A 71,749-nucleotide genomic window follows, 5' to 3' on the forward strand; every position below is an offset into this window, starting at 1 on the left:
GACGGAGTTTAGCTCTACACAGACAAGACAGACTGTCACGGACATATGGACCGACACAACACAGACGGACGGACGGACGGACGGACAGGGGCGAAAACACCGATCTGAAAGTGGCTAGCAGAGGAAACAGACCTTGGGCATGACTGGACAGACAGACAGACAGACGCGCACACAAAGACCCTCTCATAGTGAAAAGTCCTTGAATGTTGTCAGACTGTGGATGGGATGAGATTGGATGGACCTATACTGTATGCTGCTGTGGCGGTAGCACAGCAGGTTATGGTTCCCCCGGGGATGGGGATGTGGTGGAAAGAAAAAAATGACATTCAAGTGAAAGTTCAACAGTTAATTGCCATACCTGGGCAGGCTGGGCCGAGCCAGGTCAGGTCAGCCGGAAAGCAATCATCAGCTGAATCAGGTTTAAGGCTTGTCAATCACCGTGACATCCGCCACTGCGGCGTGTCTTTTTCACATGTGTCCTAGTTTCAGGATTACTCTCGCTGTGCAATCTATGCGTCGACGTCTTGTCCAAGGACATGGCGGGGGAAATGGAGGCCGCTCATTTTCAGCGACCTGGAAGCAGATGTGACTTATATATGCCTTTGCGACCTGCAACCAACTGGAGTGAACAGCTGAAGACAGAGATGCCTGGAGATCGCCTTTTGATGGTCTATATGCCCCAGAAGGGGTAGTAGGCGTAAGTAGTACCCAAGTACATGTAAGTAAGTAAGTAAGTAAGTCATTTTCAGCAGAAATACTTTGCTTAAGATTCAAGATCAGCAATAAAATAAACCATTGGTCATACATTTTTGGTTACTATACTTTGGTCCGACATACCATTGGTCCGATCGACTACCTACCCCAAACCCTCACCCTAAACATAACCGCGAGCACGGGGCAGCACACCTAAACCTAACCCCAACCCTCACCCTAACCTTAACCGCGAGCACGGGGCAGCACACCTAAACCTATAACCCCAACCCCCAACCCTATCTCCGAGTCGGACCAATATGCTCCTTCGAACCAATGATAATGTCGGACCAAAGTATGGTCCCCTACATTTTTAGGTTCTTGGCGGTTCTTCCACTTCTAAATGTTATCCATGTGTGTATTATGTGCACACTGCAGTATGAGTCAGATGTCACTTTGGCATGTGGGTGCAGTTACAGAGGAGGGATTGGCACAGGTTGCTGGTGGAGGTGATTCAACCAAACAGGATTTTTGTGGAGAGCTTGTGGGAGTAGAACTAGTGTAAGTGTTTCACCCATGTTACCTGTAATGTGACGTGAAAATAAAGCTTGATTCTGATTATAGGCTGTATAGGGTGCTGCATTGTTGCTTGCTAGCGAGCCTGGCTCTTTAGCCCGCAGTGGTTCCCAAAGTGGGGTCCTTGAGGGAGTTTCAGGGGGTCCCCCCAGCTAAAGGATAGTTTGGAACCAAATATTTGTACTGTGAAGGTGGGTATTGTGAACTTGTGAACACAAATCACGTTCAACCCAGATTCGGCTCAAACAATGCCACTGTATGCCACCAAAAATGTGGAATGCGCTACCAACAGTCATAAAAGTGTGACTCCTTCAAAACTTAGCTTATTTTCCTGAAAGCCACTTACAGGTGGCTGCAAATCCTGCATTAATGGGAACTCTGCTCTGGACTGGCTTGGGATTTTTTTGTCATATCTCACCCAGAAGCACATTGCAGTATATTCATCTTCCGTTAACACCCCGAACGCCCGGGGGGGGATTTAGGACCATTAAATCAGAGTGCCAAGCGATTTGCAGCAACGGAGCACATTTCAAGAACACCAGGCAGATGTAGCTGAAGTAGCTAGATGTATAGCCCAAACACCCACGAGGCGATCGACAACAAAGGGAGGTATGATTAATTATCAGGGGAAAACACTGCCAAAAATCCATTTCAACACGTTGGTCCTATTCATTGTTGGATTCAGAAAGGCATTATAATCATGATGAAAAACAAAAGGGCACATACTGTATATAGGAGGCATATTGGTCACACTATTACATAAATCATTTCCATTATATGAAAGAAAGATTCATTGCAGAAAGGGAGTCTACCAACGCGCCTCAAGCCTGAAACGGCTGATCCGGTGCTTCACAGGTGCAAGGGACATCAAAGTTGCATAAGGAGAAGAGACTGGAGCAGCACGGACATTTAGAGCCTTTTATTTAGTATACAAAAACGACTCGTTTTTGTATACTCGGCACCTAAATAAAAGGCTCTAAATGTCCGTGCTGCTCCAGTCTCTTCTCCTCATGCAAAGATTCATTGCACTTTGACAGAGCCCATATGGAACAGGTAAATGAATGACCCACTGTCTATATCAGACACATCGGCTGTGGCTCAGCTAGGTGACAGCTATAGGGTCATAACATTGAGATGCGTTCACCTTTTAAGTGCACTCCATCAAGGGGACGGTTGTCCTTAAATCACCCGTTGCATTTTGCTCTGCAACATTCACCATCATGGCCCTCAGCCCTCAGGGCCATCCTTCATGATCATATATCGTCACACTGTCAATTAAATGCCATGTGTGGATACTTAGTGTGATAATTATTCTGATAATCATTTCTAACTAATACATACCTAGACAGTATATCTACTGCCTCAATCGATATTTGATTACTGTGATAAGATTGCACATTATTCATGTTGTCCGGGCAGTGTTTTGACTTAGCCATGCAACTCCTATAGTATAGGTCTTACAGTACGTACAGTATATTATATCGTTCTTAATTATGAATGCACAACTGCACTGGTGGCCTTTACTATATGCACACATGACCTGCCAAGGCACAGAGGGTCAGGTTGGATGCAGGGGGGCAGTCAGCCAGATATTTCGTGAAGCCTCATTTGAAATCGGTAGTTCATATAATGGCCTGTTGTGGCGCTGGACCGGACCCAAAAAGCCCCATAGCTCCATAGAGGCCCATGTATTTTGGCCCAACTTCACCTAGACTGTATTACCTTAATAAACATGGTCATGAATACTTTCTTCTTCCAGTCACTAGTTTAAAGTCTCATTTCTAATGTCATAATATTCTTTTTGGAAAATTATGGTCCCATTAATTAAAAAAATGACCATAAAGAAAAAAAACCATCGCGTATGTTCTGAGGGGCGTGGCTACCATTACAGTCTATGATCGGGATTCCCCTCCCACTCGAGTCAAAATAAAAACCAACGGAGAAGAAGGGGGGAAGTCCCGCCTCGTTGTCTGGGCAGCCAATGACCAGCTGGTATACAAAACGGAGCCAGCCAATGGCCAGCTGGTACCAAAGATGGCGACTTACATCAGGAATTAGCATATTATTACAGGCTTCATTTTACGTTCATGTTAGACCCGGGGAACGCTTTGTCCATATTTTTTACAGTCTATGGTTGGATGCTAAGTCGTCTTTATAGTAGTCTTTTAGAGTATTTATTCCGACTGCAGGTCGCATTTACTATGAAATCGTAAGTTTTTTGTCCGTCAGTCAGTCAGTCTGTCACGCCTCGCTCCTCTGCCTTTGTATGTGAGCATTGACTTAGGTCCAAACCACTGGACTAAATATGTGGCTTGACCTTAATGGTTATGTGGTTGTTTTATGTTCAGTATTTTGCCATGTCTTGTTCTGTTTGGTTTTCTGTTACCCGGTTGGTTTTGTGTATCTTGTTTTGTAGTATTGTTCTGTGCCTTCCTGCCTCCTCTTGTTTGTGTTTCCTGTTCTGTCTTTCCTACCTGATTATTGTATCCTATAGTCACCTGTGTCTAGTTAGTCTTTGTCTATTTATATGCCCCAGTTTGTTCAGTCCCTTGTCAGCTCGTCATTCCATGTCAGCGTGTTTACTGTGTCCTTGTTTTGCCTGCCCCATTTTATGGGAAGTTTAAGTTTATAATTTAATAAACATCCTGAACTTTGAATCTTGCCTTTTGGGTCCTCTGATCGCACCCTGACACAGTGTATCACTCAAAATCCCCATACATGGGGAAAGCCACCATATAATGGTGCCCAGGTCTCGTGACATCACGTGACATCATCAGTGATGTCGTAGTAAATGCGACCTGCCGTCATCAATATTGGCCAGCAACTCTACATCTGACCTCAAACCCTTAGATCTCCATATATGGATATATGTCAGAACCTGTTCTGACATTCCACATGTTGACCCTTTCCATCCATCCTTCCTCTTCGATGCCTTTTGACGTATACCTGTCCATTCCATTCAACCTCTAGACGGGTCTGCCCCAAAGTTATTAGTGCAGCCGCACGCCCGGCAGCCGGTGAAAACTAGAGTTCTCGACAACGGGCACGAGAATTAAGGCCCGGCCCTACCTGGGCCCTCATCAAACCCTGTGTACACTCTCTCTGTCAGGCACCAGAAAAGTTAGGACTCAAAAGCAGGCATGCAGACGGAGACAGTAATAAGCTTTGACGGGTTTTAATAAAGCCAAAGGGAAAAGGCAGAGACGACGTCGGTAGGGATAGTGGGGGTCAGGGTTCCGGAAAGGCCATCCGTGGAGCGTCGGTTCCGATAGGGATTAGGCAAGCTGTATGTCAAGAGTTCGATCGGTCCAGGTCCATACACAGCGGTTCTAGGATGAACAGGCAAAGGTTAAGGTGTCAGGCAAAGAATAACTGGGGACGGGCAGAGCTCTAAAACGGGTAGAATAACACGTGCTAACCTAGCATAAACTGGGTTGATCTGCAGGCAGAGAACAATTCAAGGTCCAAGATTCAAGATTGCTTTATTTGTCTGTAGCAGCAGAAAGAAAAATGTTTCTCCTAGTTCAAAGACAACACAGACTCTTTCCAACTGTAGCAGCAGAAAAGATATGTTTCTCCTAGTTCAAAGACAACACAGACTCATACAAGAATAAATAATATATCAAATGCAAGACAATGCTCTGAATATAAATAGGCTAAGTCCTAAAAAACTACAGGAATCCATAAAAAAGCATATCCATATAAATGGGTTTGCAGGCAGACAATAAGTATAGCCTTGGCTACGCAGAGATGAACCAGGTGTCTTTGTACGTGTAAAGTCGATTATACATTTTAGCTTGTGATTCTGTGTAACATTCTATGACAATTGTGCTTTCGTGTAACATTCCCATATCCTTTTATGTGGTGACATTCAGTGTACAGATGCAGTTTGATGAGACGGTGTGGCCATTGTGAACTGAGTCACATGAATGCAACCTGCCAATGTAGTTTGTTTTAGTTGTGCTTTTTACTATTGCACTTTGTATTTTGATAACTTTGTTTTCAATGGATGGATAAATAGTGTTTTGGTGATGAGTAGAATGCAGAGCTGGTCAGCTGGCTTGAACATGTTTTTTTGTCAAACCATATCTCCCCATATAGTCAAGGAATACGGTATTTTCAGAATAATGTCAAATTTGGGACTTTTCTTCACCATTGTGTGTCTACTAACATCCCACATTGGTTTCTATTCAACCACCCTAGGGGAACTTTTGACAGCTGCTGAAAGTTGGGGTACATCAACAACCATATGGCAAATTGTTCGAAATGTCATTATGCTGACCTGAGATCAGATTCATACGAGGTTTTCCGCCGGACACACACTGGTCTGATGAACCCATTCTGACCCGAGATCAGATTCTAAAAATGTCAGTCGCTCTTCGATTTTTCAAAAATAGCAGACCTACAAGCTCGTATCGCGCCACTCGGTGGCGCGATATGAGCTTGTAGATCTGCTATTTTTAAATAGCTAAAGCACGACATGATGCTGACACCAAAATGGGTGCCCGGTCAGAATGGGTTAAGTAGCATGTGACGTGTCAAACTAGGGGCTTGTCATGATTCTGAACCCATTCCAAGCATTAGTTGCACAGAAAACACTCGCTAGATTTGGCACAAGGAGGCCGTAATTCTGCCATCATTCTGTGTATCACCCTAATTTGGAATACTGTCCATCATTCAATGATCTAGTCTGCCAGAATGCCAGCTGGCAGACTATAGTGCCTCTTTCAAGTTTAACAGATTGTTAGCACTCTAGCGGCATCTGTCACATACATAAATAAATCATTACGAATATGTCATGACTCATGCTGAATGGCTACTAAATAATTCCATTTACCAGTCCATTTTAAGGATCAGTATTCATTGTTATTGCGAAACAAAGCTATCTAATATGTCAACTGACATTTGGCTGATTGCAACATCCACCATCATATAGGATGGGTGCAGTCAGTGACAGGCCCTGCCGTCCCATTAGTACAAAATGAAACGCAGTGGCGTGCACAGATAGACACTAGGGGGTGCTAGAGCACCCCCCTGCCCTTTTTTCCTAATTTGTAGTGTGTGGACCATGCAGTGACATTGATCAAATCTTGATAAAAACTATATTATTTAGGCCCCCACAATCTAAAGCTATGTTTCTATGTCAGTGGTTCTTCGATTAAAAAATAAATAGCAGACCTACAAGCTCGTAGCGCGCCACTCGGTGGCGCGCTATGAGCTTGTAGATCTGCTACTTTTCAATAGCTAAAGCACCAAAATGCGCTGCACAAGGTGCCCTGTTTTACTTGAGCACCTGCCCCTCTAAATGTCTGTGCACGCCACTGATGAAACGGTGAACAGTTCTAGCTGTTAACTCTGAACCTGGACAGTATAGCAGCACCAACTCCAGCTAAGCCTCACTTTTGGGCCATTTTGCTGCTCCCGACTCATCAGACAGCCTCCAATGTCAGTTGCTGAATGGGGGTAACGTTTGTTCATCTTCATCTTGTGTCTGACTACTGATGTTCTATGTACAGTACTGTAGGGGGATGGGGTGCAGAAAAATGCATACAATGTTCCCCAATAATTCTAAAAGGTATACATTCAAAATATTTGTAGGGCGCCACGGTCGGCACCATGTGCCTTACTAATAGTAATCTGTCTTTCAGTGTGATGGGACCTGGTTGGAGAGTGGCGGCAATCAAGGATTGACGGCAGCTATAGCCAGTGCCTCCAATCACTATAAAAGAGCCCTGCACCTTCCTAAGTTCCTATAGCTCCTTCCACCTGGGCCACATGCACCCAAGCATGGCCACACAGAGCATATTGTTTGTGGGAGGCATACTATGATCCGACGGACCATTGTCCGAGGTGAGCTGGGAGTCGGGAGAGGGTTGGGGTTAAGTTTAGGTTATGCTGCCCGGGCCGGGGGAGGTTAGGGTTAGGGTGAGGGTTTGTCGATCGGACCAATGCTCCGTCGGACCAAACACACGACTCAGTAATTTGTTTGTGGTGGCAGTTTAGTTTCTGCTGGAAACCTTTGCTTTATCTTCTTTAACATTTTACGTCCTGGGCATGACGTTAATTAAACTCCGTTCGAGAGGACCGACTATACCCTCGAATGTAAACAGCCACGAAAGGAAACTATGGATCATTACCACCAGAAACACAAATCTAATCTTCTTTAACCCATTCTGACCACCCATTTTGGTGTCGGCATCATGTTATGCTTTAGCTATTTAAAAATAGCAGATCTACAAGCTCGTATCGCGCCACCGAGTGGCGCGATACGAGCTTGTAGGTCTGCTATTTTTGAAAAATCGAAGAGCGACTGACATTTTTTGAATCTGATCTCAGGTCAGAATGGGTTCATCAGACCAGTGTGTGTCCGGCGGAAACCTCGTATGAATCTGATCTCAGGTCAGAATGGGTTAAAATGCATTATTCTATTTAATAGACTTTACATTTATTCCTTATTGTTTCCCTTCTTTGTTGTGGCCTGGGAGCCGCCCGGACCATAAAGGCGTACATAAAGCATGCAGTTCGGCTGTAAAGTGACAGTTTGACTCCCAGGATGACAACATGCTGTCGTTCTCAAAGTGCCGGGCCTTGAAATTAATATAAACCGTTTGAGAGTGAAGCCTTTTGCTTTTGCTCTGCAGGCTGACTTTGTTTTTGCCTTGTTCATGGCATGCAGCTCTTTATTAGCAGCCTGCTGCCACTGGCCCTGTAGCTATACGTATGTAGTCATTTCCCATGCGGCATCATCTGAAACCGTGGTTGTAGAGTGACTCGGATCTTTGATGATTCTTCAAGCTTTGCTGACACAGCATTCATTGTATAACGCTTGGACGGAAGGAAGGTCACATCTACTAATGCGCTATACTATAGGCTGCCCTTTCAAACCCTTTGTATTGCCTTGCGGTGAGGTTCAGTGTTTTGATAAGTGGCCCTATAAGAAAAATCGGTATTATTGATAATAGCGTGCTATAGTTTGGCCTTATGAGCTAGTATATATAATAATGCCTTTAAAGCAAGGTTGATTGGGGGAAATAATTATTCATTATGGACTTGTCAGCTTGAAGCCGTTGTCAATTAAACCGACTGGTTCATAACAACATACAGTGGAGTATTATTTATGAACATAGATTTCTTGATATAACAAATTCCTGTGTAAGACCTATAGTGTAAGGCTACGGTCACACTTCTGCCTATAGGCAGTATCCACATTATTTCAAAAGAAGCATTTCAATATTCCAAGTAATTGGCAATAGTGGGTATAGGAAAGATAGTGATTATAAAATAATCAACTTGACCTATTTGACTTTCAGCTCGGCAGTACCAAAATATGAACTGATTAGGTTCCCTATTTCACAAAAAAATGCATTTTACTTGCATAGGAATGCTCCCCTTCAGACTCATCTGTTGTTACACTAACAGCAGCTGAACATTACATCCTTGTCATCTCAGAGTCCTGCTGATGCACAAGGCCAATAAGGAGACAACTACAATCCTGAATTCATATTCAAAAAGGCAAATAACCCTCCAAATGTTGCCGTTTTATCAATTGTGATTAGACGTCAGTCACGTCACGTGTCCTGGAGTGCACATCATCAACGACAGGCACTCCAGGCGGCCCTTTCACCTTTCTGGCGTTCTTGGTGTCAGAACTCAGACACATCCTGCTGTGCCTTATAATTTGTCCATACAGTATAGGCTCCGTCTGCACACTGTGATGATTTCAACTGTCTGCAACGTCTGTGTTTGTTGCATCAGGCTTTTGATGTCTGAGACCCTGTCTGTCGAAGCAGTGCTGACAGGAAATGCTGTATGGTGTAAATGACTTATGGATTACTATAACAAAGTACAAGTCAAGACTTGTATAAGGTGTCGTTGCGTATAACGTTTATGAGTTAATCACGGTGTCTTCAAAGAGACTACTTTTTCTTTAGAGATACATTTATGTGGAGTGACATGAATAACTTTGCTGGATAGATTACATGGCACGTACTGCATCTGAAGAGAGTGAGACAAATGTACCACCTATACACATACTGCAAAAATCCTGAGTGTTGATTGATTTTACCCTGAGAACTCTCACAGTTATATTAAACCCTCAGGATTTGGCAGTGTACGACGTAGCAATCACCAACCACTGAAAGTTGAATCACCTAGTTGTTAGGGTCCATTAGCTGTTCATTGTACTCCGGAACGCCTCTTCCCTTGAATAAATCCCAAGGGGTAATTACTAATTACTACATCAATTACAATTTATATGAGGGCTTAACCCATTCTGACCGGGCACCCATTTTGGTGTCAGCATCATGTTATGCTTTAGCTATTTAAAAATAGCAGATCTACAAGCTCATATCGCGCCACCGAGTGGCGCGATACGAGCTTGTAGGTCTGCTATTTTTGAAAAATCGAAGAGCGACTGACATTTTTAGAATCTGATCTCAGGTCAGAATGGGTTAATCAGAACCAGTGTGTGTCCAGTGGAAACCATGTATGAATCTGATCTCAGGTCAGAAGGGCTTAAGGAAAGTGCAACATGCATTCAGTGCCCATACATCCTGCATGTTCACATATGGAAAGCATTGGCAGTGATGTGGGCATGAAAGTGAGTGTTAAGACCCCCTTAATCGATCCAACGTTCTGTGTTCAATGGATCCTTAATTAATTACATGGAATGTTGACACATGCGGTACGACGACGGAGCAGGACAGACAAATTAGTCCCTTGATCATGACCTACCCTGGCTTTGCTTATTAGCCGGTGAACTTGGTCAACACGTGATTTTTATATTAAGATGAACATAGAATATTCGACGACAACGACAATGTTTTTTTATGTTGGAAGGACCCAAATCTGGAAGGAAAAAAAACACACTGCATATGTAGAGATTAAACGTATTGCTCCATTGTTAAAAACATGAAACAATTTGAATGAATCAGGATGAATTTACAGTATAATATGGCCACATTGATCGCACAGGATAATCCCATCTAAACCAAAAAATATAATCCGTATCAATGACCTCAGTCTGCGTTACTATGACAGTAGATAGTGGGATGATGTGCTGTGGAGAATAGCAGTGATTCTTCACACTGGACAAAATTACATTTACTCCTTTAAAACCTCTCTGACAGCATCTGCAGCATGCTAAAAAACCATTACAACAGCATGATCCTCTTGAAAATTGACCATGGCCATAAAGGTGCTGATAGCACTCGTTATTACATTATACATGCTGAGTGCAGTCAGTGTATGGATGAACCCAGGCATGACAGCAATTCCCCAATGAAATGCTCAGCACTTGAACCCACCTCACTCCTCCGCACTTCTGACTTGGCTGATACTATTATTACACCCTGATAGAAATCTCAGTTACTATACTTTGGTCCCGACGGAGCATTGGTCCGATCGACAACCTACCTCAAACCCTCACCCTAACCCTAACCTCCCCCGGGGCAGACACCTAAACCTAACCCCAACCCTCTCCCGACCCCCAGCGCACCTCGGGACCAATGCTCCTTCGGAGCAATGGTCGGTCGGATCATAGTATGCCTCCCAGAAATCACACGCACAATTGTACAATTGTACGCACAATTATAAAGCTATAAAACTCTCTGAATAAATAAAAGGTCGCACCCGTGTGAAGTGAGGTGCACTCTTATCATCATATGTCATCATACATCATCCCATTCTGGCCAATCACAATTTGCATCCTCACTTTTGTCTTCAATGTTTGTGTTTACACACTTTTGTCTTCTCTAAGGGAGATGCCAGCCACCCATCAGAGAAAACGTATTCCGGTCGCTTGTGTTCGCAACCTTATTCTTATCCTGTATCCTCTAGTCTACCATTAGATAGTCTACCATTGCTACAAAGAAAGCTGATCTTGTTACTAGTTGTGAAGGCGTTTTGACATCTGTCTGAGCTGTAGGTGTTGTTTCTCTCCTGTTAACGTAAATATATATGGTGCCAGTGTAAGATGCTTGGCATAGAGTTTCCTGCTCTCTGGATGTTTCATCTACAATGTGACCTTTTAGTGCGTTTGTCCATACATAATATGAAGCACTAGCCCACAAGCCTTTTCAGGGCACTGGTAAATAATTCAGCTGCATGGAAAAGAACAGCTCATATGGTTGGTCTTGGTGGGCAAGGGGACAGACTGACGGAAGGAAACATATAGTTCTATCGTCATTACGTTACATGTATGCATCTCTAATCAATACAAATTATGTATGCTCTATTTTTGAATTGATCAAATGAGATTATATAGGCCTACCCTAACTCTTCTTTATACCTAGTCTCACTGGTCGTTATGGCAGCTTGGGCAGCCATAACAGACAAACTATACGTATTGTACACACACTGTGATTTAAGATTTGTATGTGACAGATATCAGTCATATCAGTCACATACCGACCGATCTGTATGTACCTTCATATGTGTTCCCTGCTGGCTCGATGCTGCTGTTCATTATTATCACATTATGCATGCTGGTATTGCTTGTTTGCTTTTTTTTTTTTTTTTTTTGCCTAATAACATGGTCTTATTGTGCAAAGGGTATATATTTTCCCCCATATGAACTCTGCTATTTAGGGTTGAAACAGTGGGGTGGGAGCTATCTTTGGGGGAGCTTTTGTTTTGTCTTGTTTTGTTTTGTCCTTTCTGTGTGTATGGTTGTACTGTTGTATTGCTTTGTGAACTGTATTGTACAATGTATCTGTGCTGAGGACCCCCTCTAAAATGAGATGCGACATCTCAAGGGGCTTATCCTTTCAATAAAGGTATATATATATGGCCTCTTGACAGTTCCAGATGGAGAGAAACAGACACACTTTGCACATGGCAGCCAGGACTAGAGCTTACATTAGCAGAGAAATGCTGAGAGGTGAGCAGCACCGTTAAGCGGCAAGGCGCGCCGCTGTGCCATCTGGGAGGCCACGGGGGAGGCATTGTGCCATCTCATAAATTGCTGGTGGATATAGGACTCAAACGGTTGTGTAAATACTGTGACTTTTCTCTCATTTACCTGCACACTGATAGTAATGATCAATGATGGGTGCATTGTAGCTCTGGTCCATAGCTCTAATGCATTTTTTGTCGCATTTAGAGCTATGTTACTGTCGACTTCCGGGGCTCGCATAAATGCAGACCAGCCTCTCCTCTGTAGCGAACATACAAAATAATGGTTTACCTACTCACCAATACAAAGACGGGTTGTGTAATTTTGAGCCCCCCCCCCCCCCCCCCCCCCCACCACACGTATAAATGCACTTTTTGGTCAGAAAGGGATTTTTTTTTTCACTCGAAGGAAAAATCTTCTCTGAGGATTTTCTCTTAGCAATATCGGTAGAGGTCACAGTGGAGTAACTAAAATTATTATTTTTCCCGGTGAAAACAAAATCCCTTTCTGGCCAAAAAGTGCATTTATACGTGTGGTGGGGGGGGCTCAAAGTGCGTCCACTAAGGAAAGTAGGCTTTCTAATTACACAACCCATATTTGTATTGGTGAGTAGGTAAAACATTATTTTTATTTTCTGTATTTTTTCAGGAGAGGCTGGTCTGCATTTCATATGAGGCAGGAAGCCAATCAGTTCCATAGCCTTAATGCAACAGCAGCAAGAGCAGTAAAGCTATGGACCAGAGCTATAGGTGCATTGTACAATAGGTTTCCGACTTGCATCGTTTGACAGGGAAATAACCAAAATGGCAAATAATGTCGCCTTGGCTGGCAATTAAGTACAACGCTAGCAGAACTTGTGCCACCCACACATTGATTTCACACGTTGACGTGAAAGCCTGGCAACAGTAATTTGCATTATGCATGAAATGTTTGTCACTTATAGAAGAGATAAGAGCCTGACAACAATGTAATTAGTTTTCCTTCTTTCCAACCGCGGCTTGTGCATTCACAAGTTGCTCATCACAATCTCCACCAGGACGCCATCTGAAGGAATCATTTGATTTGATGAGGTGAGGTGAGGTGAAAGAGACAGATGCTGTGTGCATTTCTGTGAAATTAACCTCTATATAAATGAATTTGAACGTGATTATGTCAGTGGTACTCAGCATTAGCAATGACAACCTCCCTGCTGTGTGAAACCAGACAGCTCGGCAAATTAATTGCCTAAGTAAGTAAGTAAGTAAGTACATTTTTATTTATAGAGCACCTTTCGAAACAAGGTTACAAAGTGCTGAACAGTCAGTGACACAATATAAAACAATCAGGTTAAAAAACATAGTAGTAAAATAGTAGTAAAATGATGCAAGAAATATATATATATACAACATATTACACAAGCACGTACATACACACACACATACATATACACATGTATGTGTACACATATACACATACACATATATATACATACATACATACATACATACATCATAATCAATACTCAAAGATTTAAAATGGAGACAGAACAAACAGACCTGCAGAGGAAGTGTGTGTGTGTGTGTGTGTGTGTGTGTGTGTGTGTGTGTGTGTGTGTGTGTGTGTGTGTGTGTGTGCGTGTGTGCGTGTGTGTGTGTGTGTGTGTGTGTGTGTGTGTGTGTGTGTGTGTAATATGTTACTCTATTCATTACATGTCTTAAATTGACGAAGGCAATAAATAGGAATAACACTTTTTGTTACAGCTTTAGACATATACAAGGTTTCCACCCAATAGATAGCCTCTGCTTTCAGTGGTCGTATTATCAATCATCCAGTCTGCATTCAAAACCTGATGACCACTCCAGCCTTTTTGTCATTGTTCATCCTAGTACATGTGCGCTCAACCCTTTTATGCTAATGCTTTTTGTTCAAAGGGGTAGACAAGGGAAGCTGAGCGTAGGGATGTGCTGCTAGCTGTTTCTTTTGTTCCCGTGTTTTTTGGGGGGTTGGTGAAGACTATTTGTTCTGTTCTTTCTGTTTGTTTTTGTTTGTTTGTTCCCTTTGCAGGCAATGTGGCATTTTGGTTTGTTGTTTTGACCTTATGGCCACCCTGAGGATGTATGCCTCCCTTCTGTTGTTTTCCCTTTCCTGTAAAACCAACCTACAGTAGGCACTAGGCACTGGTAATAAATGTGCTTTTTTCATTATCATTATTATTACCTCAGCAACAGCAGGCCCACATCGTGATCTCTATGTGAGGAGATCTATTGTCGGGCGCTGACCACTAAAGTACGAGAAAAAGGACATATTTTTTAACTGCCTGCCCTAGAAACAAGATGAGACAGGACTAGATTAAATTCAGGTATCACAGCAGCGATAGCAGTTCAGGTAGAAACAGAAGAATGAATAATACAAAGGTTAATATAAAAACAGAGTTGCTGGCCATAGATATCTCCACTGAATTAGTGCAGCTAAAGTCAACAGTGTATAAATATACATTTACAGTGTAATTGGCTATCTAATTGTCATTGCATATATGAATATATATTGTACGTATATAATTTACATGTATATCGACAGTCATGGCTAATAAGTAAAACATGAAATATAATATTAACGACATTGATTGATGATTAACTGGTGCCCAGGAGTGTTTCAGTCTAACATTTTCAAATCGGAGAACTCTGTGTGTCCTGTGTGATGGTAATTGTCTCCACCAGGCCGAAGACATGGGGAGAGAGTATGTTTTGCACTCCGTCCATTTGTGTGTGTGTGCGTGCGTGTGTGTGCGTCCGTCCGTCCGTTACCAGCTAATCTCCGCCACCGTTGGCCCGATCCATGCTAAACTTTGCACACACACTCCCTGGATGCCAACGAGAACCTCTGCCCCAAATATTCCTCAACTGCCTGTTATAGCGCCACCATGAGGCCAATTTAGGCAAAACACATTTCTGTAGATTACTCGTACACATTTTATTCATACATCACACAATTCGGTATAATTCGGTATATCTTCGGTGAAATTATACACGCACATTTCCACTAGGCCGAGGACGACATGCCACTAATCTTTTTCCAAATCAGACTCACAGTGGTGCTATAACAGGGCAATTCCTGTTTTTACCTATAACGGCATCAATCTGTATACAAATTATGTATGCGCACTCCCTAGAGGCCATGGAAAAACATTTTCCCTGCATCCGTCCACATCTGCCGGTTATAGCGCCACCATGAGGCCGATTTCTGTAAAACATTGTTTATGTTAGTCGCACAGATTTCATCCAAATCTCACACAAAATCGTTACACATTATCTCTGTAGTCATGTGATCAATTCAAGACGAGTCTGTTGGATTTCTCAGATTCTACACTGATTGGCTGCACATGTCCTGCTCATCCAGAGATGCTATGAGTGATCTGGCTCTGCATTTCCTCAACAAAATGAAGAAAAACATGTTTATATTACTCCTAAACTTATTGCCAAACATCACACACACGCCTATCCTCCTGGTGGAGACCTGTGCCCAGAAGGGCACTTTTTCTAGTTCACTGTTGTTATGTTAGGCTGTAGCTCTGGTCCATAGCTCTAATGTGTTTTGTTTACGCATTAGAGCTATGGACCAGAGCTAGGTAGGCTGATGCATGTGGTGTCTCATGTGGTTGAACAACAATCTTTGAGAAGACTTCCATTTATTGGAGCAGTTTCATTCGGTGGAGAGGAGCTTTGAAAGGATAGGCTTTAGTTTAAATGTATATGATCAGCAAAGCTTGATTAGAATTTGAGAGTGATATTTAAAATAGGCGTTTTATATACCAGTACTTCATTTACATAAATAACTCTTGATTAGACTGTCTCTCTGTGTGTGTGTGTGTGTGTGTGTGTGTGTGTGTGTGTGTGTGTGTGTGTGTGTGTGTGTGTGTGTGTGTGTGTGTGTGTGTGTGTGTGCGTGTGTGCCATGCGTGCGTGCGTACGTACGTACGTGCGTCCTTCCCCTAGAGACTCACCGCTCACATATACTGCTTGGTTGGTCAGTGTGTAGGTTGGTCAGTGTGTAATATGAAACAACACCTTGCAATGAATCAATTCAAATTATTCGAAACTGTCTGGCAGCCATAATGCAAATCTGTCCTGCCCCCCCCACCCCTTTTTCCCATACTGTAGGCCTGCATGTTTTTCCCTTATTTACTTTCTTTATATGATGATTTCCTGTTTTTTCATAGAAGTGTATATAGGCTACACCTTTAATTGTTATGATGAATTGAAAATAGTGAACCCTGATGTAAACAAGTCTTGTGCATTTCATTCGTCCACAAAGTTTTTGTATTGACTTGTGCTATCCGTTCTACATACTGTGAAATTAAATGTTCAATCAATCAATCCATAAATCAATCAATCGGTCCAATTTTCAATCAATCAACGTGACGTCACGGAAGGACCCGACCTTTCCTTCTTCAACATACTCCTTGATCATATCGCGGCGCATGCGTCGTGGTGCTGTGCAGATAGCGCAGGCGCGGTGGTACTGTGTAGAAGCTACCGGCTAAAGTGACAGAGACAGAGCTTTTTACATGATGAAGTTTAGAGAGAATAATATGAACGTTTATAACAATAACACCGACCTGGTTCCAGAATGGTGCGCTAATGAAGTCACCACAGGGGTGAGTTATGACCCCGAAACACATAGACACTGCTTTAAAATAGGTTTCATACTGCTAAGCTAAGACGCAATTAGCCATGGTTCATGCCGCTGTTACAATCGGCTCTCAATGAGACAGCACTTTATTTATTGTGTGTGTGTGAGTGAGTGAGTGAGTGAGAAATAATCTGACAAACAATGTGGAAACACTTGCTTTTATTCGTTTTTGATTTATGGTGTGTTGGAGATAATTGGTTATGATAATCCTGCTTTCTGAAATACTTCACATATATTGATGAAATAATAAATGGTAAATGGTATAGCGCCTTTATCCAAGGCGCTTTACATAGTGCATTACATTCACCCATTCACATTCATACACCGATGGTGGCGGAAACCATGCAAGGCACCAACCAGCACATCAGGAGCAATTAGGGGTTCAGCGTCTTGCTCAAGGACACTTCGACACTAACTCTGGGGGAGCCCGGGTTCGAACTGGCAACCGCAACCAGACACTCTACCCCTGAGCCACTGCCACCGCCCAATGCCTTAGTGTTCAGTTTAATCTGTCAATCAGGCTTATCATACTGCTGGACAAGTGGACATCAATCAATATACCAGTGGTTTTCAACCAGTGGTCCGGGGACCACCAGTGGTCCTTGAGGGGGTTCCAGGTGGTCCCCAGCTAAATGATGGAGAGTTGGTATGGACTCTTATTAGATCTTTAACTCTTGAGAGCGTAAAATGAAACATTCAAGAGTTAAATTATTGTTAGACTTGTGCATTACTTAATTTACAAGAAGTGTTTGCCTGTTATCTCCTAATGGTCAACACAGCATGGAATTGTGGACAAAATCTTATCCAACGACAACAACATATTCTTTAGTTTTGGGTTTGAGAGGCTAAATGTCATCAGATGGTCCGTCGTTCAAATGCGGCTACCCAATAAATAATGGACCTTGATATGAAAAGGGTTGAAAACCACTGATGTATAGACCACATGGAGATTCTGGAGACAACACAAATGTCAGTATCAAGTGCCCAATGCTCGTAGATCGGGAGGATTGTCAGTTACCTAGCCTAAGATTTACACTCTACACTCTATACATCTACGAGAGTTTAAATCTTAAGCCCTAACCACACCAAAGGGTCAAGACGGTTGTAGCGTTGTCCCTGCGGTGTGATATGTCTTGTTGCACGTTGAACCACGTTGAACCTAGTGATTCAACGCATGCCATTGGCCCAAACCACACCAAAGGATCAAGATGGTTTTAGCGTTAACTCCTTGCAACCGTTTGGACCCAAGGAGTTGCATGGTGACCCTTTGGTCAGGGGCAGCGGTGGCCGAACGGTTTGCAGAGCGGTCTTGATATCGGAAGGTCGCTAGTTCGTATCCCTGGACCGGCACGTTAAAAACTTAAAATTACCACCGCTGAAGTGCCCTTGGACAAGGCATTGAACCCCTACCATGAAATGTTCTATGAGCAGGGCCTGGCTGTAAACAAGTTCTTGAGCTTAGTCCAGTTACCCTGGGTAAACATAGTACCTTTCCTTTGGTGTGGTTACTAGTTAGGGCCCTGCATCTTAGTGTTTTTCTCCTTGGTAATATTATTAAACATTTAAATTAGAAGTAATGTTTGCAGTAAGCTGCATATAACGTACATTATATAGCCACCCCCACAGCTCATCTGCATCCTTGAGTTGGGGCGGCTGTGGCTCAGGAGGTAGAGCAGGTCGTCCAATGATCCGTGGGTCGGCGGTTCGAATCCCGGCTCCTCCTGTCGGTCGGTGTGAGCTTGCCACCTTTGGTGTGTGAATGTGGGAAGTGAGGACGCTGGTGTCGACTGTTCGCCGCTTCACCTCCCAATGTATGAATGAATTAACCATTGTAAAGTGCTTTGTGCACTTGGAAAAGCGCTATAAAAATGTAATTAATTTGAGTTGTCACTTAATATCACGTTTTTATCATTTTATAATATATAATTTGACACGGTGGAATGGCCTGTAATCATGTAATATCTATCTCTTTCTCTCTCTCTCTCTCTCTCTCTCTCTCAGACTACCATCATGGCGGTAGAATATGATGAGGGTGTTGTGATGGGAGCTGATTCCCGTACAACCACTGGGTAAGTGTGTGTGTGCAACATTAACCCATTAAGGACTGGGTTATGAGTTTGTAGAGCTGCTATTTTTGAAAAGTCGTGAAAATGTGTACATTCTTTCACAACTGGGGGGGGGGGGGGGTGGCTGGAACAAAATACAGTATTTTCAGACGGGGGTCGGTGGCCAATAACGGTACATATCATTGACATGAAATAGGTTTAGAACCACTGATATTGAAATATAGGTTTTTCAGAGAACTGTTAAGATGACAATTGTAGAATCTGGTCTCAGTGCTACAGTAAATGAGTTAAAGCATTCTGACCGGGCACCCATTTTGGTGTCAGCATCATGTTATGCTTTAGCTATTGAAAAATAGCAGATCTACAAGCTCATATCGCGCCACCGAGTGGCGCGATACGAGCTTGTAGGTCTGCTATTCTTTGAAAAATCGAAGAACGACTGACATTTCTAGAATCTGATCTCAGGTCAGAATGGGTTCATCAGACCAGTGTGTGTCCGGTGGAAACCTTCGTATGAATCTGATCTCAGGTCAGAATGGGTTAAAGCACATGATATATTGTGTGACAACAACCTGTGTGTGTCTGTGTGTCCGTACAGGGCGTACATAGCCAACAGAGTGACAGACAAACTGACTCCCATCCACAACCGTATCTTCTGCTGCAGGTCAGTCCACCACTGTACTATAACTATAAAGGTAGTTGCACATGGTGCAGTTTTTTTTTTGTTGTTGCTCCGAATATCGGAGTGAATTTCGGAGGGCGTAAAAAGAAACATCGACCTCTCTTTACAAGCTCGCGACGCGTTGTGAGAGTGTACCAAATGCACTCTTTAATTACAGGCCTGTTTTATCAACTTTATAGACTGTTTAAGTGTAACTATACTATATAGACTAGAGGGTTTAAGTGGTGCTGAATTTGCATCTCAACTAAAGCTAATTCATCATCCTAGACCTAGTGTATAGTATGACGGAGGACAATTACGCCATAAATTAAAGTCTCCACGATACGATTGTTGAGTTAGTTGAGTGTTCTTTTTTTTCACGATGAACTATAATAACGACAGCACACGATAAGGCTGTTAAGTTGATGAAAGTCATAAAATGCTGAGACGACATTAACGTGTGTGTGTGTGTGTGTGTGTGCGACTGTGCGTGTGTTAAAAGGTCTGGTTCTGCTGCTGACACTCAGGCCATCGCTGAAATTGTGGCCTACCAGCTGGGCTTCCATAGGTAGGTATGCACGCAAGCCACACACACACACACACACACACACACACACACACACACTGCAGTGCTGGTGTACGAGCTGGGCTTCCATATTGGTGCTCAAGCACGCGCGCACACACACGATGACCGATTCCACCGGTCATCACATTTTGTCTCATGAATGTAACAAAAACATTTGCATGAATTCAAGGCTTCATGGTGACCAGAGAACTTGCCGGTTTTCCGACTCGCCGCGGTTTAGTGCATCTTAGTTTTACTTCACCTTTATTTAAATTGCATTGAATTGAGAGAGAGAGAGAGAGGATAGTTGTTTAGAGTTTACACTAGATGAAGTAGGAATGCTAAAGTTTTAACACTTACACTTACAGAAACAATGTAATCCATTAGTGAACAATATCCTGAAATATCATTTGTACTATCATTGGTATTCACATTTTTTTTTTATCATTATGTACCTGTAGCTGAAATAATGTGATAACTTTAGAAATGAACTATAACCTGTGGGTTTGACATACTGCACTGATGAAGACAGCATGTTAGCATAACGATGAAGACATTGAAACATGTTTCTCTCCACCTTTCGCTGCGGCGAGTTGGTAGACCGGCGAGTACAAAACAATTTGTGAGCACCACTTAAATGTGTACAGTACAGTGACACTCACTCATTAACGCAATTAAATAATATTGTCACCGCCAGCATCGAGCTTGATGAGCCCCCATTGGTGGAGACGGCCGCCAATCTGTTCAAAGCTTCCTGCTACCGCTACAGAGAAGAGCTGAGTGCCGGGATCATAGTGGCGGGATGGGACAAGAGGAAAGGAGGACAGGTAACCCTAAACCTATCGCACCTAGGGGGCTGTATTTTGCGTGTCTTAAGTACCAGGTCTTATTCCCTAACTTGAGTAAACTAAAGACCTGGAGGCGTGATCAATGCTCTTTGGCCACTCAGAATAGCCAAATGGCATTGATCACGCCTCCAGGTCTTTAGTTTACTCAAGTTAGGGAATAAGACCTGGTACTTAAGACACGCAAAATACAGCCCCTAATGTCTGTCTGTCTGCTGGGATCATAGTGGCGGGATGGGACAAGGGACAGGTAACCCTAAACCTAACCTATCTGTACCAATTATAGGAGGCATTGATTGATTGATTGATTGAAATATGTATTAACAGTTTGCAGAATTACAGTACATTTCCAGCACAACTCAATACAAAGGCTGTTAACTGTGAGTGGACGACCCAATAAAGCATTACACTTGTTTACAACAGGGTCCACCTTGTTCAAATCATCAAAACATTTACATGTACAAATAGACACTTCCATAAATAGTAAAAAAAAAAAAGAACAGGAATTCATCATAAAAAAGGGAAAAAGGAAAAGAAACGTATACAGTGTGGGGAAAAAGTTCAGATTTTACAGGGGCCAGTTTCGAATTGCAACCGTCCGTAGGTGCCCTTTCAGAGCGGTTTTGAAGGAGTCAAGGGATTTGCATGTCTTAATGACTGTTGTCTGTAGACTGTGTCTCTACCAGGTGTATTCTGTACGAATAGGTCTAACTCTCTCTCTCTGTATTGTATATGTCTCTCTACCAGGTGTATTCTGTACCAATAGGAGGCATGATGGTCAGACAGCCTGTGTCCATTGGAGGAAGTGGCAGTTCTTACATCTACGGCTTCATGGATACAAAGTACAGACCTGGAATGACCAAGGAGCAATGTCTGGAACTCACTGCTTCTGGTGAGACGCACGCACGCACGCACATTTTTGTGGGAACACTGCTTTAGTTTGGTTGTTAAGTAAAAAAACTAAATTCTGAATCTGAATCATTTTGTGGGGAAAAAAGGTTTTCCAAAAACGCTCTCCTTAGAAGACCTGAACGATGAATTGTTCTCTCTCTCTCTCTCTCTCTCTCTGTCTCTCTCTCTCAGCCCTGGCCCTTGCCATGGAGAGAGACGGGTCCAGTGGGGGGGTGATCAGACTGGCTGCCATCAACGAGAGCGGAGTGGAGAGAACGGTTCTGACCGGAGACCAAGTGCCCAAGTGTTCTACACACTGATGCACACACACACACACACACACACACACACAGAAACATGCACACTTATACGTGTTAATTTGTACTGAAAAGTAAAATGTAATACTTCAATAAAAGTTTGTTTTTTCAGGAAATCTCCTACTTTCTTTACTGTTCATTCACTGAAGCACTTAACCCATTCTGACCGGGCACCCATTTTGGTGTTGGCATCATGTCATGCTTTAGCTATTGAAAAATAGCAGATCTACAAGCTCATATCGCGCCACCGAGTGGCGCGATACGAGCTTGTAGGTCTGCTATTTTTGAAAAAAATCGAAGAGGGACTGACATTTTTAGAATCTGATCTCAGGTCAGAATGGGTTCATCAGGACCAGTGTGTGTCCGGCGGAAACCTCGTATGAATCTGATCTCAGGTCAGAATGGATTAAACCCTCTGGAGTCTCACATGGGTCTGTACTAGGCCATCTGATCTACCCCGAATACATTGGGCTAACATTGCAGAGCCACTGTCTTAGCCGAATGTCCAGCCCCCAGAACAGGGATAGGGCTGCTATAGGGCAGTGGGTCTAGAATCGTTTTCATGTCGAGGACAAATTGATGTAGGCCGCAGACCCCCGTCCTCTGAATGAGAAGATTTGTGTTTATTCTGCATTTTTCACAAACATTTGCAAGGTTTTTCCACCAAAGAAAATCAAAAGGATGGTGGGGTGATGCTGTTGAACTTGTAGTTTTGAATAGCCAAAAGTCTAATGTAATTTCACATCATACCTGTTTTGGCAGGGGTTTTTTCTTCCTTTTTTTCCTCCTTTCTGAATTCCCATAGTCATTTTTCATATCACGTCAGATAAGAACAAGTGATGAGTGAAGGCAGTCAGGTACGGCAGAAGGGAACCAATATTATAACTGTGAACTCTAGCAGTGTTTATACGGGGTTATATGGGGGGGGGGGGGGGGTTCTAAAATAAACAAACTGTCTCTGTGATATTGCCAGGGAGATGGCTCTATATCGTCCATATGATGTACCTTTAGAAAGCCCGGACAGGCGAAACATTGTTTGGTTGAAATAAAGAGAAGATGGGGAGCAAACATATTGTTCGGCAGTATGTACATTTTATTTGTATAGACAATTTCTAATGTAGGCATTCAGCAGATGCTCTTAATCCAGTGAGTGATTTACAGTAGGCAGGTAAACACATCAAATGCAGAGCGACAGTGTAGTGCCTCAGTAATCTAACCTAAAATCAGACATAATAAACATAATATCAAATGAATAATTGAAACTATAGGATGCCAGGTCACCAAATGGACCTGGTTATATAATTTAATTACATTTTAAGTACCTTTTGCATAAGACTACAAGGTATAGCACTTCCAACAGAACTAAAAACCCAGACAGAGGCATTTATTATATTGTGACAAAAACAAACGGTTCAATACATCTCGGGGGACGGACGGACGTCAGAGAGGACATTCTCTACATGCCTGGTTGGTGAAACAGAAGTATTGATGTTAAAAATGTCCACTGACTGAGGCTGCAGCTCTTTAGATGTCACAGACTATGGTGTTTTCTCTGTTGCACATTGCAAAAGATGTCAGTCGGAGCCATCTGCTGGAGAAACGGTGTAACAACATCCCAGAGTCTGGACCTGCAGCTCTATATAAATTACAATAAGACTTTGACGGACAAAAGTAGGACTTTCTCCACGATAAAGGTCAAGCCGTGTATATCCACGGCTTCCCAAGCCGTGGGGCGAGCCATCTCAGAGAGAGAGAGAGAGAGAGAGAGAGACCTGTACTATATTTTCACCTGGACTTTGAGATTTTTTCTGTAGCCTACTTTTAAACAGAGAGAGGGGGGGTAAAGTGTCTAGTTATAGTGAGAGTTGAGGGGGCCCAAGGGGGGGTCATCAGCCTCTTTTGTTTGAGTGTGCTGGGTCGTTACTACAAGAACAACAACAACAGATCCACCTGTTGGTGGCGCTATAACTTGCCAATGTGAAAAGGGTGGGATATATTCCTCAGCCTAGTATGAAAGTCTGTGAAAGATTCCACGTAAATTGCACACTGCCTTTATGATTTGAGTCATTTTAAAAAATCCACCTGTTGGTGGCGCTCCTGTTCTTGAAGTAGACCACTGGCCTATGAAATAATGCAGCACCAATGTGAACTTCCTTTTGTTTTGTTTATTTAAAAAAAAACATGTACAAACGCAATTTAAATAAATGTAAGCCACTTTAGCATATTTAATATAACAGAAATGCAATTAATATAATGTTTAAATGGCTCAATTGAATAACATTGCTGTAATTTGCATCAGTTGAGTCCCAGTTTCAATGTATTGATTTATAAACAGTATGCAGAATGAGTACATTTAATTCAAACAAAAGTACAACTCAATACAAAAACTGTGGACACTATGATGAAGCATTGCACTTGTTTACAATAAGGCCCACCATTTTCAATTCATCAGAACATTTTAGAGACTTACAATTATACACTTCTATATAAGAATCAGGAATGATTTAATATAATATGTCCGGTATATCAAGTTAGTTTCAGCCTTCTAGTGGAATCTGATATTTCCTCTTGTAGCCTGTGTCTTATGGGTTAAAGGTATATTCAGTGATTTCACTTAATTCAAATATCACTTATTTTTTTGTTTTGTTGTGATAATCCTCCCTACTATAGAGTGTGCTGACCATATAAGGAGTTCCTCCCTGTCCCCAGTTAACCCCTGGGGGTCAAAAAACCTTAGGTTTCGTTTTTGACTCTCTATCCTGATTGGACGAAAGGCTGGGTCCCACAGCCAAAAACGAAACCTAAGGTTTTTTGAGCGAAATCACTGAATATACCTTTAAGAATTGCATAATTATATGTAGGCTACCATAATATGACATAACATTCAGGAATACCCCAAAGATGTATACGTTTGTAGTATAATATTAAGGATATGTAACCTTAAGAGGCAGCAGGCATTTCTCTGGCAGAGGATGGGGGTTGACACACATTTACGAAGTGAACACTTATGGTTATAGATGTGACATATGGTTCAATTGAATAACAACATTGCTGTAATTTGTATCAGTTGAGTCCCAGTTTCAATGTATTGATTTATAAACAGTATGCAGGCAAATTGGGATACTTGGACAGTAGGCTAGTTTATATGAGTTGAGTTGCTTAAAGTAACTTTGACTATCAACTCTAGTTTTCGCCAGCTGCCCGGGGGTGGCTGCACAAATAACTTTGGGGCAGGCCCGTCTTGAGTTTAAATTGACAGGTATCAGGCAAAAGGGAGACATCGAAGAGGAAGGATCACAGTCCCGTATATGGGCTTACTATCCCTGATGATTTTATAGTGCTGTCACGAAACAAAATTGTCAAAACGATTGTCAGAAAAACCTTTGGTCGCAATTAGGTTTTAAATGTGTAATAACCGTGTCCTCTTCACTTCGAAATAAGTACAATATCTGGATCTGATAGTGGAGTAGAAGAGTACAGAGAATTGGAATTCTCTAGTAAAATAGTAGTTATGAATCACTATAATAATCCCCTATCTATCCCCATGATGCTGCACTGACTGCAGTGGTGTTTCTAGATACCTCCACTGCAGCAGGAGGCGCTGGGGATACGCTACGGCTACACTGCCACACAGATCCAAAGGAGACTCAATATCCCATGATGCACAGCGCGGGACTGTTGTTGTTGCTAGGACAACGCCAGCGATCAGCTGCGTCTGTAGCATTAGACTCCCGTCTTGGTTTAATACGTCATGTTTTATATTATTATTACGTCATATGTGTATGTATGAGTGAATAACAGCCGCCGGTGAGCATCGTGCGACGTCAGCACATCTTTAAATGACCGAAGACTTCGCGAGAGTTTAGCTTTTTAGCTGTGTTGCTAAAGCTGATCCAGACAGGTATGCTAGCTCCTCTATGTGTCAGTCGATCTGTCTCTTTTTAATAAACAGAACATCCAACTCAAAAACCATGAAAAACGACATACTAGGCCTATGTTTAATTTACTTCACTGGAGTAGGTCTATTTCTAATTTCCAATACTTTTTAATTCCATCTCAGATCCAAATATTGTACTTTTTACGCCACTAAACGACTGAAAACTTTAGTTACTATAGTTACTTTGTAGATTTTGATTATACAACTTCAGCCCTATAGTTTCATCTCTTGTCCATTTGAAAATAGGATCTTGTAGATATGCAAATGATCAGGTCAGGATACCAGCTTATCCAATCAGCTAGGATAGAGATAAGAGATCTCACAAAATTGGAACTGGAACACTATAAAAAATAGTCTGATAAACTACTTTCACCTAATCGGCTGAGCCTGAAATAAAGCCTACCGTTCTCCAGAACGCTCCCAAAAGATTTTAGTCTCTGTGACACATCTCTATACTGCAGTATTGATATGTTTTACACCACTGTTAAATGTTCTCCTCTCCTCCTCTCCTCTCCTCCCCTTACCTCCTCTCTCCTCCTCTTACCTCCTCTCTCCTCCTCTTGCCTCCTCTCTCCTCCTCTTGCCTCCTCTCTCCTCTTGCCTCATCTCCTCCCCCCTCAGTGTCAGATGGAGCCTGGTAACAGTGGTAAACTGATCTCTAACCAGCCTTATGATGAAAGTGTGGAAGTTCACGACTCTGAGGATGTAGCGAGTATCTACACCCCCACCCCCCACACACACAGCAAGGTAAAACGCACGTCGCACACATGCACGCACACACACACACACACACACACACACACACACACACACACACACACACACACACACACACACTGTACAGAATAAATACATATTTTTCAATGCAAATAGCTGATCTACAAACTCACAACACGTCACATCGCAAGCATGTATATCCACTATTTTCTTTACATTTTTTTAATCAATTGGGTTATTATTATTACTAGACCTGTACGTGCCCGTCGGCCACCGGCCTACTTGAGAACCTAATAATACCTGTCAACTTGTCATAGCACCCGTTTTAACTGTCTGTCTGTGTCCCGCATGGAGATCTCTGTATCTGTCCGTCTGAAGAGTGCAAAGTGCAAACTGACTGAAAAGTGGATTGGTTAAGTAATCAATTGGCAGGTGTGGGGTTGCCATGGCAATCAATTGGCTGAGGCAGAGGCTGGAAATTGCATACTGTAGGTGAGGGGACTTGGGCTCATTAGGCCCACTGGCAGAGCCTGACCAGAGCCTTTTGTGGTGGTTCTGGACAACCGTGGGTCAGACCGACTCGATACCGGGCACTGCACTCCCTGCGGGGGTGTGGAACGCGTGTGTCGAATTTGAAGTCGGTGGGGCAAAGTTACGTGCATTACAACCGTACGCATACATACAGACACACAGACACAGATAGACAGACAGAGACGTGATGCATTTATAGTTGGATAATCAATTAAATCTATTAGCTGTTACACCCCTGCATGTCAGACAGGAAGCAGCCACGGGAACAGGAAGGGGCGTGGCCTGATGGCGGCAGCCAATAGCAGCAGCGACGAGTTTGACGAGGAGGAGGAGCAGCAGCGGAAGGCCAAAGAGCCAATGGGACGACGGCCTGCAGGCCTCCTGAGCCCTAACCAGCCAATGGGACGGCAGCCTGGCCTCCTGGGCGCTAATGAGGGGTAGGCCAGTCACGATTAGCCTATTACATCATCACCTATTTTGTGATAATCGCAATTATTTTTGCATAATCGTCATTCGTTTCCATGTTGAAAAATGTCCATACACAAAAATAGCAGGAACTGAAAATCTACAAGCTTGTAGATCAACTATTTCCGCTATTTTGTATGGAAAGAAAAATATATATACAAAAATATTAAATGTGTCGGTGATTTCAAGTTTTAGATTGAAGTCATTTGTCATATCTGCCCTGTGCAATTTGTGATTACGAAGCCTAAAAAGGCAAACAGAAATAGAAATTATAACGCATTGCATTGTTCAATGCAAAAAAAACCCCGCAATTAAATCTGAATCTTCAGCTTAAATTTGTAATCTTGACAGGCCTGCTAATGAGGGGGCGGGGCCAGAGGAAGAGGAGGAGTCAGAGGAGGAGGAGGAGGAGGACTCCGACGACGACGAAGACGACGATGACGAAGATGAGCGGGGGGGCGGACCGGAGGGGGCGTACCATCCTGCCGACTACGCCAACCTGCCCGTTTCCACGGAGATCAAGGAGCTGTTCCAGTACATCACACGGTAACTAACAGCCTTTATCTGGAACTGTTCCAGTACATCACACGGTAACGCCCTTTATTTACCGGCCAATCGTTGACCCCCGTTTTATTTACCAACACAAAATCAAACAAAGTCTTATTCAACAACAAAAATGTCAAAGGGTTTTGAGTCTTGAGAGGCTAAATCTCATCAAATGGTGGTCCGTGTGGCTCAAAGGGTTTTTTAATATGAAAAAGGTTGAATACCACTGAATCAAAACTACAGAAAATAAGTAAGACCCCGGACTGTGTGATTTATCGATCAGATTTACTATCATAAACATTTTAACACACTTTAAACGTCTCGGGGCAAATGAGAGGAGAAGGAAAGGCTAATGTTTGAGCGTAAGCATTTGCTCACACTAGCTATCTTTCTCCAGACAATTTACAATTACAATTTAGGCATTTAGCAGACGCTCTTAATCCAGAGCGACTTACATTTAAGCAAGAACAAAAGCATGGGAATACATCACATAAAAGCATTTATCATGAAACATGCGTAAGCGAAACATTAACATTTCAATGGCGATGCTGTGAAAAAGCCAAAATCACATCCGAACCTCGGATGTCTGATCAGCACAACGGACAGCAACGCCAGAGCAGACCGTAATTATAACAGTAGTCTGTCTACCCATGCGCAAGAAACGTTCCATGCGTGCGGGGGGGGGGTGAGCAAGGCGTTGCCTAGCAACCGGCCCAGGTTTACTATCATAAACATTTTAAGACCCTGCAGGGGCCAGGGCTGTGATTTGTGATAATGTACTATCATAAACATTTTAAGACCCAGGGCTGTGTGGGTTAATAAGTGTATATATATATTTTACAGATATACTCCTCAGACAGTAGATTTGGATCATAAACTGAAGCCCTTCATACCAGACTTCATTCCTGCAGTGGGAGACATCGACGCCTTCATCAAGGTATACTAGTCACGTAACCATAGCAACACAGAAGGTTGTGGGTTCAAATCCACTGTGGTGCATCCGGCGTTGTCGAGCGTCTATACCAGTGGTTGTCAACCGGTGGTCCGGGGACCCACCAGTGGTCCTTAAGGGGATTCCAGGTGGTCCCCCAGCTAAATGACAGGGGAGTTGGTAACCAAATGGACCCTATCTTTAACTCTTGAGAGCGGAAATGAAACCAAATGGACCATCCCGGGTCCATTTGGGTCCATTTGTTAAAAGTCTGCATTACATTTACAAGAAGTCTACAGATTTAGAGAGACTGTAGAGTCATTTTTATTTTGATTAATATTTGCCTGTTATCTATCCTAATGGTAAAACACAAAGGGAAGAAAATGCCAGCGTTCCTCAGCGTTGAAGGCCCACTAGGCCGAAACGCGTTTGCTGTTTGCTCGTCCGAGGTAAATAAAAAAATCATGTGAAAAGGAAATGTATTGAGTGCTGGCATTTTCTTCCCATTCTGATGCCTTGCCTTGCACCTAGAAGGATTTTTCTCTAACGTGGAGTGTTGCGGCCGGGTTGTCTGCTTCGGCAGTCTTGTTCTCCATCTTTCCTAATGGTACCACATCAATACAGCAAAGGAATTGTGCGCAAAAATGGTGGTCCGTCCGTGGCTCAAATGCCGAATAAATGATGGGCCTTGGGGCGGATTATGCCAGCATCAGAGTCAGAGTGTTGGGTGGGAGGAGTAGGACGAAGGCTCTAAGTCCTCCCGGCGGGCGCTCCTAACTGGCAGGTGAGTCAGTAGGATACAACAGTACGTCCTCACTGGCAGGTGGCTCCTCACTAGTAGGTGATCTCATTAGGATACAACAGTACGTCCTCCCGGTGGGGGCTCCTCACCGGAAATGTAATTTAGATAGCATTGTAAACTTTCTCTCTCTCTCTCTCTCTCAGGTTCCCAGACCAGATGGGGTGACAGACAGTCTGGGTCTGTTGGTTTTAGATGAGCCGTGTGTCAAACAGTCAGACCCTACAGTTCTGTCGCTGTGGCTGTCTGAAGATACCAAACAACACACTACTCAGGTACACATTTTAAAACTAGAGAGGCCGTGCCTTTTCAATAATAAAGTGTTCAACTGTTGAAACTTTTTAATTCCGCCTGAAGTCTAATTTGTATGCTTTTATGCTTTTAATCCAGCTTGAACTAAGTCTCCTTGCTGGTATTTGATGTCTCACTTTGTTATGGGTTCCAATTTTTTATTTTTATTAAAATGTTACCGTGTGTTTGTTAATTGTGCTATATACCGTATTGTGCCCCATTTTTCAAGACTCATATGTGGAAAACAAATTGAAGACAAAATTATTTTATTTTAAAATGTTTCTATAATAATTTTAAAATAAAATGATTTTCATTTCACAATAGGGTACCATAGTAAATAGGTACAGTAACCAAATTGAAAATAAACTATAGTCTCTTGGTATTTCTTAAACCAGTTGCTTTATCATGTAAAGTTAGTTCCTACCTGCCAATGTTGATAGGGGGACAGTGAAAGTGTGGGACAGGCCTAGCGGTGTTATCAGCGCCAGCGTGACCTAGTATGAGAGTGACGACGACACTATAGCGTTGGTTCCCATCGTAACAATGGAATGCGGAAGTGCTCATTCTATCTCAATGGGATAGTTCCAGCGTTTGGAACTATAGCCCATACAACCCCGCTTTGCGGCGAGATCAAAGTGTGTCGCGACTCGCTTCTTCAATCTACGGCTCTGATCAGCGCTACACTCTGGGTGTTATGATATGATATGATATGATATGATATGATATAGTACTTTATTGTCAGTTCACACTGAAATGTGTCTTGCGACACAGCAGCCAAGTATGCAGAAACACATATACAACACACAAATAACAAGACAATTTACATACATAAAGACATGAGCAATATCCACCGCTTAGATTATCCTGTGGCTACTACATCTCCTAATTAAGCCTCAAGGTCGACTGGTAGACAAAGGACCTCTTTAGTCTGACCTTATTGTATGCTGGTATACACCATATCTCCTTCCTGAAGGTAGCAACCTATATTCTCCATACAACACATGCTTAGTATTAGAGGTGATATTCCTTGCTAACCTTAGGATGCTGTTATCATATGTGGATGTAGTACAAGGCACGCTGGGTCGCAGCTCAGCCGCTGAGCAGCGCACCGGAAGCGATGTGGAAGCGATGTGTCTTTAAGTTACTGCGCTGCTGTGTTGGTTCCAGTTGAATAAAGAAGGCATCAAAACCTCTCCAAAACGTCTCCTACTTGAACCACTCTGTTCGAGATAGTCACGCCGTTCCTCCATCTTACATCACAGCTGTAGTCGTTCGTTGTCTGTGTGTGTGTGTGTGTGTGTGTTGCTTCAATCACTCCATTCATAAGCCTGGTTTCAGCGGTACGCCGGTACGGACGGTGTGGATGTGTGTAATAAGGACATGTAAAATAGTCTAGACCTTGAATATAGTACGACCCAGTTTGTTTAGGATGTTTTCATTGGAATAAAACAAACGTCTTATATTCGGCACAATACGGTAAATGAATTGGATTGGATTAGAAGTTATTATTCATGTGCTGTTTCTGGCTTTGATGCGGCTTAAAAGCAGCTTTCCTCTTCTATTTGAACCATGATTTGAACCTGGCGCGAGTTCCGAAATGTTTACCATTGAGCTAATAGAGCTTGATCAGGGGAGAAACTGTCTCTTGACCATGACAGAATATCTCTATCTCTGTCTGCCCCCCCCCCCCCCCTCTCTCCCTCTCTCTCAGGTAAAGAAGGTGTCCAGTGTGTCGAACGCCCAGAAGAACCCCAGAGCGTTGGACAGTTGGATGGACAGCATCTCAGAGCTGCACAGATCCAAGCCTCCGGCCACCGTGCATTACAGGTACTGCCCCCTAGCCACTGTTACAGGTACTGCAGATCCATGCCTCCATTATTATCTTTGTGTCTTTAACTTTTAGGGCACTAAAGGTGCTAACTACGTACATGTTCGTAGACAACCGTATACTCCATATATGAAAGCGGCGACTGTCAATTTACCTTTTGGTATTGCTCCGGTTGCTATGGAGAGCCTCCGTGCTCACCAGCCATGGGATTTTTAAATCCAGCTCCATTGAGCCTCCCATTATAACAGGATTTTCAAAGCCTTGTATCTCTAAAGCTTCGAGCGCCGTCAATGGTGAGCTGTCGCGCATCCCGACAATCGTAAATCAGAATTTGACGTAAGCCATTGACATTCAAGGGAAAACTTGCGTCATATGTAAGGGACCTGACCTTATGTAGCAATGTCAAATGTCCGCTAACATAAATTGACGTACGATGACAAGAGTGCCCCTCATTTCACACGGGTGCGATTTTTGCTTTCCCGACCACAAAGATAACTAGAAATGCACTCTTGTCGAGTGCCTACTTGCGCTTTGCACACAAGTTGGCAATGAATAAATTGGCATTGATCCCAGGCTAGTATAGAGGTAGTTAACCCATTCTGACCGGGCACCCATTTTGGTGTCAGCATCATGTTATGCTTTAGCTATTGAAAAATAGCAGATCTACAAGCTCATATCGCGCCACCGAGTGGCGCGATACGAGCTTGTAGGTCTGCTATTTTTGAAAAAAATCAACTGACATTTTTAGAATCTGATCTCAGGTCAGAATGGGTTCATCAGGACCAGTGTGTGTCCGGCGGAAACCTCGTATGAATCTGATCTCAGGTCAGAATGGGTTAAAATGGTATTGATCCCAGGCTACTAGGCTATAGTGACAAACAAAATGGCATTGACCCCCAGGGGCTATAGTGACAAAATAAAATGTAAACCTTTGGTTTTTTCCGTCCAGCCGCTCCATGCCGGACATCGACAGCCTGATGCAGGAGTGGCCCCCCCTGCTGGAGGAGCTCCTGGGGGGGTCCCAGGTGGGGCTCCCAGGGGCCGACCTGGACTGTGACCTCAGGGACTATGTGGACGTCGTCTGTGGGCTTCTGGACGTCCCCGTCTACAAGAACCACCGAGTGCAGTCTCTACACGTCCTCTTCACCTTGTACCAGGAGTTTAAGAACTCCCACCACTTCAAAAACACTGTCACATAGGGGCGGCGCATACGTTGGTTCCGACGTACTAACAGTACGACATGCGACAGTCCGACACATGCGTGGGCCGCTTAAAGGAGAATTCCATGCTAGAATGCTTTCTTATCTTTCTTACCTTTCTTTGTAGTTGTTACGTCCCCACCAAAGAGGTCCAGGTGTTTTTTTGTGCAAAAACTCCTTATTGGCTATTTTCCCTACCATAAAGCCCTCAATGAATTGCATTGCATTGAATGGGAATTGAATGGGGCTATGGGGTGTTATGCTAGTTCGCTTATTTCCATCGAAAGAAGTAGTAAAGTGTGCCGCTTGGGATATTATTTACATTATGAAGAGAGGATATACAAAGAAATTATAATTTTGAGCGATGGAAATAACCGAATTAGCACAACACCCCATAGCCCCATTCAAATCCCATTCAATTCAATGCAATTCATGTAGGGCTTATGGTAGGGGAAATAGCCAATAAGGAGCTTTTGCACAAAATAACACCTGGACCTCTTTGGTGGGGACGTAACAACTACAAAGAAAGGTAAGAAAGCCTTTTAGTGTGGAATTCTCCTTTAAAAGCCCCTACATAGTCTGGATTTTCAGCCCTTTCCAGCCTGTTTTTACTCACCACCGCTCAACGTTATTTCAGCTCCGGTGGTCACCTCACCACCACCGAAAATCCAGACTATGAATAGGCCTTAAGACTCACCCGTGGCTCCTGACATGCGTTGCTGGTTCAAACTCACCTGTGGCTTCTGTGAGTTTAGGTTAGGATTTGGGGTACAGGATGTCGGACTAATGCCTGTCGGATGTCAGTACGTCGGACAAAACGAACCCATTACATAGGCCTGTTACAATGATTACATTTATTTCATTATTTGACTGACGTTTTTGCATAATCGTCAATTTAAAACACGACTTGTTGCAATTTTGTAGCTTGTAATTGTTTTGGAAAGAAAAACATTATAAAATAAATATTAAATGTGTCTGTGATCAAACAGAAATACAAATTCAATGTTCAATGCAAATATTTTACTTAAAAATTAAACACGGCAAGTTGACAATTACGGTAATCGCCAACTTGCCGTGCCGTGATTCCCCCCCACCCCCTAAAACATGATCATCAGGTATTATGATTATACTAGGAGGAAGATTTCTTTCAAAATAGTGTACACACCCACCAGTTCATTAAGTATACCTGGTTTTCACCACGCACCTGATCTAAGTAATTGCATTAGTTAAAATTAGCGTAAATCGCAATCTGCTGTTCTCACTAGTTTGCTTCCCAGGAAAACGTCTAATCTCTCTTTTGGGTCTTGAGTTTGGAAAACTGCTGGAACTAGCCTGGCTTCTTGGCCAGACTCGTATCACCCTGTCGAACGCACATTCGCGCCTGGCCTCTGCGAGGCTACGCTGGAACTGACATCAAGGATGGGTTAACACACTTCACACACTTCACAGACTGAGTCACAGACTGTGGGTGGTGGGGAGGTAAAAAGGCCATTGTGAGGTGACGACATCAAAGGAGTTGTGTGCGTACACTCAACCTTCCATTTCCTGCGCAGGCAGGAAGTGACAGGTCGTATATGAGATAGAGGGCCGTTTTTCTATCTGAGAAACAAACCCACAACTGAGAGAGAGAGAGAGAGAGAGACTTAAGTGCTTGTGTGGCCTATTATAGGATAGGATAAAGGATAGTCCTTTCTTTTGGGCTTGTCCGTTTCCATAATTATAAACCTGGTTGCTTGTTTCTCGCAAGACCTGGACAGAGAGAGCATCATTGTAGACTAGGCTATTCCACCATCTTGTCCTGACGAGAGGTTTGAAGACTGGATGATAAGGTGAATGGATCAGGATTGTCATAGTTGTAGAAATGAAACGACAGCCATTCATGTATAGACATTAATGTATATTTTAGAAATTAAACTGAATTTATTCAGTTGTATATTTGTAGAAATTATACATTATTGTACCGGTATATTTATCCAGTTTTATAGTTGTATAGGTTGAGATGACTGGATGGCAGAACTTCTGTATTCTACTGATGTTGCTGATACAAACTGGTAAGAAAACTCACTACTTTACCAACTATGTCATTTACTGTATGGATAAAACTGACTACCAACTATATTTTGGCATGCTTTACAATTTTACATAGACTATTAGATTATATTAGAATGGCAACATGTTTTTATAATAACAGCGTTTTTATAATATTTCATAAGCATTTAATTGTTTTTAAACATGTCTCATGTAGTTGGTTATTATTTGATGTTGCTTAATTAAATGTTCATATTTACTTTATTTGATGTTATATAAAATACTGTAAATATTTCATATTAGTTTTTTATTGTTTACTTACTTACTTACTTATCCCCATTACGCCGGCTGGTGCATAGGACAGCAACAAAGTTCCTCCACTTGCATCTGTCTTTGGCCATCTTCTCTATGGTCCCCCAGCTCTGATGTCTTTGGCCATCTTCTCTGTGGTCCCCCAGCTCTGATGTCTTTGGCCATCTTCTCTATGGTCCCCCCAGCTCTGATGTCTTTGGCCATCTTCTCTGTGGTCCCCCAGCTCTGATGTCTTTGGCCATCTTCTCTATGGTCCCCCCTAGCTCTGATGTCTTTGGCCATCTTCTCTATGGTCCCCCCTAGCTCTGATGTCTTTGGCCATCTTCTCTATGGTCCCCCAGCTCTGATGTCTTTGGCCATCTTCTCTATGGTCCCCCCTAGCTCTGATGTCTTTGGCCATCTTCTCTATGGTCCCCCCTAGCTCTGATGTCTTTGGCCATCTTCTCTATGGTCCCCCAGCTCTGATGTCTTTGGCCATCTTCTCTGTGGTCCCCCAGCTCTGATGTCTTTGGCCATCTTCTCTATGGTCCCCCCTAGCTCTGATGTCTTTGGCCATCTTCTCTATGGTCCCCCAGCTCTGATGTCTTTGGCCATCTTCTCTATGGTCCCCCAGCTCTGATGTCTTTGGCCATCTTCTCTATGGTCCCCCAGCTCTGATGTCTTTGGCCATCTTCTCTATGGTCCCCCAGCTCTGATGTCTTTGGCCATCTTCTCTATGGTCCCCCAGCTCTGATGTCTTTGGCCATCTTCTCTGTGGTCCCCCCAGCTCTGATGTCTTTGGCCATCTTCTCTATGGTCCCCCAGCTCTGATGTCGTTGCTGGAGCTCCTTCTCCATCGTCTACTGCTCCGCCATGTCATTTTCGGCCTCCCTTTCTTCCTCTTGCCTTCTGGGGTCCAGTATAATGCCACTCTTGGGATAGTTTTTCATTGTAACATTTTATGATTTTCCAGGCAGGGCAGCGGATCAGATCTCAGTGCAGGTTCAAAGGTCGTCGGGCACCGTGGCCGTCTCCTGTCGTCTCCTCGCCAACGAGGAGCTCAACCAGGTCAACTGGGAGCTGCTGCCGGCCACAGGAAGTGATGTCATCAAAGTGGGCACCTTCCACCCGCGCTATGGCGTGCACGTGGAGCCGCGGTTCAGCAGGGGGGCGGAGCTACGAGGCGACGCCCAGGAACGCTCCTCCCACCTGGAGATGACCCTCACGGAGAGAGGTGGGGTTTGGTTTCTTAACCCATTTAGAACTGAGGACAATTCTACAAAAAGGTTTTCTGAAAAACTCATGTTTCTATGTCAGTGGCGCTCAAACTATTTCATGTCAAGGACCCCCAGAATTATCTATATTTGGCCGCCGACCCCCTTCTGAAAATATGTTTTTTGACAATAGTTTAGTCTTATTTTTCTTCCGACCACAAATGTACAGAATGTTTCGTTGATCGGTGGAGTGTTATACAGATACCATGTCTATTGGCTAGAGTTCAATGATAATAAATAATAATATGATAATATGTAGCTCATACATATGCTGTGTCTATTGGCTAGAGTTCAATGATAATATATAATGATATGATACTATGTAGCTCATACAGATGCTGTGTCTATTGGCTAGAGTTCAATGATAATATATAATAATAATATGATAATATGTAGCTCATACAGATGCCGTGTCTATTGGCTAGAGTTCAATGATAATATATAATAATAATATGATAATATGTAGCTCATACAGATGCCGTGTCTATTGGCTAGAGTTCAAGAAACACTTCTAAAGATAAATGCCTGCGTTGTGTTTTCAGACAGATCGGAGGAGAAGATCTGCTGTGTTTTCAACACATTTCCTTCTGGGGTGTTTAAGAGCTGCGCAGACACAGGTGTTTAACCCATTCTGACCTGAGATCAGATTCATACGAGGTTTCCGCCGGACACACACTGGTCTGATGAACCCATTCTGACCTGAGATCAGATTCTAAAAAATGTCAGTCGTTCTTCGATTTTTCAAAAAATAGCAGACCTACAAGCTCGTAGCGCGCCACTCGGTGGTGCGCTACGAGCTTGTAGATCTGCTATTTTTAAATAGCTAAAGCATAACATGATGCTGACACCAAAATGGGTGCCCGGTCAGAATGGGTTAATTAATTAATTAATTCATTAACTCATTCAATCCTTCATTCATGCATGCATTTAGTCAATCCTCCGTTCATTCATTAATCATCATTTCAGTTTTCACATTAAATGAGCCAGAGTTAGCCTGTAGTTCCTGAGCACACTCACTCACTCACTCACTCATCCTGTGTGTGTGTGTGTGTGTGTGTGTGTGTGTGTGTGTGTGTGTGCGTGTGCGCGTGTGCGTGCGTGCGTCAGAGGCAGACCCACCAGGACGTGAGGAGGAGGAGGAGAAGGATCAAGCTCTTCTTCGGTGGTGTTTATTGGTGTCAGGATGCCTGGTGTATCTGACCGCCATCTGTATCTGTGGCTACTATGTGTGGAGATGTTGTATGAGGTACATTTGTATGAGTGTTGATTTTGTCGACTAAAACAAAAGATGTTCGTCGACTACCTTTTTCCACTGACAAAGTAGAAACTAGACTAAAATGTTAGGAAGGGACTAGTGGACAAGAGATCATCCATCCATCAAGTCATTTTACACTTGGTGTATGCATGCTGAAAATAGCCGATCTACAAGCTCACGCTTGTGAGCTTGTAGATCGGCGTGTAAAATCAGCCATTACGATGGCATCAAGGCCCACTAAAATACATTCTAGTCGACTAGACTAGAATAACACTAAAACATTCCAGGTGACTAAAATGTGACTGGAACTAAATGAAAACTATTCAAGAGACTATGACTAAAACAACACTGGTATACATGCACGATTTACCATTTAACCTCATATAAAGTGTTTACACCAGAGGGAGTTCTACAAACCATGTGCAGCCCAGGTTCGGCTCAGACAAGGGGTTGAATTAATTTCACTCCTATGCCACTAAAATGTGGAACGCCCCCACCAACAGCCGTTATGAAATATGAATCCCTTTGACAAAGAAATCTAGTAATGTAAAAAAAAAAAGAGAAAAAAAAAATATGAATCCTAGACTTTAAAACCGCTCTCAAAGAGTACTTATGGGCGGCTGCAATTCAAAACTGTCCCCTGTAAAAAGTAAAGTAAAGTAAAGTAAAGTAAAAGCCCCCCTCTATATTCCCTTTTTGCATGCACATTACTTTGAGGTCATAATCTAAGATAATGGTTTGCCTTTTTATTTATTTTTATCTCATTTCCAGGAAGAGAGTGTACGGTGTCCATAAACATCAGAACATCTCCAGTGTTGACAGTGAGGTGAGGTTGATTCATAAACATCATACAACTTAGTACTTACAGCAGTGGTTTCCCTTTGTTTCTTTAATTTTTTTTATAATTATAATCAAGAACAAATAATTCGTTTTGAGTCTAAAATAATAACTATACGTTGGATCCATTGGAACACGTCACATTTTGTTTGTTCCATTTCCTGAAAAGTGAAAGTTTTGTACTTTGTACAGGTTTGGTTTCCAGCTGATGGAGATAATGTTGTGAAACTCAGTGGAAAGTCTGTGCGATTTTACATCACAGAGGTTCACACATTTCTTCACATCCTGTGTGTGTGTGTGTGTGTGTGTGTGTGTGTGTGTGTGTGTGTGTGTGTGTGTGTGTGTGTGTGTGTGTGTGTGTGTGTGTGTGTGTGTGTGTGTGTGTGTGTGTGTGCGCGTGCGTGTGTGCTGTTACTCTCGTCTCCCCATAAAAAAGACCGCATGGTGTGTGTGACTGTTTTAAATAACTAAAAGTGGAAATACAACAACGTTACTACTATTCCAATAGTAATTAATTTGTATAATAAACATGGTATCTCACTCATAAAACATGTGTTAACTGAAATCACTAATAATAATATTCACAACAAAGACCATCGTAAAATCAGTGTACAGAAGACAGATACATAAATAAGTAAAAACATTACATTACAACAATAAACCTTTTGCTATGTGGACCACAGTGCCAGCTCTGTGTCTCTTACACACTACCTTCCGCTGTAGTACCCAACTCAATTCAATCTCCATCTTATATCTCCATCTTATTAGCCCGTAGTAGCACTTGCCCTAGCCTGGACGACCTACTGTAACCTTACAGGTGTATGCACAGGCTAAGCTTATGTCATTTAGATAGCAAGTATACTCCTCGTTTCATTGTACATACTGTATATTCTACTAAATAAAGAAAAAGAGGTTGCGCATCAGCAAAAAAAATAGGAATTTTAAAAAATCCAAAAAGGTAGCACATCCAAAAATTAAATGAACGGCGGACAAAGTACTCACATTTCCATGTCTTTATTGGAACACCAAAAAGGAACGCTTATGCGTTTCGGCTATGAAGCCTTCATCAGAGCATGTTCTACTGTTCTTAGCCCCCTTATTGCTTACTATAAATCGCTCTGGATTAAGTCTGCTAAATGCCTACATTGTAATTGTGCAGTACCATGGTGACAAACAAACAACAACTCAACGACATAGTCTCAAAGGGTATGGTTTCCTGTTGTTATCGTGGTTTGGACGCTTCAGACCTCCAGCTCTGAACAAAGTCACATGACGTGGTGTATGACATGATGATAGGTTCTCAAACATCTTGGCCTCAGCAGGTCGCCTCTGTGAATAACCTTTTCATACACTCATACTTTTTAGCGTATTAACGGTACGCAAATATAAATCTTTCCCCCTAAGATACAGTACTGTATGTCATGAGGAAAACTGGAGAGAATAACAGTTTCCATTAGACTGAAAATCACTTTTATATTTGGTGTTGCACTTAAACCCCAGCATCCCTATTCTGTAGGGAACATTCACCAAACATAGCCGATCTACAAACTCAAGCTTGTAGATCTGCTATTTTTGGTGAAGAGACCCTGTGTACTGTAGACTGAAAAAGAACACACAATGCTCTGGTCCAGAGCTAACGCTATGGACCAGAGCTAACGCTATGGACCAGAGCTAACGCTATGGACCAGAGCTAACGCTATGGACCAGAGCTAACGCTATGGACCAGAGCTAACGCTATGGACCAGAGATAACCAGCCCTGATGATTCCACGGGACGGTTGCCACCCCTTGTCTCAGGTCTCAGCTGTCGTCCTGTGTCGATCCGTTCAGGAAAGCAGTGAGAATCCTCTTCGGAACCGGGCCCTCCCTCCGCTCCCTGCGCCCGAGATCCAGACCCAAGTCCACAACCAGACCCTGCAGACCCAAGTCCAGAACCACAACCAGAACCAGACTCAAGTCCAGAACCACAACCAGGGCCAGACCCAGAGCCAGACATCTCAGCCAAAAGGTTTCGATCCCTCCAAGCTGTACGCCAAGATCAAAGTGGACCTGCTGTATGGCCGGCTGTGGAAGAGCTACCAGGGTTCAGCCAGGGCCGCCTCGACCCAAACGACACCATCACAGCCACCACCACAACAACACAACAGGGTAAATATAATATTAGGGCCGGGACTAATTGCGATTAATTTAGATTAATTAACTACAGAAAAAATAATCGCGATTAACTACAGATAAATTAATCACACCTATTTTTTCACCGCACAACGTTTCTCACTGGGCGCTTTTCTATAGTACTGAAAACTGAAAATAATAAAAAGTCACCCCATTTTGTGTTGCCTAGAACTGGAGGTCTGACAAAAAACAGTAACAATATGAAGTAAGTACAGCTTTGTGATGTCACTGAGATGTACTTGTTACTGTTACTCATTTGTTTTTCAGACCTCCAGTTCTAGGCAACACAGAATGGGGTGACTTTTTATTATTATTTCCACAACAGGTATATTAATGACAGTAAAATGTTGAAAATGAGTGTTATCCTGTAGTCACTATTCGTTGATTCACTGGGATACCAAAAAACATTTAAAAAAAAGGTTTCTCGCTGTTCTCGGGTTGAATATTGATATGCGATTAAAATGCGATTAATCTAGATTAATTAATCGCAAAGCCTCTGATTAATTAGATTAATTTTTTTAATCAAGTCCCAGCTCTATATAATATATATCTGGACCAAAACATCAGAAACCACAACATGGACCGAATATGTATGAACTAATATATCTGTAAACAGTAGAATTTTAGAGTGGGCCCTACTATGCACAGGTAAAACATTACATACACCACAGGGCAGCTACACAATAAGACAGTAGCTGACATCATTTAAGGGGATGTCTTGTTTAGTGTTTTTATTTCTCTTGTACTTTTAATGTCTTAAATGTATTTGTATGTATTCTGAATGTATTTTTGCAAGACTGTACATTAATTGTGTAGTGTTATTTTTTATTGTGTTGTGTTCTATGTATTGTTTGTCATGGACCTCAGGAAGAGTAGCTGCTACTTCGGTGGCAGCTAATGGGGATCCATCTGAATAACCCATTCTGACCTGAGATCAGATTCATACGAGGTTTCCACTGGACACACACTGGTCTGATGAACCCATTCTGACCTGAGATCAGATTCTAAAAATGTCAGTCGTTCTTCGATTTTTCAAAAATGGCAGACCTACAAGCTCGTGTCGCGCCACTCGTTGGCGCGATATGAGCTTGTAGATCTGCTATTTTTCAATAGCTAAAGCATAATATGATGCTGACACCAAAATAGGTGCCCGTTCAGAATGGGATAAAGAATGAATAAAGAATACATAGTACACAATACACAGTAAGCGAGGTGGAGACAGACAGTGTAGTCACTACTGTGATCCTAGAATGATTACTGAGCCACTACACTGTATAGTGGCTCAGTAATCATTCTAGGATCACAGCTAAACAAGAACCTAGAATCAGTCTAAAGTTTCAACAATACCATATCATATAAAACCATACAAATCTGTACAGATTCTAAATAACATACTAAATTAAATGTTATGATGTACGATCGGTCGGGAGGGGACGGACGTGCACTGCTGACCATTGGGAAATCTGGGACAATTAACCCCCGAACGGCCGGGCCAGTCCAGGCTGAACCAAGCTAGCCGTTTTAGGGGAAAAAAACTAAATTAACATATATATTTAATATAGGCCTATATGATTCGGCCGCGTGCCTTTCCCAGGCTGAATTGGAGACCAAATCACTGTCACAGTTTATCGTTAGTATTTGGGTCTGTGCCACCGGAGTAGCCTGGTTAATAAACCAGACCGAATCAGCCGTTGGCAAAAATAAATTGCCTGCCGGCGGATTACGGTCTGGAGAGGCTCAATTGTACGCCCATTTCCTACACCAGAGAATGTGGGCGGCCAATCGGGACACGGTATGCAATATGGGCGGGCTTTGGTACAGTGACTTTCAATGCTTGAGACCTTTGACTGACAGTAGCTCTGACCAATTGCGTCAAAGAGAAAATGTTTCCCTGGAAATGAAATCCAAGCTGAGCCTCCCCAGACTAATATCCCGCGGTCCGTGCGATATTAGTCTGGTTTATTAACCAGGCTACCACCGGAGGGCATAGATGTCGTCGCACGGCCAAAGGGAGTCTCCAACTCCAACTGAATTATAGAATTAGAGGCCAAGCACGTCTACTACTACTACTACTAATACTAATACTAATAATTCTCTCGTCAGGTGTACTCTCTCCTTGATGAACTTGGTGCGGTCCAGGAGGTGGAAGACAGACCTTCAGAGTCACAGACTGGTCCAGTGGAGCCTGAACCTCCATGGAACCGCCACTTCCACTCTGAAGACGCAGACCTCGGACCTCCACAGAACCTACCTTCGACTTAACCCATTCTGACCTGAGATCAGATTCATACGAGGTTTCCCGCCGGACACACACTGGTCCTGATGAACCCATTCTGACCTGAGATCAGATTCTAGAAATGTCAGTCGCTCTTCGATTTTTCAAAAATAGCAGACCTACAAGCTCGTAGTGCGCCACTCGGTGGCGCGCTATGAGCTTGTAGATCTGCTATTTTTCAATAGCTAAAGCACGACATGATGCTGACACCAAAATGGGTGCCCGGTCAGAATGGGTTAAGTACTGTACATTTCTGGATTATTTGTGTCGGAGTGAAAAGCTTGTGGTCCAAAACTATTACTTTTTAAATGGATCCAATGCAGTTCTTATTTAAGTGTTATGGGTTCAATGTCTATCAAGATGCGAGCCCATTGGGTTACATTAATTCAACTATTGGTTGAATATGTTATTTTACAAAATACCAATGCGCACGATGTACAGTAAGCATATGCAGGCAAACTTGCGCGCGCGCACATACACACACACACACACAGTCACACACGCGAGTGCGAAGGCCTTTGCGGCGGTGTTTCTGGTAATATTATTATCTCCACCAGCCGAAGGCATAGGGAGAGTATGTTTTGCACTCCGTGTGTCCGTCCGTCTGCCCCAAATTTTCCAGAACGGCCTGTTATAGCACCACCATGAGGCAGCTTTTCACCTTTTTGAGTGGTGCAACCACTCCAAGGAACAGCAATGTCCGTGTCCGTGTGTTCAGCTATGTGTTCACCTATGTGTTCACCCACCTATGTGTTTGCCAGAAACAGAGAGAGAGAGAGACAGTGCTGCACTGTTGCCTGCTAATGAGAGAGAGAGGGGAGGGGGGAGGGGAGTTGCACCACTCAGTTCACACGGGTGTGATTTTTTTACCTATAACTGCGTTGCATGCACACTCCCTAGAAGCCAAGGACAAACCTTTGACCTGCATTTTTCGCATCTGTCTTTTATAGTGCCACCAGGATGCCGACTTTTGTAAAATATTCTTTTTCATATTACTCCTCCAGATTCTGTCCAAAAAAACTAAAATCCCGCAAATCCTAAGTAAGTATCTCTATAGTCATGTGCTCAAGACGGATCTGTCCGATATTCCAACCTGGATTGGCCCGTTTTGAACAAAAAGCCTCAAATCATGAACGCAGTGTGCAATTTATGTGAAATCTTTCACAGACTTTCCTACTAGGCTGAGGCATATATCCCACCCTTTTCACATTGGCTTGTTATAGCGCCACCAACAGGTGGATTTTTGCTAAACACAAAATGCCTCAAATCATGTCAAAGGCATAAGAAGAAATGCCAACCTTTTCACATTGGCCTATTATAGCGCCACCAGGAGGCCACAACCTGACCTGTCCTGGTGGAGAACACTTTTCTAGTTGCACACTCATTTTGTATGTCTGTGGCTAAATGGAATTTTTACAAAGATTTCCACTACAAGTTAGAATGGCGATGATGACCCCCCTGCCTATGTCTTCATTGTTGCTTTTGTTTGATGTTTAATTCTCTGTGTTGTTATTCATGGCTTCACTGATTTTGCCTGATTCACTGGTGCTTTTTTGCCATTACTTTAATGTTTTATGCTTCTGTTTTTCAGTTTTCTTTAATCCTCTGTAAACACTTTGAGCTGCATTTCATGTCATGAAAGGTGCTATACGAATAAAGTTCTGCTGTCTAAGACTATGTCATTCTATTGATACATGTACGTTGTACACGCTTATAAGAATTGCACTATTTCTCAGTTTTTGTTTTAGTTCCTTGAACTAGTTGCATATCTGCGCCATCAGAAAATTGAGCATGTCTCTGTAACAACAATAATAATAATAATTTAATTATTATTATTGTTGTTGTTGTTGTTAGTAAAACTCCTCTCACATCACCACAGACATCTTACACTATAACATTATCCACATTCTACAGCTCAATGTGTACTACGTGGTATACAATACAATATGGATTAATTTAATTAATTCATTGAATAGTTTATTTGTCAGAAATGGAAACCGCACGAGATACATTCAGTCAATGAGGCTAAAAGGATAACACACACAATGTCCTGCGGAGGTTGGGGACTTGTTTCCATTGTGGTCCTATGTATTCAAATCATCAACATAGCATACAAAATAAGGCAATAATACTATGCAATTACAATTTACAACATATTAATATTTGTCATCAACAAATATTAAACCTATAATAAAGGAGAAAAATGAAAAACGACTGCAGTGAAATAACACCTTTTCGGGAATGTCCATAACCTCACCTTGTGGTCTCCTGCTTTAAACATTAACCTCCTCATTTTTTGTACTTTTATTTTTATTTTTTTCCAGTCCAGTTTGAAAGAAACCAGTATTAGTTTATACCATGCAATGCAGAGAAACAGTTCTACATGCCATGTTGCATAGTATTAGTAATTGTAGTAATCATGTGTGGCCAGGAGATGGCAGCAAAGTGGCCATAATCAACTAGTTAAAGGTTTGATTGAATTGATTGAAATATTTATTAACAGTTTGCAGAATTTACAGTACATTTCAAGCACAAACTCAATACAAAGACTGTTAACTGTGAGTGGACGACCCAATTAAGCATTACACTTGTTTACAACAGGGTCCACATTGTTCAAGTGTGTGTGTGTGTGTGTGTGTGTGTGTGTGTGTGTGTGTGTGTGTGTGTGTGTGTGTGTGTGTGTGTGTCGTGCGCGCTCGACCAGTGTACTCGGCTGTCATGATATCACAATAGCCTCGGAGACCACACCACATGCATTTAGTCATGGCGGAACTTCATGTATTGAGTTTGTGCTTAAAATTGAGTTTGTGCTTAAAATGTACTGTAAATTCTACAAACTGTTAATAAATAAATATTTCAATTCAACCTCGTGTTTGCACTTCCTCCATTTACAACCCACACATCTACATGAACGTTCAGGTTTCAAATATAAAGTGCTCACCCCAGAGCCACAGATGTTATAATTCTCATCGGATTTGTATACATACTCGTATCTTCCCTATTGTTAAATAAAAAATAATTTTAATTAGATCGTTGGCCATTTATCTCATAGTTAACTTGCATCAGAGTGCTATACACCTCACAACCGACAGGGGCGCGTAGAAAACCTGTGGGGGGGAAAAAACCCAGAAAATGGCCACCCATGTGATTAGAATGCTTTTTATTGAACAATAGGGAAGATACGGGTACTTATATCCACGCGGTGAGAATTGTAACATCCGTGGCTCTGGGGTGAGAACTTTATATTTGAAACCTGAACGTCCATGTAGACCGTGTGGGTTGATAAATGTAGGGAGTGCAAACACTAGGGGGTTGACCGCCATGACGAGCGCTACTTAGTCATCAACTTGCGACCAGGCGTCGTCGTCGTTGACGCAACACAACGCGACGGAACAACACGGACAGAAACAACAACACAACATTAGCACTGACTACAGTGCCATGTGAGTGAAGCGTCTGTCTCTGTGCAGTGTTTGCGGTACGACATGTCGGGTGGTTTGACTGGTTTATCCAGTGGCTATCCCACGCCGCTGTACTCCCACGCGGGTCGTGGGGACTTTGAGGAGGTTTACGAGCCCGCCGAGGACTCCTTCCTCCTGATCGACGCCCTGGAGCGAGATGCGCGCACTCTACAACAGTTACGGTAAGCAAGGGTATTGTTTTCATTGTAGTATTGAAGATTGATTGATTGAAATATGTATTAACAGTTTGCAGAATTACAGTACATTTCAAGCACAACTCGATACAAAGACTGTTAACCCCCCCCCCACCGCCTTTCCCCCCTCACTGTATATGTTTCTTTTCCCTTTTTTTACCTCCTTTATGATGAATTCCTGTTATGTTCTTTGGCTATAGACCGATTCCGTACCGGTTTCATGGTCGCAGCCTACGTATTTCCTGTAGGCGGACTCGACGTAGCTGCGGGGGTAAAACCCTCACCAGGCGCACATCTTCCACTACAGTGAACGGCAGAGTGACTGATGTTAGTTTGCCTCAAACTTTACTCCTTTACCTGCTTTTTTACTAACACTAACATTACAAAGATGCCCAGAACATCGAGATGAACCTGTGTAGTTTATGGCTGCTCCAACAGTAGTGGCAACATAACAAATAAAATAAAACGGAATGTCTAATATCCACCGCGATGGCTGAGACCAGAGCCATTGAGTAATGGTTGAGACAAAGCAGTGAAGAATCCTGCAAGATACATAATTTCAGTCTTACCCAATACCCAATCTTTCTGTTTTATGAACACAAGGCTGCTGTATTTTATACCTCATACTAAGCATTTAAAGCACTGCTCACTTCACAGGGGTGTGATTTGTATTATTATTACAGTAGAAGTATTTTTCTTATGAAAGCAGAGAGTCTTCTGTTTCATACGGTATATAGTATGTACATGTCGCTATAGGCCTTATTTTGTGAATAATGGTTCTTCAGGTCCATGCATTTTCTGAAATCCTCTCTGGTGGGCGCAAGCTGCATTCAACAGCCAATTACTGACAAACTATACATGGGACCATGTGTATTTGTTTTCCTCCTAAAAGTAGACATTCAGGGCTTTCATTCAGTGTGTAGTATGTATATGATATTATTTGTGTTCATTTTTATATCTGTCTGTCAATGTCTGTCAACTTCAACCTTCCATATCTCTGCTGTTTTTTCAAAAGAGCAGCGTGCAGTGAAAAGCAGGTTTTAGAAAAAGGTCAATATCTCCAGAATGGAAGATGGTAGAATCATATATTTTTTTTTAAATTGAAGTGGACTAGTTTGGCTTCCTTTTGATTTATGCAATGTGCGATGTGCTATAAGAGGCCCCTCGCTGTGGGCCCCTAAAAAGTTCAAAAGTCCAATGTTAATCGCTTAGCAGAAGCAATCCTGAGTAGAATTTCAACAGTTAGCAATCAATGTGTTAATGATTAGGTAAGCAGAAACGTTTTCTTTTCTGTAAAAATGTAAAAGTCTCCTCCTTTTATTGATTTCAGCTGTTACAATTCCAAACATGCATAGCTTAATCCCCATACATGGGAATGTCTGGTGGAGACAATAATGGACTCAGTGTTGAAAACCACTGCTCAGTCTATACCACAAAGATGGCCACCAGGGTGCCCTTAGGTCGCCCAAAGGGCAGGTTTCTGATAGTAATTTCTCCCCATTATGTTCCGTTATGTGTGTTTAGAGATGATATTAATAATTTGAAATTCAAAATGAATATTTCCTGCATTTTTGGGTGAGCGGGGAACATGGGGAACATAGAACCTTTGAGTTGAGTGGGGAACATAGAACCCTGGGAACATATAACCTTTTTTGGGTAAGCAGGGAACATAGAACCTTTTTTGCGGGGGTAAGTGGGGAACATAGAACCTGGGGAACATAGGTATGCTCCCAGTACAGTAACTAGACAAGAAAGGGGAAGAGAGATGGGGAGTGACACGCGGCAAAGGCCATCAGGCTCGGGAGTCGAACCCCCGGCACGCCGTCCGGCTGGCTTGGCAGCCTAGGTGCCCAGACGGTTGAGCTAACCGCCCGGGTATTTGAGCTATTTTTACATGACACCATCATACAACACTTGAGACACCTTTGTAATACTTCCTGATGCCCAGACATGGTTATCCTTCAGCATCACCATTCCGCTCAGATCCTGCCTGTGCATGGACACACCACCAACCAGCATGGCATACTTCTCTACCAGACGGAAGCCTGGGGTGGTCTTGCGTGTACCAGCCACCTCTCCATGCCATCCTGCTGCCGTGGCCACCTTCTGGAGTCGAGAGCAGCGAGTAGCTATACCTGAAGCCCGGGCCAGGCAGTTGAGGGCTGGCCTCTCACCCAGGAGGACACAGTGTGCTGGGCCTCTGACTGTAGCAGTGGGCATGATAGCATCTGGACCTGGTGGTAGGAAAGGTAAAGCTTAATGTATTATGTATACACATAAAATATGTTCGGCAAGCAACAAAGTATGATGCTTTATACATGAGACTGTCATGGCCAAACTGCTGCATGAGATGGAATTAATCCTACATCTTGTGAGGTACACATATTAATATAACTAAAAATACATTGCATGGATGCACCTGGGATGTATCCTCATTCCTCAGTGTTGTATCCTGAGGTCAACAGGGTTTCGAGTCTACCAACATCATACCCCTCACTCAGGCCGGGGTTGATCAAATCCGATTTACGTCCCAGTAGCTAGTAGCTACCCTCGATCAGTCCATCAGGGAATGAGCAAGGCCACACAATCCGTTGCTCCGGAACTACTCTGCCGGGACTGGGAGAACCATATTCTGGCGTGTGGAAGGACTAGGCTCTGTGGGTTGACTCCTGTCCGGGCCCCTCCGTATACGTCTCACCAGGTCCACTCCTGCTCTCACCAGGCCCAGGACCTGTGCGCAACGCACAGGTCCTGGACCAGACTACCAGCACCAGGCACTTCATTCAGGAGTGGTGGATTATAATGGCCCTCCTAAAGGCCTCACCGAGGTTTGTTGGGCTTCCTCCTCACGGAGGACAAAGGCTGGGGAAGCTAAACCATACTGTTTTACTTCAGATTATCCATCCATCTTCAACCGCTTATCCGTAGTCGGGTCGGGGGAGCAACAGCTCCACCAGAGCCAGTGAGTCGATGTGTTTCCTCCAACTGCGCCTTGTTCTGCCCCGGGGTCTCCTCCCAGTGGGACGTGCGTCGAAGACCTCCCTAGGGAGGCGCCCGAGAGGCATCCTAACCAGATGCCCGAACCACCTCAGCTGGCTCCTTTCCAGGCGAAGGAGCAACGGTTCTACTCTGAGTCTCTCTCAGGTGACTGAACTTCTCACCCTATCTCTAAGGGAGACTTTAGATTGCTTCATCTCTCTCTCAGCTAAGGGTTTTTTGGGCTGAAAAAGTGTACAGCCTACAGTATAACCTTTCAATGCCCACCTAACTCAGATCCGTCTTGGTACATCCATTCCACTACACAGCCGACCTCAGAGAAGACCGCCGTGAAGAAGGGACTTCCTGCCAGCACACTGTATGGTGATTTACAGAACAACGTAGCCTCAACTTCCTGGGATCCCACACAAACACCTGCCGGGTCAAAGTTTGGTGTATCCTCCATCAGCCACTTCTGTGCCAGTCGGCTCAGGGTCAGGGGTGGGATTGCGTGCATTGCTTCAGGTTTGGCTTGAGTCATCTTGAGTTGGAAAAAAATATAATATATCTCGGATCAGGTGATGATAATTTACAATTGTTTAATGTAATTTAATGCAGTTAGAGCAGACTTTTCTGTTTGGATGTAAAGGCTGTCAAGGCCAGAAAGTAGTTTTTTGGCACTCGGCGTTCCTCCATCATCAAACTGGGTTTGATGATGTCACACGCACTCTCTATAATGGTGTGTTCACACGGGCAAATGTAAAAGTCTACCATTCATTGTCAATGGAAGCCAATGACGATGCAAAGACACAATGATGCATAACTGCTCCAAAATTGACAATGAATGGTTACCGAACTAGATTGCATCGATTAATTTGCGTCTGCCCGTATGAACGCAACATAACAATTGATGAGCCTGCCTGCATGGTGTTCTGAGAGAGAAGAAAATGGCTAACAGGAAGAATGAAAAGAATGAATGAAGCACCACATGCACATAAGCAACAACAACAACATGGATCCATTTATTTTCTACCGTTCGAACGGCAGAAAATAAATAACTATATGCTGCAGTTCTCTGGGGTGCAGTAATAGAGCCAATATCACCAAAAGCAAACCCTCATTGTCCAATATTTCTTTTGACATAAGTGTCTAAAGGTTTTTACAATTGTGTAGATGAAGTTTGCCCATGGCTGAAAAATATATTGCAGTAGACTATTCTAGCCAGTGAAGCCACATAATTTAAGCTATTTCCCCATGTATGAACATATTAAAAAAGTACAAAACATATTGATTGACCCAATATGTTGAAGCCCAGAGTCTGTTGCTGAAGTTGCAACACACATTGTTTTTGTGTTTTTAACACAGATTCAGAGATATCTCATTATAGGCCTATCAGCATATGGCACATTATGATTAGGTCTAAATATGACCAAAAGCTACTCACTTTTTGTAGTGCACCAAAATAAAGTTAAGCAAATCAAGATAAACGTGTCCGTTGTTGTGAATGAGGTGTAATGAATCAAAGCACTGAGCAACTGAACTGTTGCGAAAATGTGGAATTTGACCTAAACATTGATTGACCACATGGCTTTTTTGTTTGTCACCCAGCCAGGCAGGCTCAGTGTGTGTGCGTTGTATGTGTGTGTGTGTGTGTGTGTGTGTGTGTGTGTGTGTGTGTGTGTGTGTGTGTGTGTGTGTGTGTGTGTGTGGTGGCGGCGGCGGGGGACTTTTTTATTAACTGAAAAATATACGTAGATAACATTACCGCAAGAGAACTGGAAATAATAAGGTTACATAATTGGACAGGTTATAACATGTCACGTCACGTAACAATTAAATGCAATTCGATAATGCGATGCTCATCACTGCAGAATCCAAAATCGAAATAGGCCTATAATAAGAAGGACAGAAATGGTCGCTAAAACAAACACAATTCCTGCATGGATTGGTTATGCTTATGATTGGCTAAAATAAAGGGGGGGGGGGTCTGACGTCAGACAAAACACTGCGCAGCCCTGCGCGTTCAGGACGACCTCGAACGCAACCCGAGACATTTGGCTTCCCAACCGAACTGAGTGAGTGCAAGAGAACAAGGAAGTGGAAGTGTACACATGGAGGGTGTGTCTTTTCCTTGCGATATATTATTATCTTCTATTTTGATATAAAAGCGGTCCTCCCTCGGGAACAACAAATGGGGGACTCTGCGAAGGCCAAGCGGCGGGAACAGCTGAAACGCTGGGTCGGCTCGTGCACCGACAAAGCGCCGGCGGTGCCCAAGCGGAGATGGCGGGGCGATGATGAGACGGAGGCCGTAAACAGCGACCAGCAGCCCGGGGACCAGTCCGCCGCTGGAGACGGAGACGCCACTGGGCCAAGTGGGCATCTCTCCAAGAGACGGTATTAATCACAATTAATAATAATTTTAAATCTCACTCAGAGAGCGTACACATGTGATGGACCCATACGGGTGCTTTTGGTTAGGTTTTGTCTTTTGTACACTCTCGGAGTTGGAAATGGATACACATCAACACTGAGGGTTTTACTGTGTAGCAGCAGCTTTTCGCTTACGGTATATTAGATTATGCTACTAAATGAGGTGTGCTGCATCTGATTTTGTTTAAGGAGAAAAGTGAGGTTCGACAGAGCTGCCGAGTTCCTGGCAGCCTGTGCCAGTGGTGACACGGAGGAGGCCCAGGAGATGCTGAAAGAAGCCAGAGAGACCAAGAAGAACAACACTGGCGAGGGTGCTATTGAGATCATCAACTGTGCCAATGCTGATGGAATCACTGCTCTCCATCAGGTAAGGCTGGTCTTGAATGTCCATAGTGTCCGTGTGTTATTGTATACACGGTGAAATGCATTATACTACTAGTAGGTTAGGTTTAAGTAGCTATGCCGATTAATTTGTTTCCCCTCATCCTCCACTATTCGTAGGCTTGTATAGATGGCAGTATGGAGATGGTGTTGTTTCTTTTGGGGCAAGGTGCCAACGTTAACCCGGTGGACATTGAGGCTTGGACGCCGCTGCACGTTGCAGCCTCCTGCGGAAACCTGGACATTACAGAGTATGTAGCTTAGCTGCAGTTCCTCGAACACACACAATAGCCATAGTACTCTTCATTAGCACAGTTGTCATGTGACAATCATCGCTGTGATGACATGATTATGCAGCGTGGGTGGCAATGTTTTCTACACTCCACAATAATAACATTGTTGTCCCATGCATGCGGTGTCCCAAGACCACATGAAACGTATTACCACACACAGTCACACACGGATGAAAAAGCTGTTGCAATGTATGCACCTTTTATTATACTGTTTTTTTGTTTAACATCTCTGGATAATCAAAGTAGTTTGCCACATCTCAGCTTCAAATTTAACCCATGAAGACCTGAGGCTGGGTCTACCAATGTCTTCTAAATCTTAACAGTTTTCTGAAAAGCCTGTATTTGCCCGCCCCCCCCCCCCCCCCACACACACACACAAATCTCAAAATATTTTGTTCCATGGGACCCCAGAAGCAAAGATTGGAGTTTAAAATGTTCAAAGTGCACTTGTATATCTGCTATATTAAATAGACAAAGTATCAAATAATGCTTTAAAAAAAAACTTTTAGCTCAATCTAAATTGACACAGAAGCTTTCCCGGTTTTCAAAGATCACCATAACGACCATATGCTAGCTGTAGTAGAATGTAGATATGTATGTAGAATATGTAGAATATCAACTATTCTCTGCAAGCATTGTTGTGGACAGGGTCCTTAAAATCGACCAACCTTGGGTGTGTCAGTTTCCTTTTGCTGCAGGGTGCATCTCTCTCTGCTGTGAACTGTGATGGTGACGTCCCCCTCGATATAGCTGAGGACGAGGCCACCGAATCTCTCCTTCAGGACTATACACTTAGACAGGGTGAGTACTGTACTGTACTGTGACAACCAATCCCTCCTTCAGGACTATACACTTAGACAGGGTGGGTACTGTACTGTACCACGCTGGGCACAATATACGCTGTAGAGTGCATAGCTGAAATTTGGTTTAAGTAGTGGGATTTCAGCGGAAGTACCGCTCAAGGAAATGACGTTGACACTTTACAAATCTGTTTACATTCTCCGTGAATTAAACAAGTGTTGTGATTGGTCAAAAAATATTGTATCCGGGTGAAATACATCTGACGGATGTTCCGTCCCAACATTTCCGCCTATGCAGATGGGTAAGCCTGGGACCGAGGCTAGGCTACTGTACTATGACAACCAAACCCAATCTTTGAACGGATATGTCATTTTAGCTCTTCTATGTGTCTACTTTTGGGTAATCTCTCAAGACTGATTAAGAGCTCGGCAGCAAATTCAATGGAATTTAATTAGTGTTGCATGATTCTTGCTCAAATGTGAATCTTGATTTTTGTTTTCTCCATGAAAATATTTATGGTCTGTAGTTGTTGAACGTTACTACATAAAAAATGTAGCACCTGGAGCCAACTACTGTGGCTTTAAACAGACAACATCAAAGTGCTTGACTTAAACCTCTCTTAAAGTCTCTGTCTTGTAGCAAAAACATAAGATTAACTCAAATTAATTGGACAGCCTGCCAACCAATGCTGCATGATTCTTGTTCAAATTTAGAAATTACATTGCAGCCTGGGCCGGCCAAGCGGTTCTCGCACCAAGGCTGGTAATCCAGCCTGGCAGCATGTCACGGGTTCGAGTCCCGAGCCCGACGACCTTTGCTGCGTGTCTTCCCACCCATCTCTCTCCCCCTTTCATGTCAAACTACTGTAAATCTATCAATAAAAGGCAAAAGCCCCAAAAAATGAGATTGCATAGTTTTCTGAATCTAGCTTGCAATCTTTTTTCGATTTAATTGCGCAGCACTAAATAAATTTATTTTATTTATGAATCTTTTGACGATGGGTTCCCAGATTAACTTTCGTCTGTGTATGTGTGCTTTTTTCTTTTATAAATATGTTAATACTAGAATTTCGCGGCCGCTCATCCCAGAGTTACTTTGCCACGCACTATGGGAAGAAGGAAATTGCGGGAGTTGACTCCACATGTAGTAATGGATGGGTTATTAGTTATTATTATGTGTCCTTATTAGTGTAGTGTAGTGTAGTCAACACGTTATGGCTCATACACACTGCCCGGTATTTGCTCCGATTATGCTGTCGGGGAGCATTTTTGGCGCTGGCCGAGATCGTGATCTACCTTTTGGGCACCGCTTAACTCAACCTTTTTTGTCCCAGGGCACACTTTTCATAGCCTAAAAATCTGGGGGCACACCTAGATATACGATTTGTGTACACTGTATATATACCGGTGTGTGTATATATAGTAAATATATATAGTACATATATATATAATATATATATAATATATATATATATATATATATATAGAATATTAGTGGTCCATGACATGAAAATGTTTGAGAACCACTGCTCTAAAACAACATTGGACAATGATGTTTGACAGTTTATGACTTGATCTGGCCTGTTAACATTTTCCTAGACCTGGTTGCTTGTTTCCCTCTCAGTCAATGTGGCAACCCTGGTCAGAGCCGTGTTGACTGTTGTGGTTCTGTATGATGTGATTTAGCTTAGCACACAACAGCTAGGAGGATGCAGCAGGCTGATGCCGTCATGTTTAACAGTATTTTGCGCAATTTATGTCCCCAAATTTATGGATATGGACTTATGGCTCCATCGCTGCCTCTTTCTTTAGTAGAAGTAGAAATTTAACGTGTTGCTGACTGTTTATCGTCCCTCTCACACGCGCGCGCGCACACACACAGCTGACGTCTTCTCCCACCGACGTCAGCTGTTCATTTATCTCCTTATTCATACACGCTTTGAGCTGAGAGAAGCTATAAAGCGCCTTTTAAATATGACAATGCTGTATGGTTTGACAGCTTAAATCCGCGCGGCAGTGTTGTGTGTATGTGGGACACGGGGTAGTGTGTGTGTGTGTGTGTGTGTGTGTGTGTGTGTGCGCGTGCGTGCAATCAGAAGTACTGGCAGTAGCGAAATAACAAACGCGATCTGTCTAATCGTAGTAGTTAGGAACAAACCAAGTTACTAAGACATTCGCTTAGTGCGGAGACGGAGGGAGATCCATAGGGGAGATCATATTACAGCAGCCAAAGAGGAGGGGGGGGTGGGGGGTTGCGAACAGTTTTCATGCGCACATCTTTTCATTGGCTTGTTCGCAAAGCGCACATCTTTTGCCACGTGACAACTTCTCTCTTGTTAATATAGATATTGTGTTGACATAACATTTGGAAATGTGTAGTGTTTAAATACAATGTTTGGTGCCTCAACCTAGACACACAGATGCAGGAACGGACACATCCGTGCTAAACAAACGGGTTCAAATGATGAAATGTCACAGAGTAGAAATGAAGATAAAGCCACCTGGTCTGGATTCTTGTAACAGTGCTGCCGTTTTTGTTGCGTGTATAATAGGATTCTGACTCCTGAGTGACAGATGTAGGCACAGAGCCACACCGATATATCGGTTTTGGTATCTGGAATTATGCAAGCCAATGCGTCCCGACTTTTAACCCCTTTCAACCTGCCATCGTTATTTTGGGCATGTAATTATTTTGAAGTGGTTACATAAATGGTAAATATTGTTGGTATTGAGTGGTAGGGTGCATCTAGTCACAGATGCAGACGTGTACAGAATGGTACAGACATGTAGATGCAAATTAATGTATGTAATTAAGCACACCATTGTAAACCAGTGGAAATTGTAAAACAGTGGAGATACTGAAATATCCAATGTGGTTATTGGTAGTTTATTATTCCATCTGTCTTCTGTCTTTCAAATTTGGTCAAATTTGTCACTTTAATGTTTATAGCATAATACATATTACAGTGACGGGCATTAATAGACTCCAGAACAAACCAGGCTACAATTCAGACTAACTTGTATTGGCTTGCAAAAACAATTGTGATAATCATGTTGTGCTTTCACCTTCTTTAACTGTTAAAAGGCACTGGTCAAAGAACACGTTATGTGTTCCATTACACGCACACACACACACACACACACACACACACACACACACACACACACACTCTATATATTTATTATAGCAGCTACTAGGGGTAGACTAGCCCTTTTCAACCCTAACCCATACAGATCCGTTTGGTAGGGCCCTGCCTGTGTCCTGGATGGCACTTTACAAGTAAAGCTAGGCTGAAAGAGGAGAAATGAAGAGTGTGCTCATTTAGCGACGCTTCAACACTAGGCAAGCCGAGGGTGAAACCAGCTACCTTCCAATTTCCAGAAGGCCTCTCTACACACTAAGTTCCTCAAAAGACACTGAGGAACTGAGAAAGGGAAGGGCGATACTCGGTTACATCATTCATGCAAGATTTTACTAATTGGTTCTAAACTTTCCAATATTGTATTAATCACGTTAAAGAACATGAGAAATATCCTGCTTAACCAACTACTTAAAGGAAAGGGCTGAACATCTTTCAACCTTTTTTGTTTGTGTAAAGGTGTGGATTTGGAGGCAGCAAAGCGATTGGAAGAGGAACAAATCATGAGAGATGCACGGTCCTGGCTGACAGAGGGCCTACCTAAGGAGTTAAGGCACCCCAAAACAGGGGCCACCCCACTGCATGTGGCTGCAGCCAAGGGCTACCTGGAGGCCATCAAGTGAGTATCTCTGAGTCTCTTCATAGTGGAGGGAAGATATGTTTTTTGTGGGACAATTTTCTTTACACTATATATTATTTCATGTACTGCTGATTTTTTTCCCAATGGCGCTTGCTGCCGTTGACATCTTTGGCGTCTTTTTAGGGTTTAGCCCCTCCTTTGCACAGCTTTGTGTGTCTTGTCTGTATAAGAACACGGATGTGCTCAGCTGATTGGCTGAGCACGGAATGTGACGTATGATGATGTATGATACGTAATAAGAGCGCCCCTCACTTCACATGAGAGTGATTATATTAATTCAGAATGGTCTCTGATATCCACCGAACGTCTTGCAGCTTCCCCGTCGCTAGGCAATGCTCGGCTCGCCACTGTCCGCTGCCATTACAAGCGTGATCTTAAAACCCCCTTTTTCTCTGACTTGAGGCTCAGATTGAGGTGTTTCAACAGAACATCGATGTTAAGGGCTCATTACAGAATAGTTGCTACCTCGCGGTAACAATAATAACGCTTCTGTTGACTTTTAAAATTACATTGGCCCGGTTTCCCAAAGGACACTTCTTACACCATGGTATAAGAGGTATGGTGTTGCAAATGCTCAGTTGCCCTCTAGGCTGCACATGAAACCTGTGAACATAGACATTCCGTGCATAGATGTGCCACGCAATGTTAGGCCTCAGGCCTGAGGCCTGGTATGGTAGGCCTCAGGCCTGAGGCCTGGTATGGTAGGCCTGAGGCCTGGTATGGTAGGCCTGAGGCCTGGTATGGTAGGCCGCAGGTCTACCATTCTGAAATTTAATTTAATAATATTTGGACAGTTGACAGTAGGCTCTCTTCACATTTAATTTATTTGATGCTGAAGTAGGCCTTTAATTCTTTTAATTTTTTATATTTAAATGAGATGAAGAAAGTCACCACTCGCACCACACATTTCTCTGCGAATGGTTTTAATACTGCCACATGTCGACAGGTGTGTGTAGGCTAAAGAGGCTTTAGGGAAACGGGTTTGTGTATTCATGCAGGAGGCCTTACGTGTGCAATGAGGACAGGTATGGCTGTGCTCTAGTCTAGGTTGTGTATTTCTATGTTGTTGTGTTTGACAGTGTTTCCCAAAAAAGGACATAGTGTTTGATTGGCCGCACACAGGCTTCATGTAGAGGGCAACTGGGCATGTGCAACACCATACCTCTTACACCATGGTGTAAGAGGTGTCCTTTGGGAAACCGGGCCATTAGCTTTAGGCAATTGCTTTCGGTTAATTTGGGGGTCTTCAAAATAAAAGACAAGAAAGTTGCAGCACCGGAGTTGGTGTTACGGCATTTTTATGACGTCACGCACCCGCATGTCAAATGCGTGCCTACATGTGTGCTTGCGCACAGAACAGATGATAGCCTAGTAGTGTTTGTGTATGAGAGTTTTAGACCCACAAACACAAAGGTAGACTTAAAATAATCTGACAACTTCTTTAGTGTGCTGCAGTAGCGAAACTTAAATGTTTGCTTTGGACGGATCTCTTCTTAGATGGAGGAGGAGGAGGCGGAGGCGTTTTTGTTGCATGCAGAATACCACAGAAGCAGTAGCTACTGGAGCCATATTAGGCTACTGCTGTGTTGCTTTTATACAGTGTGTATGAGAACGTTCAGGTGAACAGTTAAACCTGTTGTTATGCAAAGTAATAGCCATTTGATTTGGGTACCTGGCTGACATGTCGTGAATCTAGGGGAGCGTGCTCACCGCCAGTAAACCTGTTATGCAAGTAACGACTGGGTACTTTGTGTGTCTTTGGTCTTATCTTGAATTTAGGGGGGCACGTTCTAGCGTGCACATGTGTGCACCGCATGTACGTAAAAAAATTTTGGTACCACGCCGTAGTACCCCGTGCAATGAGCATAACGCCACTGGGTGGCGGTCAATGAGTTATTGGAAAGGAGTGACAATTTCTTTATTTTTTATTTTTTTTTAAAGATATTTCTTTGCGGCTTACGCCTTTTATTGATTTTTTAAGGGACAGATAGTAGGCTGACAGGAAACGGGAGAGAGATGGGGGGATGACATGCGGTAAAGGCCGTGTCGGGTTCGGGAGTCGAACCCGCGGCACACCGCGACTGGATCACCAGTCCGGTGCCCAGACCGTTACGCTACGGCCTGGGCCTGACAATTTCTTTATTATTATTAGAGTGGTGAGTCAACGTCCCTAGTGTACATGCTATTACTGTACTTTATTTGATGCAGTTCCTGATCCTCTTGTTGTTGTCATTCTGGTGCGGCGCTTTGCAGATTGTTGTGCCAGTGTGGGCTGGATGCTTCCGCCATAGACTGCGATGGTTGGACGCCTCTCCATGCTGCTGCGCACTGGGGCCAAGGGGAGGCCTGTTGTATACTGGCTGAACAACTCTGCAACATGGAAGCCCGCAGTAATGCGGTGAGCAAGATGCAGAGATCCTATGTTGTGATACACACAATGTATATGCATGCCTCACTTTGTAAAATGTACTGATCAATCAAATGTTTTTTAAGTGTTTTTTTTATTTAAACCTTGTTAACTTGTACATGCCTTTTGCAGGGTCAGACGCCATTCGACGTGGCTGATGAAAGTGTTGAGAAACTGCTGGAGGAGCTGTCACAAAAACAAGCCAGCGTAAGATTATTTTTTGCCATCCTCTCATGGTGGCCATTTTGCTCTGATGTCATAATACTGCTACTGCCATATGCCTTCTGTTAGTCAGCTTCTGCTCTGTCTTTTATAATGGTCATCTGTGTGTTTCTCTACAGTGGCGAAAAGAGCAGTCCATCATTGATAGACAAGCTCCCCCAGGCTCTAATGCTGCAAATGCACAAAATAAACGGCGGAGGTCAGTGTCTATACTACGTCCTCGGTCCTGAATGCAAAGCGTCAATTACACAATTCTCTGTTGAGTTTGTCTGTTACAGTAGTCTCAATTTCAGAGAAGAATAGCCATGCTGTGATTGGTTTATTGGTTGTGAGGCAACTATTGATGCATAATGTGATTGAGTCATTTGATAATACACAAGAACTGTCCTTACTTTCTGTCCTTACAGAAAGAGCTCAGTGTGTAGGATGAGTAGCAAGGACAAGATGACCGTGCAAGACCAATCTAAAGAGAAGGGCGTTTCAGGAGGTCTGGAGCTAAACGAGGAGCGAGAGAGCAGCCCTGGTAAACCAGACATTGTCATTATGTCTGACCACTAGAACATCATGTTTTCATCTTCTTTGTGATATGATTTTCCAAAACAAAGTCCTGCGATATCCATCAGCACTGAAATCGTACACAAATCTTAGTGTTATGGCATTTCATAACGCCATCGCAACATCCAACAAGACATTGCATATTTTCTCCATATCATACAGCCCTGCTGACCATAATTTTTTTTTTTAAGATATTTTTTTGCGGCTTACGCCTTTATTGATTTTTTAAGGGATAGAAAGTAGGCTGACAGGAAACGGGAGAGAGATGGGGGGATGACATGCGGTAAAGGCCGTGTCGGGTCCGGGAGTCGAACCCGCGGCACACCGCGACTGGATCACCAGTCCGGTGCCCAGACCGTTACGCTACGGCCTGGGCCCCTGCTGACCATAATTGATCTTACATTATCCTTAACTGATTTAGACCTGGTGCAACCTCTACGTTGTTATACTTTTGAATCCGGGAGCTAGCTCTGTGTATCATTAGTTGGGGCTATATATGTAGCAACATCATTATTACAAAAATAAGAAGAAGAATTTGAAGGTTTTCAGAAACCTTAGGTTAGATTTTAGAAGGCATTTTTTGAATTGGCCTCGGGTCTAAATGGGTTAATTTCAGTTCATAGTTTTTAATATGAAAGGATGCTTTTTCATGTTCCCAGAAAATTCAGCTGTGTCCAGTCCAGATAGCGAAAGCATCTCCACAGGCGCAGACGCTGTCAGTCCTCTTAATAAGGTAAAACTTTACACATCACACCCGACTTAGGTTTGTGTAGGAAGTAGGAACCCATTCATTTCTTAGTACTACTACTTTGTGTAACAGTAATCTCGAGTTGGATCTTTTTCGATCAACCTATACCCCCAAAACAATCGTATCTTCATTGTTTCTTCATCACAGTGAAAATGCAGATGGTAATGTGGGGCTTCTTACATATAACTTGACTGATGAACGAAGGAAGACCTATTCCCCTGGTAGTACATTCTTTTGGGGAGCTATAACCAGGGCTTAAAGTTCTCCGTCCTGGGGACGGATTTCCGTCCTGAGGATTTCATAGGTCTTTTATGAGATCAGCGCAGATTTGCAAAAAAATAATATTTAAGGGGGAGACGGGAGTATGTGTATAGTGTAGCGATATGATGGCCAAATCCGTGAAAATGCAGCCTGTCTCTTTAAGATGCTAGTGTGCGCGCTCGCCCCTCCCACTCTCTGCGCTCAGAGAGAGAGCACGGCACGGCGCTAGCTCCACTGCTCCTGCGCTGCTGACAGAGAGAGCCTAAATGCGTTCATATTTCCCTCTACCCAGGCCAGAACAGTCAGAGGGTTTCCTTTAAATTAGCTTAGTGCAGTGATACTGTGGAGGATATTTTTTCAACGCAAATGTGTATTGCTTGCCTCGTTGTTGGTATAACAAGCAGCACACTCTAGCTGGCTAGTGGCTACTAGCCTAGTAGCCGTTAGCTGCGTGCATCGGTCCTTGTCCTGTCTGCCAGCCTCTACATTCTCCTGCTCAACTCTACTGAATATGAATACTGATTTTATAATATTGAATGGAACTCACAGGGAAGACAGTGATAAACTACACAGAGGCTAATGAATGTAGACATAAATGTACCATGCACATTCGTTTTCAAATATAATTACTATAACTATACTATTACTAAATAGCCAAAGTGCCCAGATGTTGCTGGGAACTACAGCTCCATCTCACTGAATTAGAATATTTTGTAAAAGTTGATTTTCTTCTGTAATATAATTAAAAAAGTGAAACTTTCATATAATTATTCTCAATTCATTGTGCATAAAGTGAAGTATTTAAAACCTTTTTTTGTTTTAATCTTGATTATGGCATACAGCTCATAAAAATAATATCTCAATGAATTTGAATATTTTACGAGAAATGTCAAAGTATACAGTTAATACTTGGTCTGGGCTACTTTTGAACAAATTATTTCATCAATGGGGCGTGGCATGGAGGTGATCAGCCAGTAGCACTGTTGAGGTGTTATGGAAGCCCAGGTTTGCTTTGATAACAGCCGTAAATTAATTTGGATTGTTCAGTCTCATGTCTCACACCTTCCTCTTGACAATACAACCTAGATTCAATGTGGGGTTCAGGTCAGGCCAGTTGGCTGGTCAGTTAAGCACAGTAATACCATGGTCAGTAAACCAGTTACTAGTAGTTTTGGCACTGTGGGCAGGTGCCAAGTGCTGCTGGAAAAGGAAAATCAGCATCAACATAAAGCTTGTCAATGTACAGAGGCACACAGTGCTGTAAAATATCATAATAGATGGTTGTGTTGAGACTCTGGACATGACAAAACACTGTGCTGATTTAGGCCATGGTATCTGCATGGTGTTGGTCCACTGACAGTGAAAACTTAACAATGGTTTCAACACATCTTTTTAGCTTCAGTATGTTGACAAGCTTCATGGAGATGCTAATTTTCCTTTCCAAAATTCCAGCTAGATTTGGCACCTGCCTACAGAGCCAAAACTACTAGTAACTGGTGTACTGACCATGGTATTACTGTGCTTAACTGACCAGCCAACTGGCCTGACCTGAATCATCAAGATTAAAACAAATGTTTGAAGTACTTGAAGTACACTTTATGCACAATGAAATGAGAATATATGAAAGTTTCACTTTTTGAATTCTATTACAGAAGAAAATGTACTTTTACAAAATATTCTAATTCAGTGAGATGGAGCTGCATATAGTGCCCACTGCCCACCTATCCCACTGTCCCATTTTAGTTGCCAAAACCAATGGGTTCTCTTGTAATTGACTTTTGTTCTCACTTGCAACCTTATAATGCAAGTGCATAATGGACTACTGAAGGCTACATGCCTAGAAGTGTCTTCCTCTGGGTTTTTTTCTTTACTTTAACACACTGTTGCTATGCACCATGTGGCTGTAAAGGCAAGCCCTACAGTCATTTCAGAGTATTTATTGATTGGCCGGACTAGCAATATAATACAACATAACTTCAAAAGCTGCTTCTATAAAATGAAGCATGGATTGACACACATTCGGTAAAGGCAACTTTGGGAAAACATCATTTTACAACCCCAAAATTTGGTGTGCGCTGCGCGCGCCATGGTATTAATTTATGATTAATTTGTATTTATTTATTTTATCGCTGTCTAGGACAGGGGTAGATCGGTGCAAATGTGGGGGGTTCGCCACATGGTTTGAAAAGTGGTCTGAAAATTTTCAGTCTTGGGATTCTTTTTGGCTTTAACCCCTGTGAATCTGACATAGTGGACAACTGAATCAAATTAGTGTTTACTTTATACTGTAGTTTTTACTCTCGAGTCTCCAGTGAGAGAAGCATGGACAGAGTGGCGCTGGCTGATGACGTATCAGCAACAACGTGGCTACGTAACAGGTAGTCTGGAACTCACCTATGCTTTTTATGGCAAACTATGCGCAGCTGAGCGACATGAGATTAATTATTTAGAGCAGGAGTGTGTGTGTGTGTACATGTGTGCATGTGTCAATTTAACAAAGGTGTAGACGATCAGAAATCAGCAGAGAGTGAGCGATGTTTGCGCTACTCTATGCCGAATTGAAGTGGACTCGGACCCAGACTTTCTTTTCTCCCTGGAAATAAAAACGTCTGGGTTCCTGAGGCTACGCAACAGGTGACATTATGAAATGAGAGTCTGCTGCCTGCAGGCCAGACTGAGTAGCGAGTGACAAAACAAATTCACGGAACGAAGCGATTCAGGCTGGAACCAAGGCTATGCAAATGGACCTGTACGTGTCATTGTTGTACATCGTTTGTTTACAGTAGGGATGTTTGCGCGTCTTACTTGTAATAATAATATGCAATATGGCCAAGTGAATGACATACACCATGTTATATTCATTGCCGTTATTCTTAGAAAATTGATTTATATCATCCAAATGGTGAAGAATGAAGGTGAACAGATGGAAGAGGGACAGACAGTCAGGACACAACCTTTTAAGTCCTCGCCCATAAAGCCCCAGTGCTGGCCTGCCATCCGCTTTTAGGCCTACACAAGGTCCTTTGCTATTATTTAGGAACAACCCACCCTGTTAAATAAGAGTGCGAAGCAGCTGAGTCACTCATTCTACATGGCCAGTGCTGACCGGGGGTATATTTTCCATTTGGCAGTTATTGTTTTATTTATATAGGAGAGTGTAGAGAGACGGGAGGCTGAGGGTAGAGACAAGGCTCCGTCTGGAATGAAACCAGAGACGTTGCAACCACAGTAGTCCACACACTGTCCCATCAGCTGCCAGTGAACCCCAAACCTGGACTTATTTTGATGAATATAAAAAACTATATAACTAGCACACCTGCAGTGTTTGGAATTGGAAATGGCTGTTTCTTTTCCTTTTTTTAGGTTGTCATTTGAAGTAGTTGGCACACTACTTTATTGTAGTTGGTAGTTATGTTGTTAGTTCTCATTTGGGCCGTGGAGAGACGACCATTAGCTTTAAATAACAGTTGTATTTGCACAGGTGTGATGAATGCATGGAATGTTATTAAAGTGCTGGAAATTGTTTGAATTTCACTGAAAAAAAGTAAAAAACCCTAAGAACGTATAGTTTTTTTTCAATGTCCCATTTTGCAATATGCAGCCACCAATGATAAACATTTTTAAATGGGCTGTTGTGGTTAGATAGAAAACTAAAGAATCTCGTCAATTAGGGCTGGATAAACTACTGTAGATTATAGCATTGTTTTAAATGCCATGGTATGGTCGATACTTTCCCCAAAGTTTTGCCTAGACTGGCAAGAATCCACTGAAAAACTATTATCTTGTCAGCCTCTGATCACAGTCATTAAGAAGAAGATTAACATAAAGACTGCAAAATTCCAAGAAAGTATACGATTTTCAAGAGATGAGCTATCACAGACACACCAGCCTACCAATACCATAATAATGCAGGTATAGTAACGTAAAGTCACACCTGTAGTAGTGGCGTAGTTTCATCTATGAACAACAAAATACAAAAGTATCACTTTTTCTAAATCAAATCTTCAAAACTTGCAACTGTAGTTGCTTCAATTTTGAAGTGTCAACGTTGGCTTGTTTGTGTTGCTGCAGAGACCTCCATTCCTCCCCCCGCCCATGGGGAACATGCCCCCCCCTCCAGGGATGTTGTTCCCTCCTGGGATGCCCCCCGTTCCCGCAGTGGGAGCCCCAGCAGCACTCGCTGAGGAGATCTGGGTGGAGAACAAGACTCCCGAGGGAAAGGTGAGACTGTCATCAAATGTGTTATGTTATACACACACACACACACACACACACACACACCTACCTGTGGGGAATTAAATAATTACCCAATTGATTGATCTGCTAGGATTATGTTTCAATATATTTTAGTTGAATTAACCTGCCTCACACCTATAACAATTTTCTCCTCCTACCATTCATGCCATCTCAGACATATTACTACAATGCTCGGACCAGAGAGTCGTCGTGGAGTAAACCAGACGTGGCCAAGATCATCCAGCAGTCTGAGCTCAACCCGTTACTTGTGGCGGGAGCGGGCGCCGCAGGAGCCGGGACTGCTGCGGCCACCTCTGGTGCCGGCGGGCCGGCGGTGACTGCCGCTTCAAGCGGTGTCAACAACACTACAGCCAGTACGGTGGCAACTACAGCAGCAGCCGTCCCCACCCAGGCCCCCTCACCCACTCCCTCACGCACCCACACCTCCAGTCCAGACTCGCCCTCTCCCGTTTCCACAGCAGGTTAGCAATCATGTTTTATATCTGATGGCTGCAACTATCGATCATTTTCTTAGGGGTTATTACATAATTTACTACTAAAATGAATCGAGTAATCAAGAAGTTTTATTATTTCCTGGGATAATTCTACGACACACAAACAAGAAAACCTATGCTGAACATGCTTCCTCTCCCTGCTCCCGTCATGCAGCCTCCGTGGCAGCGGACCAGAACCAAACCACCACCACCACAGTGACGTCCAGCATGTCCATGTCGCCTGTGGCCATGGTGACTGTCTCCACCGTGCCGCCGTCCGTCACGGCAGTGCAGACCATGATGACGCACAGCCTGGGCCAGCAAGCCTTCCCGCCCGTCATGGTGCCTCCTTTCAGAGTGCCTCTGCCTGGCATGCACATCCCTCTGCCAGGTAAAACCCCACGTCTCCAAACACATTGACCCCCCGTCTATCACTCCCGTCCCTTGTTTTCTGACACGTGGCTCCTTTTTTCTGCTCCCCACAATGTTTGAAAGAAATGTAAATCGCTGAATAAATAGTAGTTGTGTTTGTTCATTTTAACATCATCCACTGTTAAAATGTCTCTGCAATCAAGAAAAGCTTAACCTTTCATGTCATAGTTGTAATAACACACATTGGCCTATAGACAAACTGTACTTTTGAATCTACTATTAGTGCTCATGGTGTTAATTTTTAACACAGAAAAAAATGTTTCAGTCAAACATGCCTGCTAATAATGGAGTGGTGAAGTTCCCTTGTCAAAGTGTGTGTGTGTGTGTGTGTGTGTGTGTGTGTGTGTGTCAGTCATAGTTCTAAATATCACATGTGCATAATATATATACGTTCTTAACTCTGGCAGCCGATGCTTATAGTTTTCCTGTTGTGTCCAACCCAATGCTTGCTTGTCCGTTGTTCTTGCAGGTGTAGCAATGATGCACATAGTAGGCGCACCCTTTGTAAAGGCAGGCCCCAGCGCTAACGGTAAAGCCCACAGCCGCGCACCGCTGACAGCTAGTACGGCATGGTAGTGAATGGTGTCTACATGATTCATAACCGTGTGTACAGTGAAGAGTTCTGTGAACGTGAACCGTGTGCCGTGTTCAGTAGTGGAATTCCAGCACCCACAACACAACTACTAGGGCTGTCGCCATCATGAAAGTTGACAAATTGTCGATTGACTATTATATTTGTGTTTTTTTTGTTGCATTGAACATTGGAACATGCGTAAATTCAAATTGCATTTCACAGGGCAGATATGGTCGCTGTCGGGTTCCATATTTTTCCTAAATGAACGCCCTACTTCATACTACGGCATGACTCAAAAGTAGCAGATCTGAAAGCTTGAAACGTGGCTCAAAGCGATGCGTATTGAGCTTGTAGATTTAATTGAATTTGAATCCTGAAAAGTAAATTATATATACAAAGAATGATTGTCAATAACATGATGTACTATGAACAAAACAGGCCTACATTCAAAATGTGTAAAAAAAGAAGAAGAAAAGAAGTGGACATGGCTATTTATTATTGAAAAGCACACGTGTCGCATCATGGCGCGTTGTGATCTTGTCGGCTAATATTGAACACAGAATGTATGAATATTTCTTGACGATTCTCGACGAAACTCTGTTCTCTCAAATGATCACTAACTATCAAGTGATTATGTAATAATTGTGACGGGTCTAAACGCAACACGGTGGGTTTTTAATACATTTAAGTGTTGATTTCATCCGTAGGGATGCAGCACTGTTATCAGTAAATGGGGCTTCAGCTCACTTGATAATTTGAAGGCACAAGGATAGTTATGCACAGATTTGAGGTACTATTTTGATACTATGATATTACACAAGCTCAATAAGGCTAAAAGGCGTTTTGGAGAAAAGTGGCATGCTGCCTATGTTCCCTCATTTCCCTTGTAAATGTTAAACAACTGGGGGAAAAAGAATGCCTGTTGATCTCATGTGATGTCATTGGAAAGCAATTTGACAATTGTAAATTATTTTAACAATGGTCATAAAGGTTGTCCACAGCAGTCTCTTGAACCTCTAAGTGGCATATTTCATTCAGTCCTAGGTAAAATAACAATGACTGGTCTTGCTTGGGTACTTGTAGTCGGTTTGTAGATCAGTGATTATTCACCGATTCATGTTACAACTCGGTTCACGCCAAATAAAATACCATGAATCGGTGAATAAGTATGCAGGCGGAGGCGTGTTTTCTATGGGCTTTGTAGTAATTCATATTAACATTGAGGGCTACATGTCATCTGGTCATGTGGTTGTGCTCGTCTAGTTTTGTGGCATGGTTGTGTGAGTGTATGGTTAATGGTATGTCAGGCTGTCAAGTGGTTGTACTTGTTTTTTGTCGTCCATTTTAATGTTATTGGTTTTACCTCTGCTTAACATTTTAGACTTCCACATTCAGTTATCTCACCTCTCCCAGCCACAACATGAACTCTAATAAACCCTCAGTCAACTAAGTGAATATAAAGCATCCTGGGGGAGCAGAACAGCCTTGACAAAGTACTAGACTAACAGGCTCATCGCTCTGCCCAGTGGTGCTCACAGGAGCATTTCAGACGCTCCTGACCTATAGACCGATTCCGTAGCTGGTCTCATGGTCGCAGCCTACGTATTTCCTGTAGGCGGACTCGACGTAGCTGTGGGGATAAAACCCTCACCAGGCGCACCTCTTCCACTACAGTGAACGGCAGAGTGACTGATGTTAGTTTGCCTCAAACTTTACTCCTTTACCTGCTTTTTTACTAACACTAACATTACAAAGATGCCCAGAACATCGAGATGAACCATGAAGTTTATGGCTGCTCCAACAGTAGTGGCAACATAAAAAATAAAATAAAACGGAATGTCTAATATCCACCGCAGTGGCTGAGACCAGAGCCATTGAGTAATGGTTGAGACGAAGCAGTGAAAGATACATAACGCCAGTGTACTTTATACCTCATACTTTAAATGCTTAGTATGAGGTATAAAATACAGCAGCCTTGTGTTCATAAAACAGAAAGATTTGGTATTGGGTAAGACTGGCGATGTGTATCTTTCCCTGCTTCGTCTCAACCATTACTCAATGGCTCTGGTCTCAGCCACCGCGGTGGATATTAGACATTCCGTTTTATTTTATTTTTTATGTTGCCACTACTGTTGGAGCAGCCATAAACTACACAGGTTCATCTCGATGTTCTGGGCATCTTTGTAACGTTAGTGTTAGTAAAAAAGCAGGTAAAGGAGTAAAGTTTGAGGCAAACTAACATCAGTCACTCTGCCGTTCACTGTAGTGGAAGAGGTGCGCCTGGTGAGGGTTTTGTCCCTGCAGCTACGTCGAGTCCGCCTACAGGAAATACGTAGGCTGCGACCATGAAACCGCTACGGAATCGGTCTATACCCAATCCTTTGTTGTTGTCGTTTCTTGTTTTCTAATTTAACCCATTCTGAACGGGCACCCATTTTGGTGTCAGCATCATGTTATGCTTTAGCTATTTAAAAATAGCAGATCTACAAGCTCATATCGCGCCACCGAGTGGCGCGATACGAGCTTGTAGGTCTGCTATTTTTGAGAAATCGAAGAACGACTGACATTTTTTAGAATCTGATCTCAGGTCAGAATGGGTTCATCAGACCAGTGTGTGTCCGGCGGAAACCTCGTATGAATCTGATCTCAGGTCAGAATGGGTTAACCGGACATCCTCCTAAGTAAGCTGATCCATTACCGGGTGTGACGGTCCACAAAACAGTTTTGGCCTCGGTCAGGAGTCGTTTAGGTAAAATTAAAGTAAATAAATACTTTTGGTACAACAGGAGGTATTTACTATGTCGGGTGGAAACCTCAAACTGTCCACTTTCAGGATTCAAATTTGCGTTTCGAGGTTGTTGATCTGCTACTTTTGCATGAAGCTATTATAGTAGGCCATTCGTTTACAAAAATACACAAAATGTTAAATATGGCATTGGCTATAGGCTGTTTCTGGCTGACAGTGGCGATTTACAGTATAGATATACTCATTATACTGTACCAGTGTTGGCCGTATAGACCCCAGGACCCATTATCATGTTGAGCATACAGCATGTTGTCAAGGATAATGTAAACCGGGTGGAACTGCACATTTCACTTCTGCACTTGCATGACTGTATTTGTTGGGTTTTTAGGGTTTCTTGTGCCACGAGAAAGAAATCCCGTACTTGTACCATTATCATTATTAGTTAGTCAGGAAGTTGCTGTACACTGTTTACTTGGATCCTTTGTCAATTTATAATTTAAGCATTTTAACATTTAACACTCTTATCCAGATCGACTTACAAGTGAAATTGGGCAGAAACCTTGTATCTCTATATGTTTAAAGTTCTTTTCTCCGTAAGTTAATGCCCTAATTCGTCGTGCAAGAGTCAGTGTCACACGAAAGTAGCAAAAATAGCTACCTACAAGCTCTCAACGGTTCACAACTTCACATTGCGATGCATTGTGAACTTGTAGATCAGCTATTAGAAATTTTGAATCAATGAAAAGTATTAACACGTCATTGTGACTAAATAATAACACTATTATCCAAAGGAACACGGGTTCTTTTTCCCCATTTGCTGAAAAGTAATGGTTTTGGGACATGCAAGGTTTCCACCCGACAGCGACCTCAACAAGTAGTGCTTAATCAGCTCCACCACCCAGTCAAATACCTGTGAACCACTTACACTCTCTCCCCTCTATGACGCGGTGGCAGGGATGCTCCCTGGCATGGCCCCGCCCCTCGTTCCCATGATGCACCACCCCCAGCTGGCGCTAGCCGCGGCCCCCGCTGCCCTGGCCGGGTCTCTGCATCTCCCAGAGTGGTCCGAGTACAAGACGGCCGACGGCAAGACGTACTACTACAATAACCGCACCTTAGAGTCCACCTGGGAGAAGCCCCAGGTCTTGCTCGAAAAAGGTAACTTTATCATCCCTTTGATTTTCCCATTAGGGTTTATTTTTTTATTT

At 43.0% G+C, this 71,749-nt stretch overlaps 5 protein-coding genes across 9 annotated transcripts in view; 4 read left to right on the plus strand and 1 right to left on the minus strand.

The window, feature by feature from the left end:
* The first annotated feature begins 16,644 nt into the window (after positions 1–16,644).
* LOC310875311 (proteasome subunit beta type-6-like) lies at positions 16,645–22,283 on the plus strand. Its single transcript, XM_083788511.1, has 7 exons — positions 16,645–16,793; positions 18,830–18,897; positions 19,493–19,558; positions 20,058–20,123; positions 20,818–20,947; positions 21,713–21,857; positions 22,049–22,283. Exons 1-7 carry the CDS (start codon positions 16,704–16,706, stop codon positions 22,174–22,176), a joined length of 693 nt encoding a protein of 230 aa, XP_083644637.1. The 5' UTR covers positions 16,645–16,703; the 3' UTR covers positions 22,177–22,283.
* A 3,576-nt stretch (positions 22,284–25,859) lies between these two features.
* ift46 (intraflagellar transport 46 homolog (Chlamydomonas)) lies at positions 25,860–34,282 on the plus strand. 3 transcript variants are annotated; one of them, XM_083788507.1, is made up of 8 exons: positions 25,860–26,074; positions 26,732–26,857; positions 27,605–27,795; positions 28,175–28,369; positions 29,213–29,306; positions 30,246–30,374; positions 32,102–32,217; positions 33,168–34,282. In XM_083788507.1, exons 2-8 carry the CDS (start codon positions 26,738–26,740, stop codon positions 33,415–33,417), a joined length of 1,095 nt encoding a protein of 364 aa, XP_083644633.1. In that variant the 5' UTR covers positions 25,860–26,074; positions 26,732–26,737; the 3' UTR covers positions 33,418–34,282. The 3 variants fall into 3 exon arrangements, with proteins under 3 accessions (XP_083644633.1, XP_083644635.1, XP_083644634.1); XM_083788509.1 differs by lacking the exon at positions 25,860–26,074 and having other exon boundaries at positions 26,740–26,857; positions 27,609–27,795; XM_083788508.1 differs by lacking the exon at positions 25,860–26,074 and having other exon boundaries at positions 26,750–26,857; positions 27,583–27,795.
* Positions 34,283–35,385: 1,103 nt separating this feature from the next.
* Positions 35,386–43,545, plus strand: LOC310875950 (uncharacterized protein; the record flags this gene model as incomplete). The annotated part of the gene is made up of 7 exons (XM_083789400.1): positions 35,386–35,468; positions 36,710–36,970; positions 37,553–37,627; positions 38,118–38,256; positions 39,037–39,091; positions 40,932–41,266; positions 43,413–43,545. The coding sequence occupies exons 1-7, from the start codon at positions 35,417–35,419 to the stop codon at positions 43,543–43,545; spliced, it is 1,050 nt and encodes a 349-aa protein (XP_083645526.1). The 5' UTR covers positions 35,386–35,416.
* A 5,548-nt stretch (positions 43,546–49,093) lies between these two features.
* LOC310875951 (nicotinate-nucleotide pyrophosphorylase [carboxylating]-like) lies at positions 49,094–50,720 on the minus strand (the record flags this gene model as incomplete). The annotated part of the gene is made up of 2 exons (XM_083789401.1): positions 49,094–49,437; positions 50,468–50,720. 2 exons carry the CDS (start codon positions 50,718–50,720, stop codon positions 49,094–49,096), a joined length of 597 nt encoding a protein of 198 aa, XP_083645527.1.
* A 1,530-nt stretch (positions 50,721–52,250) lies between these two features.
* The window catches only part of LOC310875302 (transcription elongation regulator 1-like), a 22,009-nt gene continuing 2,510 nt past the window's right edge, over positions 52,251–71,749 (plus strand). The window contains exons 1-15 of one of the 3 annotated variants that reach the window (XM_083788489.1): positions 52,251–52,576; positions 52,802–52,979; positions 53,114–53,244; positions 53,969–54,087; positions 57,686–57,845; positions 60,120–60,264; positions 60,406–60,480; positions 60,615–60,694; positions 60,903–61,018; positions 61,710–61,783; positions 66,131–66,280; positions 66,471–66,777; positions 66,965–67,180; positions 67,691–67,750; positions 71,496–71,699. In XM_083788489.1, the coding sequence (XP_083644615.1) occupies positions 52,371–52,576; positions 52,802–52,979; positions 53,114–53,244; positions 53,969–54,087; positions 57,686–57,845; positions 60,120–60,264; positions 60,406–60,480; positions 60,615–60,694; positions 60,903–61,018; positions 61,710–61,783; positions 66,131–66,280; positions 66,471–66,777; positions 66,965–67,180; positions 67,691–67,750; positions 71,496–71,699 (2,221 nt within the window). In that variant the 5' untranslated portion in view covers positions 52,251–52,370. Of the gene's footprint in view, positions 52,577–52,801; positions 52,980–53,113; positions 53,245–53,968; positions 54,088–54,127; positions 54,149–57,685; positions 57,846–60,119; positions 60,265–60,405; positions 60,481–60,614; positions 60,695–60,902; positions 61,019–61,709; positions 61,784–66,130; positions 66,281–66,470; positions 66,778–66,964; positions 67,181–67,690; positions 67,751–71,495; positions 71,700–71,749 lie in introns of those variants that run through there. The other 2 variants (XM_083788490.1, XM_083788491.1) reach the window with 2 other exon arrangements.

This window comes from Protomyctophum parallelum (genome assembly GCF_964188405.1).
Source record: "Protomyctophum parallelum genome assembly, chromosome: 18".
NCBI lineage: Eukaryota > Metazoa > Chordata > Actinopteri > Myctophiformes > Myctophidae > Protomyctophum > Protomyctophum parallelum.

Excerpts from the sequence above, each read along its gene's own strand:
- LOC310875311 (XM_083788511.1), top strand. The coding sequence starts at position 16,704 with ATGATGAAGTTTAGAGAGAATAATATGAACGTTTATAACAATAACACC. Across the intron at positions 19,559-20,057 it reads AACCGTATCTTCTGCTGCAG|GTCTGGTTCTGCTGCTGACA; the intron begins GTCAGTCCACCA and ends GTGTGTTAAAAG. Across the intron at positions 21,858-22,048 it reads TCTGGAACTCACTGCTTCTG|CCCTGGCCCTTGCCATGGAG; the intron begins GTGAGACGCACG and ends TCTCTCTCTCAG.
- ift46 (XM_083788507.1), top strand. The coding sequence starts at position 26,738 with ATGGAGCCTGGTAACAGTGGTAAACTGATCTCTAACCAGCCTTATGAT. Across the intron at positions 26,858-27,604 it reads CCCCCCACACACACAGCAAG|ACAGGAAGCAGCCACGGGAA; the intron begins GTAAAACGCACG and ends CCTGCATGTCAG. Across the intron at positions 29,307-30,245 it reads ACATCGACGCCTTCATCAAG|GTTCCCAGACCAGATGGGGT; the intron begins GTATACTAGTCA and ends TCTCTCTCTCAG.